The sequence below is a fragment of the Haliotis rufescens genome, unplaced genomic scaffold (assembly GCF_023055435.1).
Source record: "Haliotis rufescens isolate VD_foot unplaced genomic scaffold, xgHalRufe1.0.p SCAF_43, whole genome shotgun sequence".
Classification (NCBI taxonomy): Eukaryota; Metazoa; Mollusca; class Gastropoda; order Lepetellida; family Haliotidae; genus Haliotis; species Haliotis rufescens.
Genome location: NW_025964146.1, coordinates 3,617,613 through 3,689,701, shown reverse-complemented (window position 1 = coordinate 3,689,701; position 72,089 = coordinate 3,617,613). Strand labels below are relative to the sequence as shown.

At 39.7% G+C, this 72,089-nt stretch overlaps 2 protein-coding genes across 2 annotated transcripts; both read left to right on the top strand.

Moving 5' to 3' along the window:
• Window positions 1–17,646: 17,646 nt before the first annotated feature.
• On the top strand, window positions 17,647–40,890 carry LOC124151175 (sodium- and chloride-dependent creatine transporter 1-like). Its single transcript, XM_048382995.1, has 7 exons — window positions 17,647–17,756; window positions 34,856–35,083; window positions 35,405–35,536; window positions 36,830–37,109; window positions 38,512–38,644; window positions 38,847–38,981; window positions 40,810–40,890. Exons 1-7 carry the CDS (start codon window positions 17,699–17,701, stop codon window positions 40,888–40,890), a joined length of 1,047 nt encoding a protein of 348 aa, XP_048238952.1. The 5' UTR covers window positions 17,647–17,698.
• Window positions 40,891–44,624: 3,734 nt separating this feature from the next.
• Window positions 44,625–46,319, top strand: LOC125372567 (sodium- and chloride-dependent glycine transporter 1-like). Its single transcript, XM_048382975.1, has 3 exons — window positions 44,625–44,719; window positions 45,061–45,234; window positions 45,860–46,319. The coding sequence occupies exons 1-3, from the start codon at window positions 44,630–44,632 to the stop codon at window positions 45,992–45,994; spliced, it is 399 nt and encodes a 132-aa protein (XP_048238932.1). The 5' UTR covers window positions 44,625–44,629; the 3' UTR covers window positions 45,995–46,319.
• The last annotated feature ends 25,770 nt before the right edge of the window (window positions 46,320–72,089 follow it).

Genomic DNA, 72,089 nt, shown 5'->3' with positions numbered 1-72,089 from the left:
TAGTTATTCACTCGCTTAAAGGGCAATTTCTGAGGAATAGTTAATACGTATATGTTTGTTATCTTAAAATATGACAAATGAAACCTAAATACGAAGGTGCATAATCAACACATAGATATATGCGGAGAAAGCATGTGACCAAGATTCAACTGTCGGGTTCAGTGCCAGTGGTTTTCTGTTAAACACATAATGTCATTTGAAAAAAAATGATTGATTGTATGCCGCACTCAGCAATATTCCATTCACATGACGGCAGTCTGGTCTGTGAATACTCTGGACAAGAGACTCCAGCTGTTGACATCACGAACATCGACCCACGCATTTGGCATACGATGACATGCAATGAACTGAGTCATAGAGCTGGACCATGTGTTGTCTCTCACTACACGCACAATGTGCTGGGGATCGATTCTCTAAATAGAGTCTCAGAATAGAATGAGTCAAAAGATGAGTTTCATTGGATTTGTTTATTGGAAGCTAATATAAACAATGATAATTATCAATATCAATTTCTATTTGTTTTCAACACCAAAAACCTTATGTAAAAAACACACACCTTTAATTTGTGCCACGCCGTGATATGACTGGAATACTGTTAAAAGCGGCGTTAAACCCAACTCAGTCAGTCAATTTAATTTGTGCACATTTCTGATAAACGACAGGGTGAATTGGACTTTTCCACACCTCTGCCAGACGTTGTCGATTGCAGGTCAATGTAATTAAAAACACATATAAAGTGTGTAACAACCGTTATATGTGAGGTCCCTCAGGAAGCAATGTCGTGTCCTGTAGTCCATAGAAGTAGACACCATGGTCAGTCAGCTTGATCAGATCTTTTATCAGTTCAGGAACAGGAAGCCTGTGCACATCTGTAGGTAAAGAGGGGCCTATGTGTTGTCGTATCCTGATAGAGGCAAGATATGTCAGCGGATGAACACTCGATGCACGTTTTCTGAGATAATTGTGTAATGACTTTCCTTCATGTTTCTGAAACACTGACATTCTTGAATCACAGATCCATCGGAAGTCTCTCCTGATTTCATACCCATTCGCTAAAAGGATATGCACCATTTGAAACCGTACGTGTGGATTTTCTATGGCACAAGCTAAATGTAATAAACTGTCCTCTCCACGAGAAATGTCTATTTGTTCATTGTTGTGTTGTTCTATCTCTGACCGTGAGCCAGCTGTTATGGAAATATTTCTTTGCTCTGTCAAAGGAGCATTTCTCAGCAACAAATACATAAGAATCTTCACATCGTGTTTAAGCACTGCCATACGACAATCAGAATACGTAGGTATGGCACCTAATTCACACAGACATTTAACATGCTGGAAATTTCTTCTCCAAATGGCTATTAGTAATGGCGCCGACCCAGTATCGCTCGAGGTGTTGAGAAAATCTGAAGCGATCTTTTCATTCTGGTGATTCTGAACAAGGAACTCAATCATGTTCCTATTGTCCCGACGTGTATCTACAGCATAATGGATTGGAGTGTTGGACAATGTGTCTTTTAAGTCGACAGACTGACCACTGCGTATCAAGAACTGGACAATGCTTACATTGCCATAATATGCTGCATAATGCATAGGTGCTTGGCCAAATTTTAGTCTCTTGTTTGGATTAAAACCACAGTTCACCAATAAGTTGAATATTTCTACATTGCCAGCTTTTGCAGCCACAAAGAGCCAAGGCGATAGAAGATGACCTGTTCCTGTCCCAGTTTGAAGTAAGTGTTTCACTGCCTTGAAGTTACACTCTGATATGTTCTTAAATAATGAACTCTGCATTACAGCTTGATTCGAACAACACATCAGGGAGCCCGGCTCTATTCCACTTTGTTCTGTTTGAGCCGATACTCGCTTTCTAGAAGATGTGCCATCACATGCCTCCACACGTTCTTCGTTGTTCTTGACCCAAATACCTGTACTGTTACAATCATTGCTTACACGAGGAGAACCAGACTCAGTCTTGGGATGCCCGTCAGCACAATCCAAATTCCACATCTGCACACGTGTTTCCTGAGTACTTCTTTCCACGTGGGCGTAAGCTGAGTCTGATGTATACAAGGGTAAAATCATGTCTATCATCGTGTCGCTTGTATCTGTTTTCTTAATCTTGATTACGGTGTGTGGCGTTTAAACAGCTGATTTGCAGGTAAGCTGAATAGGAACATCTGAAACCCCACGAAAAATGACACACATAATAATCAATTATCTAAAGTGACGCCAATCGTTTCCATTGATTCGTAAGCGTTACATAATACTTCCATTTCAGCTCGAAAATGAAACATCATTTGTATTTATACTTTAAACATTGCATTTGTACTAGTCAGGTCATGCTGTACACATAGCATACTAATAGTTCCTGACATATTTATATGCACTGAAATTAGGTCCGATCATGTCGTACAAACAGCACAGTCATATTCGCGATTCACGGATGACAATTCTCTTCTCAAAGTGTTTATCCTGGTACAGAGTTAGACTTTACTCTATGGACCTTGGTAGAAACGTCACTGATAATCCCACATACTTACCTCCATGCATGTCCCTATACAAACACGAGTTTTGTCCACATGAGTAAATGTCATCATGGAGTCATATCAAGACAACGTCATTGTTTTCGTTTGTTCTTCTTATTCTTTTAAAACACTTTCATTCTGGAGAAATTGCTACGATTTGACGTGAAAAGTACGAATCACTATGTCAACCTTACGAATCACTATGTCAACCTTACGAATCACTATGTCAACCTTACGAAGCACTATGTCAACCTTACGGAGCACTATGTCAACCTTACGAAGCACTATGTCAACCTTACGAAGCACTATGTCAACCTTACGAAGCACTATGTCAACCTTACGAAGCACTATGTCAACCTTACGAAGCACTATGTCAACCTTACGAAGCACGATGTCAACCTTACGAAGCACTATGTCAACCTTACGAAGCACGATGTCAACCTTACACAAGCATAGGCAGGAGAGGATTTATTTTTTTAAATTCAACAGGGATGTATGATATATGTTATGCTTCAGTTTCATTGAATAAGAACGACAAAACCCTTTCCATATTCATAAGAAATCTCTGCCTAAAGCAGAGTCGAGTGTACGATTCTGACTATGTCATGTGCATGTGTTTATGAATCACTGTCAAATGGGGATGATACCAGGTCTTTACGAAAAGGTGAGCGTATCCTGTGCCAAGGTAGCACCCGTCACAAACACATGCGAAGACAAGACAATTGTTCACCAAAATTAGGAGTTGTACCATACATTTACTGATGCTGAAGAATGTTATAACCTTGATCAACCATGAGCAGGATGCTGGATACTCTTTGAAATCCTGGAAGAATGAGCATGCTCGATTGTACCTCAAAAGTTGTGAAATGTAAACACCAGGGACTGGAGCTGCAGGAATATTGCTCGACATGTGAATTCCCTGTAGGCGAGGGGATCCAGTCATCACCAGGTGAATGCAATACATTACCCTTTTCTTTGCCATCATCTGACCAGCTACTGAATATAAATACCAATAGGAACCATCTCCCTTGTTCTAAATGCCACTAAAAGAAGTTGTCATCCAAAAAGTAAATACAGTAAACTACTTTTATAACGAACACGCTTATCACGAACTGACGGATATAACGAACTTATTTTTTAGTCCCGGCCATTTGTTATATATGCTGTATACATGCTTACGAACTACGGCTATTACGATCTGAAATTAGTGGTCCCTTTGAGTTCGTTATATCCGTAGTTTACTGTAACTATTTTCTGCATTTTCACTTCTTACACTTGAAAGGTGGTGTTAAACCATCCCCACCTTTTCGTCATCGTTGTAATGTTTTGTTTGTTTTGTATTGCGGTGACTACCATGCGCATCCGACTGATGGTGAGTGTTCAGATCGATGTAAGCTTCCGAGGAATAGCATTACATTTTGAGAGTGAATGTTAACACGCTAATCAGCAATATTCCAGCCATACGACGTCGACTATTAACGTCTGGGTCAGACTCAAAGTAACCCTGGTTGTCTTCTGAATGACTTAAAAAGCAGGTATTGTGTAACACCACAGAGGTAACATGCGCGAAATGTTGTTGAGGAAACGGAGTACGATTTGTAATACCCAAAATGGGCGTCATCGCTGCTGTTTCCTAAATATGAACGAAGCTACAATACGGTGTTATTTTCACGTTTCTTACTATGTCTGTTCACAGCTTCAACATCCGTGTGTATTTGTAATCCAAACGTCATTTAAGCACAATCCTTACCACATCTGCATCTTCTCCCTGCTTCCCGTCACAATGCAACGTTTGTTCTGACCATGCGAATGGAACGTATCAATTTATACGATGTCCTCTACAACCATTGCTCGAATTTCATTGCCCATTTCCCCTTCCCTTCAAATAATCATAATCATAATCATAAAACTGCCTACCACTAGTCACAAACAACCTGGATGGCAATCACGACTTGTAAATATGTAGAAATTAACAGTTTTCAATAGCGGCGTTGTCAATATCACATCCATTGTTTGTACAGCTGACGTTTATTGTCGGACACCTTCCATTAATTAACTTTTTTATGTCCTGCCCAAACATTAATACGCCATTTATCAAGTTACAGCACCAGTTTCATTATCACGAATAATTACGTCCGTCAATTCACCGTATAGAATCACCTATAAAATCATTTCCTGGACAGTCAATGTGCATATGACATAGAATGCTCATTTGGCGGAATGACAAATAATTTGTAGTGTCTTTATACCTTCAACATTTCTTAAGTAAAATGATGATAAAACGCACATGCTTTAAAGATATTTACCCGTATTAAAATAGAATCAGACCTCGACAATGTCGGACAAGTCCATTTTAGGTTCAGGTGGGTATTTCCCGCATATTCTCACAATCCTCACGTCAGTTACCTGTAACTTTTCTCTCCATACCAATTGGCATATCTCTCCCGCGTTTGGATGCGCTCTTTGATCCATCGCTTTTGTGGCATGATGTGGCTGAAATTAGCAAAACAGGCCGTGTGTGTCAAATGATTCGCAAACCTAATCAGAAAAATCCATCCGTAGGATCAGTAGGATCATGAATATTACTGTTGATCCCTTGCCTTCAACTGGGTAAGGAAGTCAGTAATGCTTACTTTCATGTGCGCTTACACAAGGTTTCCAGAGGCTATTCCTTTATACAACATTACATCTCAGGTTATTCTCAAGGCTTTGATAAAGTCCTTCACCATCGTTGGTTTGCCTAAGACTATACAGTCAGATCAGGGCTCTTATTTCATGTCAGATGTTTTCAAACAGGCTATGCACCACTTTGGCATAACTCAGATTAAGTCTGGTATATCATCCTGAACCTCAAGGGGCTTTAGAGGGTTTCATCAGACTCTGAAGAATATAATATGGACTTGCTGTTTTGAAAAGAATTGTGATGTAGGCATTCATTTGTTATAGTTTGCTGTGAGGGGGTCAGTTAAGGAGTCCAAAGGTTTTAGTCCTTTTGACCTTGTCTTTGGCAATACTGTTCGTGGACCTTTAAAGCTTAATGACAGGTCTCAAATGAGTTTGTTAGAGTATGACTCATCATTTCGGGCTAGACTTTCAAAGTGAAGTTGCTAGGGATAATTTGAAGGAGCCTTAGGACAAAATTAAAGTACATTATGACCGAAAGTCTCAAGAGAGAAATATCAGTCCTGGTGATAAAGTCTTATTGTTTTGGCCAATCCCTGGTCAACCATCACGTGCTAGATATCACGGTCCGTATGTTATTGACAGAAAAATCAGTGATACTGACTATGTTGTACAAACACCAGGTCATCGTAAAAAGCCATCATGAAGCCAACTTGACACTAAATTTAGTGAAAAGTGAATTAGCACAGGCACATGTAAAGTGTTTAGGTCATCTCATAGGTCAAGGTCAGGTACAGTACGTACAAGCAAAGGCGGGATTTATTTCAAAATTCCAAGTTCCACAAAACAACTTTTGAGATTTCACAGCGAGGCTGGTTACTACAGTAGAAAGTGTCAACATTTCTCACGTGTGGTGGCCCCTCTCACTAATTTGCTGGCAAAAAGGTGAAATGCGTTTGGGACAGCCATTGTCACGCTGTGTTTGAGAAAATTAAAGCCATTCACCTGTTCTCCAAGCACCAAACTTTCAAATCTTTCAAATTGGCAGTTTGTTTGTTTGTTTGTTGTTTAACGCCGCACTCAGTAATATTCCAGCTGTATGACGGCGGTCTGTAAATAATCGACTCTGGACCAGACAATCCATTGATTGGTATCATGAGCATCGATCCACGCCTTTGGGATCGATGACATCCATCAACCAAGTCAGCGAGCCTGAACATCCGTTCCTGTTAGTCGCCTCTTACGACAAATTGGTAGTAGATGCTAGTGACATTGGCAGTAGATGCTGGTGACATTGGCAGTAGATGCTGGTGACACTGGCTGCTAGAGCTGTTCTGTTGCAGGAAATTACATCAGGTTTTGATCATCCTGTTTGTTATTATTCATGCAAATTTAACAAACATCAGAGAAATTATTCCATCGTTGACAAAAACACACTTGCTCTATTGTTAGCTTTGCAACAATTTGAAGTGTACTCCGGTACTACTTTGTTTGAAAATTCCTATTCAAGTTACACTGATCACAATGCACTGACTTTTCTTCATAAAAAGAAGAACAAAAAACAGCGCCTAATGCGCTGGAGCTTGTTTTTGCAAGAATTTGATTTAGACATCAAGCATTTGAAAGACAAAGGCAACATTATAACTGTTGCATTATCTAGAGTTGGTTGAATGTGATCAGTTCTGACTGCAAACATGATTTGCATTTTTTTTTAAACATTTCTCTTAATTATCACGTGTAATGCTTATTATTATGTACTCTACTTAGCAGAGTTTCTTTTTTTATTAGCAAAGAAAGTTATTATGTTCAAACTTTCTTTCTCCGAAGGAAGAGAGTGTTATAAGGCAGTGTATTTCCTGTTGAACAATGATTGTAACTGTGTTACATTGTTTCTGTTGAGATTCGGTAGACGCTCATTGCATGGTATTTGGACAATGATTAGTCGTCAGGAATGTAGTACTATTTAATGTAAGCAGTCGTCTGGAAGTTAATATTTAGATGCTAGTGTAAACTTCCGATATACCGTCGGCTCATGCAGAATGTTCTGTAATGTTTTAGTGCCGCTTGATTGGTGAGGGCACAGTGTAGAACTTTCCAGTTGCTTGTTTGGCTGTATATATATGGGGACAAGAGCGTGTTTAGGTATCTCTCACACATTTCCATCTGAGAATAAATCAAGACCAGCTTTCATGTGAGGATCGCTGATCATCCCTGATTCCCTTCCTAGACCCTTCTAGGGAGCTTGACTACTGTAGCCGCTGGGTGAATATATATTATTATCACTGACTTTTGCTATCACCAGTGTATTTTTGCATATGATACTGACCATTGTCATCATAAAATATACTGAATATTGTACAACCTCTCTATTGTGTACTGGCATTGTTATTGCTGTGCGGTAATTAGTATTGATTTGTAAACTTACTTCACGTTGTAATACATTATATACCATTTGTTGGTTTCACAAACTTTACATACAGATTTCTGGGTTAACATACTGTTTCAATTTGGAAATGGACACATAACAGTAGAATGCAATAACACTTAGAATTTGAAGTTACTGATGAAACAGATGGACACATTTTATTTACCATAATGTAGTGTTACAAATTGGAACTATAGTCCTTGCCAAACTACCCAATAGTTAAGATATCATAAGGACTAGTAGAAATTTTCCCTTTTAAAAGGTTTGCTATGTGTTATCATTATAAGGACAAGTTGACTAAGGATATTAGTTTCTATTGATGCGTAAGGCTGTTGATTGTTCATAAGATTGATCATTTAATATACCCTGCATGTATTTCTACACTATGGCTGTCACAATTCCCTTACGTATCTTTACATGTACGTATTTTTTTTAACCTGATGAAAGGACACATGATGCACCTAACGCTTTATTGATTAATGGGTTTTTTTATTCTGTAGCCAACATGCAATAAGTATTATTTACGTTTTGCAACAACCTGGCCTGATAACTACTCACGTGTTCAGGAACAGGTGGCTTCATCACTATTTGATAGTGTTCATGAACACATGATATGGTCAAACATAGAAAATGGTCTCTTCTTTTAGTGGAGATTTCATATTATTATGGAATGCATTTTGTCGCTGTCATTTACAAACAACATATTTCAAGCTTGAATCACCCAAGGAGTGAATCCCTTCAAGGGTTGTTGGTGACGATGAAAATTCAAACCACATCCGCAATTCTGTATCTGTTTTGAAAAAGAATTATTTATGTTTCGTTACAAACTGCTTTGTGAATAAAAAAGCCGAAAAAGCCATTCCATAATCATACAAAAATATTTACTAATAGCATATTTCTGAATTTCAACTTGACAATTATACTCGTGAAATGCTGTTCATACATATAGAATACTAAACGAGCTCCCGTGTAATACCAATTTTATGAAACGAGTGAATAGTTGTGGTATCTGACGAGCGAAAGCGAGTCAGATACAACTATTCACGAGTTTCATAAAATTGGTTTTACACGGGAGCGAGTTTAGTATTTTATTTATTACTTGCAATTTATAACTTTTTTTGAATTATACTGTTGAGTATGAATAGGCTGACACCTACATGATCCACGACATAGTCCAATTGAGTTTAACAGAATAATACTTCAAACACGTCAAAAGTTGAAACGTATGAATTTCATACCATACAACGGGTCTACCTTCAGAATTCACAAAATTATCGTAGGGCTAAGACTTTCGCATCTCACATACTTTAACTTAGACCAACGACTGTCGTTGGGCTACAATACGATCGCCTTGTGGAACGGGCCTTGCACCTCAAAGTTTTCAATAACGTCACAATTTTGATGCAAGATCCATCGGCGAAACAATGCCATGTGACGTCAGCCTAGCAACAAGGTTGCTGGGGTCATCGAGTGTGCATAAGCTCCTCTCAGTGATCTATCAACTCCACACGCAATGTCGTTGAATAAGCCAAGGGATGTTGAGAGCTTTCAATATTTGTTCGTGAAACGTGTTCCGAGAGTACATAAGCACGCGTTTTGGTATTACACAATGTGTAATAATGCTGTATGTTTATTAAACGGGTGATCTCTTCACGGGCAAGTAATAAAAATGTGTTCTTTGCTAGATGATGTTCAAATGACTACGGGAGGTCAGCCACTTATCATGCTTATAGTTAACTGAAGTCCAGGATTTCATCAGTGACAAAAATGATGTTTGACGCTATTCCTTATTTTGACTTGTATCATATGTTCCCGTGTTTTTTTTAAATAAGGCGACAAAACCCTTTCCATATCCAATAGAAATCTCTGCATAAAGCAGAGTCGATTGTACGATTCCGACTATATCATGAACATGTGTTTATGAATCACTATCTAATAGTAATGATACCAGGTGTTCGCGAAAAGGTGAGTAATTGACTTCCTTTGCATGTATTTGTGTTGGGTGCCATCGGTACGGCAGGACACGCCAAACCTTTTGCAAGACCTGGTATCATCACTATTTGATAGTGATTAATAAACTGATGCTCATGATATGCTCTTAATCGTACAATCGACTCTGCCTTTGGCAGATATTTCTTATGAATATGGAAGGGTTTTTGGAGCTTTTATTTATTTTATTTACATGTGGCATTATTTGATGTGTCATTTGTGCCCTATTCTTTAATCATACAATTAATGTGGCGATGCTTTCTAACATATACTGGTTATTTCATTCGAGGCCTTGTCAGTGGAAACCACTACAACACTTCATGTAGAGCAGGTAGGCTTTGGTTAACAGATGGCTTGGTCAGAATGGGTTCATTCCAAATCAGAGTACTCTTTTCCAGTTTGTTCATTCTACAAATGACAAAATCATGCACTGAACATCCGCCCTAAAACAGGTTCATCTCACCTGGCACACGCTGTTACAACTATTTTGAAGTTGTGATCCCAATATATAGCAACCTGTTCACAATATTGTCGGCTATATTTAAATAGCTGACGAAGGTTGTTTTTGTCAGCAATAGGTAAATCACCTGTGATTATATGACCAACAGGCTGGCAGCATTATGAGGACTGTATCATTTGTTCACTTTTTTATGTTTGTTTGTTTGTTTGTTTGTTTGTTTGTTTAACGTCGCATTCAGCAATATTCCAGCTATATGACGGCGGTTTGTAAAATAACCGAGTCTGAAACAGACGATCCAGCGATTCACATCATGAGCATCGATCCACGCAATTGAGATCGATGACATTCATCAACCAAGTCAGCGAGCCTGACCACCCGATCCTGTTAGTCGCCTCTTACGACAGCCGCTTTTTACGGCAAGCATTGGTAGCCGAAGACCTATTCTACCCCGGATCTTAACAATGCCCATACATGTTTCTGACAGTTTGGTTAAAAAAGCGTGCAACTTATATTCATCCGTATTCTCACTGGAAATACATGTATGCCACTGTTAATGTCTCTCTAGGGTTGGTTAGACATTAAAACCGATATATAACAGTAACTGATACAGTGTGTGATGGCTGCAGGGTTACCCTCAAAAGTATTAACATTACAAAGGAAAATATCACACACACACACACACACACATACACACACACACACACACACACACACACACACACACACACACACACACACACACACACAGACAGACACACACACACACACACACACGCACACCGAGCGGAGGGCCAAGGATATTAAGTGCGTTTGTTTAGATTTTTTTAAATCTTAATCCGATACTTAAGATTAACATTTTAACTAACATAAGTAATAGGACCATCATGATAAGGTGCAGTGTTTGCACTTGAAGAACCTGTTTTATGTGCACCAGCGGGAAACTGTAACTCTGATTCATATAAGGTGGTGTAAATGTTATGTTATTGAAAAGAACAACAAAATATTTGGTCATTCGTCTAATCAATGTTTTATCATAATACATCCCTTGCCAAAATCCATACCTGGTGGCAGGAGACAGAACAAGACGCCCGAAAGCAAGGATGGTGTAACAGCTCTGTTACAATGTCAATATCGGGTGTGACCACCATTTGCGTTAATACAGACGAGCCAGCGGTGGCGCATTGAAAACACGTGATGATTGAAAACAGCCTGGGGCATGTTGATCCAATTGTCAAACAAAGATTGACCCAGCTGAGCTAGCGTTACAGGCTGATTCTGATCCTGTCGTAGGCGTCCGTCATCCCATCCCAGACATGTTCTCTAGGGAAGAGGTTTGGAGAAACAGCCGGCCATAGCAGTACAGCCATGTTATACTGCTTCAAAAAGTCTGTTATACTTCCACCCCTTAACTGACGGCGTTGCGCAACTCAAGCGTCATTTGTAGGTATCTGTTACAGAACATGGATATAAACTAGGACTGTGATTATGCATTTAGCATTATGTACTGGAATAACTTACTGCGTTCACAAAGTTACTTAGCGATACTTTCAAACGTCAAGTATTTTAAGAATGAAGGTAAAAGATAACATATTATTACTCTCGTGTGCTTCCATATCGTACAGACAGAATCCGTGGTCTAATTGATAGAGCGTCTGCCCCGAAAGCGGAAGATCAGTGGTTTCATGGACGTGTCACATCAAAAGACGGTAATGGAGGCTAACTGTTGTTACCCAGAGTGGCACTCGACATGAAGGGGATAAACGAAACCTTGGTTGGCTCAGTGTCAGTATACTGTGTCTGAGTGGGGTATGCAGCGGGATGGTACTCGTATCTCAGTGGGCTAGCACTATAAAACCGGCAAATACAAGTAGCCTCATACAAACACACACAAGCAAGCACGTCAATAAATAGGTGCAATTGTCTTAAACGCGACGCTAAACACCATTTCACCTTCATGTTGGACATACTAGTATCAAACACAAAGAATAACATTTTGTTAGCCTGTATTATGTATTCTTTATCACTTATATGTCATTTACATGTAATCGAATTTCTACCTAAAAAACAAGAAGAAAATGTGTTAAATAGCCAATAATAATACTCGTATTTCGACACAAAAACAACATGGAAAGGTGGGAAAATTATATCAATACCCGCTTTTCCAAATACATCCAAGATGAAGAATATTCAACCTGAAAACAAGAAGACAATGAGTTACATAACCAGTAATAATACTCATTTTCCCACGCAAAAACATGGAAAGGTGTAAAAAGTCCAGAGGACGAAAATCTGTTAAAAAGCCAATAATACTCGCTTTTCCACCTGAAAACAAGATCAAAATATGTTAAGGGACAAAAATACCGTTTATCACAGAAAAGTACTACTCGTTGGGTGATTTTATCACAGAAATGTATTACTCGTTGGGTGATTTTATCACAGAAAAGTATTACTCGTTGGGTGATTTTATCACAGAAAAGTACTATTCGTTGGGTGATTTTATCACAGAAAAGTATTACTCGTTGGGTGATTTTATCACAGAAAAGTATTACTTGTTGGGTGATTTTATCACAGAAAAGTATTACTCGTTGGGTGATTTTATCACAGAAAAGTATTACTCTTTGGGTGATTTTATCACAGAAAAGTACTACTCGTTGTGTGATTTTATCACAGAAAGGTATTACTCGTTGTGTGATTTTATCACTGAAAAGAACTACTCGTTGGGTGATTTTATCACAGAAAAGTATTACTCGTTGGGTGATTTTATCACAGAAAAGTACTACTCGTTGGGTGATTTTATCACATAAAAGTATTACTCGTTGGGTGATTTTATCACAGAAAAGTATTACTGGTTGGGTGATTTTATCACAGAAAAGTACTACTCGTTGGGTGATTTTATCACAGAAAAGTATTACTCGTTGTGTGATTTTATCTCAGAAAAGTATTACTCGTTGGGTGATTTTATCACAGAAAAGTATTACTCGTTGGGTGATTTTATCACAGAAAAGTATTACTCGTTGGGTGATTTTATCACAGAAAAGTATTACTCGTTGTGTGATTTTATCTCAGAAAAGTATTACTCGTTGGGTGATTTTATCACAGAAAAGTATTACTCGTTGGGTGATTTTATCACAGAAAAGTATTACTCGTTGTGTGATTTTATCTCAGAAAAGTATTACTCGTTGGGTGATTTTATCACAGAAAAGTATTACTCGTTGTGTGATTTTATCTCAGAAAAGTATTACTCGTTGGGTGATTTTATCACAGAAAAGTATTACTCGTTGGGTGATTTTATCTCAGAAAAGTATTACTCGTTGGGTGATTTTATCACAGAAAAGTATTACTCGTTGGGTGATTTTATCACAGAAAAGTATTACTCGTTGTGTGATTTTATCACAGAAAAGTATTACTCGTTGGGTGATTTTATCACAGAAAAGTATTACTCGTTGGGTGATTTTATCACAGAAAAGTATTACTCGTTGGGTGATTTTATCACAGAAAAGTATTACTCGTTGGGTGATTTTATCACAGAAAAGTATTACTCGTTGTGTGATTTTATCTCAGAAAAGTATTACTCGTTGGGTGATTTTATCACAGAAAAGTATTACTCGTTGGGTGATTTTATCTCAGAAAAGTATTACTCGTTGGGTGATTTTATCACAGAAAAGTATTACTCGTTGGGTGATTTTATCACAGAAAAGTATTACTCGTTGGGTGATTTTATCACAGAAAAGTATTACTCGTTGGGTGATTTTATCACAGAAAAGTATTACTCGTTGGGTGATTTTATCACAGAAAAGTATTACTCGTTGGGTGATTTTATCACAGAAAAGTATTACTCGTTGGGTGATTTTATCACAGAAAAGTATTACTCGTTGTGTGATTTTATCACAGAAAAGTATGGGACGGAACACTGTCAGCATAATGTCGATCATAGTGAGGAACGGGGAATAGGGATGGCTACGACGCCATTATCTGTACAACCCGACTGAGTGAAAGTGGCTGGGGTGGAAGTTCCATGACAGATTCCGGTAGCCGAAATATTCGACACCAAACCATTTCATTCAGCTCACTCGGCGCTTTTGGGTGAAGAATAAATGCGGCTGAAAATTTGAAAGCAATGCCTGACAATTGACAAGTGCATTTATTTGCACGACGTTTTGGCAACAATGTTTTAAAATGTATGAAAATTAGGTACCACCCCCTTTGACCCTCAACACAGCTGTTATCCATCGTTGTCACAAGAAAATATGTCCCATGGTAGATATTTGGAAAAATATGTCCTATGGAAGATACACAGTGTTCGGAAAATGTTTGTATGTGTACAGCGCCAATAAACAAATACCTGATAAACTGCGTTCATGTGTATTATAATTAAAACTACATAATTGAGAAATAAAATGTGTATTTTACTTCCCATCTATAGATGATCCCTACAGCTCCATGAATTAAGTTGAAACTCGAAAAAAAATACTGAAAATATAAATACTTTCATAAACTGTCGTTTGCAATAAAATGCTCCTCTGCACGGTATATTGAAAACTCTCAACATCGCTGTGCTCATTCAATGATATTGCCCGTGGACATGGGAGATCACTGAGAGGAGCTTATGCACACACGATGACCCCAGCAACCCTGTCACAGGCTATTGTTTCGCCCGTGTTTCTATTATTCCAGGCATGAAAGGCAATGAAGAGTGTTCAATGGTACAACAATAGAAGATTATAGGGGCCGTCTGACAGGCAAGTGTACTGAGTTCACTCTAGTTTAAACTGACAAGTGAACTGACATTCATCAATTGTGGTATATAGGCTTGGCGTCCAGAATCCGTCTTCATGTAATTATGGCGAATGCATAGGTTAACGTACGATTTCTTACGAACAGACGCGGTGGTCGTAACTGAATCTTTGGGAGACACAAGAGTCGTACCAAGAACAGTACCCACTGGACTTGCTCATCATCAAGATGTACAACAATCATTAACACCAAAGATGATCTTGTCACTAGACGTGGTTCCGCCCACAATCACCATGCTGATGCTGAGGTCTTTGTTGACAATTGCTGGTCCGACATGAAGCCCATGGTCAGAGATAATGCCACACCGGTGTCACAGATTTTCAGAGAAGAAATTGCAAGTAAGTGGTTTCATCTTATTAAAGATAACAATTTAAAGAAGAAAATGTCAGATATTTTTAGTTTGCTTATCAACATCTTAATAATTAATATACCATTACATTTTTAATGTAAATTGTGTATTATGATTTATAATGAATAAAACAGAAAATGTCTACCCTTGTTAAGTTCTTATTTGAAATATGGCACCGTGAAACATGACTTAAATATCCTTAATGAGATGAAATGGGGTTTAACGTCGCGTTCAAAGTTAATGCACTTATATAGCGACGAACATGCACGTGTGCCAGCTTCTACTAGTCCGGACTAATGCCGATTTTAAGTGCGAGCATCCCGCTTTTTTACATGAATACCCCACTAAGACACAGAATACTGATCAGTGCTTGTTTTAGCCCCTTAATGCCGAGCGCCAGGCATGGTAACAACCATATTTTAACGTTTTTTGTAATGACGCTGCCGGGGATCGAACCCCGACCATCCGCTCTCCAGGCAGACGTTCTGCCACGGAGGCTGTCTTCATGTATTCATAACAGGCCTTGACGCGAACTCTATGCTCAACAACAGTGGCATGGCTAATTATAAGCAACCGTTACGTGCGCGCATTGCTGGAGCGTACATAAAGCATACATAAACAAGAAGAAGATTGACTTAATAGAAAATAACTGTTGTATTTAGTCTAACAAATTAGTAAGGTTTTATATATACTCAACGACAAACGATGTTGTGACATTTAAAGGGCAAGAAAGTAAAAAAAATGATTGCGATTTTGTGATGCCCTGAAGTGTTAAAATCTGCAAAGTTGCTATTTTGACTTTACTTGCATTTTAAAACACAAAGAATATCGGTCAAATCATTTAACTGCCGAGGATTGAATTACATTGCAAGGAAAGAACAACGTCTAAAGGTACTGTAACGAACAACAGTCCATCTGAAGAGTGCTCCATGTCATGTCAGACGAGGGGGTTCAAAGACAAATGCACACAGCCAGGGGCGAGTGTTCATCTTGACTAACATTCTCCTCACTGAATTCACTTAACATTAAAAAAGGCTGCAGAATGGCATTACATATGTAAAGAAGGATAAGCCAGAGTCCCTGTGACGTTGTTGGGAGATTCGGAAGACGTCGGCGACCCATGTCATGCCAGACATTTTTGATTGGCGACAGATCAGCGAACCTTGCAGGACAGGGCAACACAATAACATTGTCCTGAATCAGACACAGGACAGGGCAACACAATAACATTGTCCTGAATCAGGCACAGGACAGGGCAACACAATAACATTGTCCTGAATCAGACACAGGACAGGGCAACACAATAACATTGTCCTGAATCAGACACAGGACAGGGCAACACAATAACATTGTCCTGAATCAGACACAGGACAGGGCAACACAATAACATTGTCCTGAATCAGACACAGGACAGGGCAACACAATAACATTGTCCTGAATCAGGTTCAGGACAGGGCAACACAATAACATTGTCCTGAATCAAGTACAGGACAGGGCAACACAATAACATTGTCCTGAATCAGGTACAGGACAGGGCAACACAATAACATTGTCCTGAATCAGGTACTGCTGCACTACTGCACAACTCCAGCAACATGTGGTGCTGAAAGAGCCGTTCCCAAAACTTTGAGCTGGCCGTTTGCACAATCTCATCCTGGTAAGTCTCCAATGTCCATGTCTGCACCGCTGGAGACGTCGACGTTCTTCTGCCGTCAGGATTGGCCTTCTGCCTGGGTGCCTCGCATGGATACCGTAGATACGTGGAAGTCGTCAGACTGTCCTCGCTGATACGCCTCTGTTGCGAGTAATGGTACGGGCTGTGAGAGTTGTGTTTTCACGGCCTGTAATCCATGCAGACACCTTCTCAGATGTTCCACAGTAAACGTGTCAATGATGCAACTCAGGAACATAGTTTTACTGAGAATCAGATTGAATGTGGACTGGGTCGACGTCATTTTTCAAAGGTAAGTCAAACATTTGTGTGATGTGTGACCTAGAGTATCGGTGAGTGAGTGTGGCTTTACACCGCTTTTAGCAATGTTCCAGTTATATCAAGCGGAGACACCAGAAATGGATGCACCCATGTTGGGAATCGTCATAACGAGCGAACGCACTAACCACTAGGCTACCCTATCGCTCCCGTAGAGTTTGAATATTCATTACGTTATGTGACGACAGATTACATTACCTTTACATGGAAAAAGGTTTATAGGAAATTTAAAGCACATGATATTCCATGAATAACGCACAGATGTGATGAATATTGAATGTTGGTGTGCACGATCATGATGATCAGGTACAGGATGACACAAACTGGCTAGATCGACATTGTCGAAAACTGACAGTGCAGTCTTCTGTTACGTCACGTAATGAATATTCATACTTTTCGTCACGTGGTCATTCGTCAGACAAAGTTTGATTTACCGTTCAACATGGCGTCAACCAAATCGACAAATAATCTGATTCGCAGTTCCTATGGAAAGACTGGACTAAAATCCTATTGACGAGCGAACTGTGGATCATCGGGGAGGTAAATGCCTGACATTAAGGGGGAGTCAAAACGAAAAGCAAACGGACCGATCTCCTCAAACGGTAATACCAACCCACCACACATGTGTATGTCAGAATAACCAAATTTTCGTTTATTTATACCCAACTTTAATCAATAGGGTAAACACACGTGTATATAGTGTTCAAGGGTACATGTATATATTTGGAATATTGAAGAATCATCTATCTGACAGATTCTATTCTTAAGTTTATAATTCATGGCATTACTGGATTTGACTATTACGTTAATTAAGTAGGGAATAATATTTCATCATGAATTATTTAAATATTGAGACATAGAAGTTATATAATTATATATATTTATACTATTAATGTAGGCGTATCATGTGTGTATTTTCGTGAAGTTTCTCGTGCTATTAGATTGAAAGATTAAATGTCTTCGCTCAAATATGTTGGTGCGAATGCGGTTGAGGGATTATCAGGCGTATGTTCCTGCATTAAGTGTACTCTCTGGTTTGAGATATAATCCTGCATGCTCTTTCTACCAATATTTCAAAGAGCCTCATACGACTCTTGCTAAAAAGTTGTTGCTTTATGCAGAGATTTCGACTGGCCATGGAACGGGTTTTGTCGCTTTATTTGATTTATTTTGCAGTGGGCACATCCATTAATGTAGTATATAACATGATGTTACTTTTCATACATCGTGACAAATCTGAGTGGGGGCACGTGTTGCCCAGTCGTCTAAATCGCCGCGATTCGCTGTGCAGAGTTGCGTCCATGTGGCACGCCAGAAATCTATGATTGTGGCTTCGAATCATGTTTCTAGATTTGTCAGCACCATACCCGTGCTCGTGGGTTTCACCGAAGTGGTAAACGTGTGAGACCTGCATGACTTCGGGCTTTCCTCCCACATTGAGCTGACACGCCATGATATAACTGGAATACTGTTAAAAGCGGCGTTAAACCCAACTCACTCACTCACTCGTTCAAATCTGAGCCAGAACTGCAGCCAACTGGAAAATGTACCGCTCTTCAACTTAGACGACACTCTTTAATGGATAAAGACTTCTTTATTCTTTGTTACGGTGTTTCAGAGGTACTTCTTTACCCTCATCCAGGTGAATACAGTGAGACTGTTGAGTATATATATAAACATGCTGATAGTCACGAGGTAGGAGTAATGTACAAATATAACTGCATGATGAGAAGTCATTGAGAGAAGCCAGTGACGTACAGCGAGGGTGTAGTGATTGGGTTGGATGTAATAACAAAGTTCGGACTATGGTAACAATATCCCTGTGTGCACATGTGACGGGCATTCATCAAGGGAGGTCTCATTTAGAGTGTATTTAGCTGAAAATATACTGCATATTAATGACTCCTTGCTTCAGCCACATATGTTTTTCTCATGTAAAAGACAATTAAGTGAAATGGGCTTGCCTTTGTATGTTTTTGTGACGGGTGCCATCGGTGGGGCAGGATGAGCTTACCTTTTCGCGAACACCTGGTATCATTACTATTTGATAGTGATTCATAAACACATGCTCATGATACAGTTGGAAATTTACAACTGACTCTCCTTTATGCAGAGATTTTAATTGGATATGGAAAGGGTTTTGTCGCTTTATTTGATGACTGGATTGTCTGGTCCACACTCCATTGTTTACAGGCCGCCGTCGTGTGGCAGGAATAATGCTGGGTGCTACAATACTGTCATTTTTTATGAAACGTGTGTGAGGGCGGGTGCTTCCAGTGAAGCAGGATATGATTGCCCTTTTCTCGAACACCTGGTGTCATCACTGATTTTGCTTCATTCATATTATTTGTATCATTAGTTTGCCTTTTACACCCATTGCAACCTGTTTCGACTGACAGTTGAGATCGATGAATCTCTAACGCTGACCTAATAAATTGTGCAAACGGCGTTATGACATTACATCCTCTGGTATGAATATATATAACCATCTGTACAAAAATATCATTTATGAAGAGGCATTTTCTAATCAATGCATAAGTATTAAGCTGAAATGTGTATTTATGCATATCATGTTTCATTTAACAATTGAACGGACCAAATTCAGAGTGTCGTTTTAACATATATGTTTCATTGTCTGAATAAAGGATTGAATTTTGCAAGATTGCTTCACTTACCTGACATTCGTGCTATACACGTTCACGAAATATTTAAGTATTCCACCCGAACCATAAATGACCATGCACTAAAACAGTGGGAATTTCGGGTACGACAATACGTCCCCAGCAACCGATACTTGGCGTTAGAGGCGACTATATTTGACTTAAGAGGCGACTACGCTTGACGTAAGAGGCGACTATACGTGACGTAAGAGGCGACTATACGTGACGTAAGAGGCGACTATGCTTGACGTAAGAGGCGGCTATACTTGACGTAAGAGGCGGCTATACTTGACGTAAGAGGCGACTATACTTGACGTAAGAGGCGGCTATACTTGACGTAAGAGGCGGCTATACTTAACGCAAGAGGCGAATATACTTTTGACGTAAGAGGCGGCTATACTTGACGTAAGAGGCGGCTATACTTGACGTCAGAGGGGACTAAATGGATCGAGTGGTCAGGCCTGGTCTTCATATCGTCATGGATGGAAGCCCATGATGTAAATCACTGTATTGTCTGATCCTGGGTCGATAACTTACAGACTGCCATCCCCCTGATTGAATGTTGCCGAGTGTGGCGTTTAATAACAAACAAAGGCAAGTTGATGGTACACCTGCAGAAAAGACGGGAACATTTGGTTGAAGGCAAAATAGACAATCGGACACCATTTTCATCACTGATACGTCAAATATGGAAATGTTCTATCATAAAAGTTTTTGAAAGCTTTACTGAGGCCTCTATTGTCGTAACCTTGATAAAATAAAGGACAAAACCCTTTCATGTCCAACAGAAATCTCTGCATAAAGCAACAACTTTTTAGCAAGAGTCGTGTGGCGCTCTTTGAAATCTTGGTAGAAAGAGCATGCACGATTGTACCTCAAAACCTGTGTATATACCAAAGATTGGAGCTGCAGGAATATTGCTCGACACAAAGGGACTATTGGAAAGTCATCCCTCTTGTCATACAAGAGAGATCTATATATGAAACAGATGAGGCGGTCTCATTGGTCTCCTTTATTTATATTTCAGGTAATTGTAACTGATGAATACACTTGATATTACAAAAGTACAAGGCGACAAAGCTCATGTTACAAATAAGAAATATTTCTTTCACTGTTTTCAGGAGCACGATCTGTAACAAATAAAACTGACAAAACCTTTACCATAGTCATAATAAAAATCTGCTAAAAGCAGTAGTGATGACACCAGGTTTTCGCGAAAAGGTGATTGTATCCTTCCCCTCCGGTGGCACCTGTCACAAACACATGCAATGGCAGGTCAAGTGTTCATCTGAAAAAAAACTGGGAATATATGATGAGCCAATTGAGGTAATCGGACATCATTTGGGTCCAATTTGGAAATGTGCTCCACATGTCTACAAAAAGACCTTATGAAAGCCTTCATGATGCCTTGCATGTTGTAACCCTGAACAAACAATTGTCGAGCAAGAGTCATATGAGCATTTGGCCATTTGGCCATTTTTTATCACACTTAATCTTTATGCATATAATTAAATATGAAACAGATGAAAAGCGGTTTCACTGGTCTCTTTCATTCCCAGATCTGGTGGGGGTAAATCAGTGGAAGGTAATTAGATTATTCTGTTTCCTGATTGCTTGTAAGAAGTCAACCACAACATCTAGTATAACTGACCAGGCTTGTTTATTGATGAGCCAGTATGTGGTAAAAGCTGGAAAAAGAAAGGAGTGTGTGGTACAGTTAAGTCCTGCACACACTGAACTAGTACGCCATTACAAAGTAAAAGGTGTAACTACATATTTTCTCTCAATATATTGCAATTACAACTAACTGCGCAGCAATTTACTAATAGCCACCAACGACTGATATCGAGTGATGGGCTTATATACTCCATATAATCAAACCTGCAAAACCTTCGGACGTATATATTGTTTATACATGTTAACAAATGACTAGTCATACAGCAGTACCTAGCAAAATCAGAGTGAGAATCGCTACATGTTCAGCTGAGAAACAATCAGCATTAGTCTAACCCTAACAGGGCCTCTGGCAAGCCGAAGTGAAATGTATACTGATACTCATAAATTCAGTGTCTATATAACCAACTGACACATTGTCACTGACAAATATACATCATAATGGATTCTAAGAGGTAGAATTAAAGCTTACAATGTACTTACAACACAGTGCGTGCTACATAATTTGAGAGAAACTGTATTTTATTCTTCCCCGCCCTGAAGGCGGGGAAGTATACGGGAAACGTTAATTTTGTAGCATGTATGTCGACATGTTGGTTTATTTGAAATTTCAAGCCACGCATTTACGGAAACAAAACATACAAATCATGTGCGTGGAATTTTGATGCTATTCTTTTCCAGCAATAAGAGATGCTTCAAAATCGTCTTTATGTAGTTAATTGATACATCCGACCGTTTCTGGTCATTAGCTGACATTATTAAACCATTCATGTGTAATCCGATGTCCTTTTTTCCTCAAGGACTAATTTTCTGATTTTCACGGTGTATACAAAAGAAGAACTGTACTCCGGAGATCGTAAATAACAGCATATACTATAAAGTATGTTCTGAATATGCCTATTCATGAACAACGACGACATCTCAATTTAAATGTAATATGGCTGAAATCCACATTCGACATACCACACTTTTGATTGTTTGGATGCTTATGTTCACTGGAAATATTTGGAATAGTTATATTCCGAATTTTGAATTAACCCAGTCCCCCGTGTTTTTTTTTAATCAGTGCACCGCACACAGCCACATGTGACACGTTTGGTAGCAAAGTCAAAGCAAAATCGGAGTAGTGTGTCGGCGAATTTGCATCAAGGCTGTAGTATTTTTCAACCGTTTAATGGAATTCAATGTACAAGCCGTAGCTCTGGTCACTCATATATTTTGCGCCCCATGACTCAAATCTATTTGCGTCTGTACCGTGTTCCACTGACCTCGATAATCTGTTGGATGAAGGCACAGCTCTCTACAGTCACATAGTTAACACCGAAGGCTATGGGGGGTATTTAGGTCATAATCATCTCCCAGCAGCCACTGCCTCAAGCGATATTGTCTACATAACAGATCAGTTTTATGGCTCCGTCACAGGTGTTCCAAATATTGAAGCAAATTTCATAGGATCATTTCAACAATCAATATTGATATCCCCGTCATTTTTGGTAACTTTTAATGATGTCTCCATTTTTACGGATTTTGATTCGTATGCATTATTTGACTCTCATCAGCGGAATGGTTTGGGTCAGACTGATCCGAATGGAGCGGGTTTACTTCAGTTTAGTAGTATGGATGAATTGTTATGTTACATCTTAACAGTATATCAGGCGACTATGCTTGTCGTAAGAGGCGACAAACGGGATCGGATAGTCAGGCTTTGGTTGATGCATGGCATCGATCCCAATTGCGTGAATCGATGCTCATGATAATAAGCACTGGATTGTCTGGTCCAGACTCGATTATTTACAACCGCCGTCATATAGCTGGAATATTGCTGAGTGCACCGTTAAACGACAAACCAATCAATCATCATCATATGAACTCAAACCAGTCATTGTTACAAGTAAACCACATTCCACAACAGTTACTGACACTGGATAAAAAAAACAGTACATAGAAAAAAACCAAGTAACTCAACTCATCATGATCACAATTACTATTCTTTGAAAGAAAGAAATACAAAAAAGAAACTGACCAAAAAACGTGATACAAGAGACGAGGAATCTCCGTTATTGATCAGTCACGGTATTGAAATGTTCTCCAACTACGTGATAATATTTTGAGTATGTGCATCTGTGGTTGTGACAAAAAGACCTTATCTAGTATGACTTTTTTGCCATATGGAGCCCTTAGTATTTTCGTTTACATTATTATAACCAAATGCCAAATGTAAAAAGAATGTGATCTATTATTTGAGTATGTGCATCTGCCAATGTTGTTGGCAGTTTTGATACCATTTCCACATGTTTACATTTTTGCCAGAAATTGCTTCCATTTCCTTCGATCTACTTTTTAAATAAAGACCCAGGTTAGAATAGGTCTTCAGCAACCCATGCTTGCCGTAAGAGGCGACGAACAGGATTGGGTAGTCAGGCTCGCCGATTTGGTCGATGCATAACATCATATTCCAGTTGCATAGTTCGATGCTCTTGGTGCCAATCACTGGATAATCTGGTCCAGACTGGATTATTTACAGACCGCCGTCATATGGCTGGAATACTGCTGAGTGCGGCGTTAAACAAGAAACTACTTTTAAATAGACCTACCCTATGCAATTGTATAAACTCTATTGCCCATTACTCAAAATAAATTTAAAAAGATTTCCACAACAGCGTTGTGTTATTTGTTGTTAATATAATTATGCTCCTTCATGCCTTTCAGTAATATCATAATTATGCATTTTTGAGGCATCACATATGGCGGGGAACTTTGATGCTTTGCATCAATGTTTTCTTGTACGTTCTAAGGGCGCGTTCTTCGCTTGACCACATGTCGGAACATGGGGAGATAATACGCTTGGCTTAACTGCCTGCCGCTAAAACAGAAGACCTTCATAAAAGGGAGCTAACCATGCATCCCTTCAGATAAACAGCACATGGCTGCATTGGAACGATATTAGATCATCGCAATACCTGAGCACAAATTACGCGTCCTATGCATAATGAAAGAGACCAGTAAGCATGGAAGCACAAATGGTGTTAATGGTGATGCATTTTGTCATATATTCTTCTTTTTGCCACCGGCCCGACAGGATACGCTCCCCTTTTCACGAACCCCTGCATTCGTCACCACTCGCCCCTTTCCGTAACCTGCAAGAAGACTCGTCCCCCTATCGATGAATGATATGTGCGAAAATACGACAAACCAATCAGAATGCGCGTATGATTTCAAGTTCTTCGTCAAAGAATCCCTCAGAAATAATTTCTGTTTTTACATATGTCTTGCATCTAAAAATATACCCAAGACACAGTTAAATGTGTTCAATCATACTGTATAATTTCGCATGTCCTGATGTGCTTTTAATTGCATCTGAAATATAAATGATATATAGGGAAATATATGTGAACCATTGCGCAACGAGTTGACAATTGCTTTATGTATGCCCGTTTGCGCTAAGACGGAACCCGGTTGCAAAAATGGCCACGAGAGGGGCACAAGTCGCTATTCGGCTTGTCCCGGAATAACACGAGTTGGTCACGAATGGAACCCCTGGTATCATCACGATCTGATAGTGATGACAAAACTCATGTTTATGATATCGCCGTTCTATTTTACTTGAACTGGGTCAATGTTTCTGCTAGTGGACCGAATTCCCCGATTTTCAGAATAAGCTCAGTAGGAAGTTTGTTGGTTGGTTGGTTTGTTGTTTAATATTGCAGCTATGTGACGGAGGTCTGTAAATAATCGAGTCTTGACCAGACAATCCACTGATTGATATCATGAGCATCGATCCACGCAATTGACAGTAGGAAGTGTCAGTTATGCTAAGTGTCAGTTATGCTGAGTCAACTACAAAATAATAACAAACAAAAAACATATTCATAAGAAATCTCTGTTTAAGGAAGAGTCCTTAGTACGTTCACGACTGTATCATAAACATGTGTTTATGTGTCACTATTAAAGGGGAAGTGTACACGCAAAAATCACTTCCTTCTTATTTGAAACAAACACAATTTTAGAATGAGTTAAATCAACTTTTGAAAATATACACTGATATTTCTCACAGTGAAATTAGGAGGTTCACCATAAGCGTGAAAATGTTATGCAGTTATGATGCCTTCGTTTTCAGAGCTGAACAACCCTGAGTTATCCCCCTTATGTTATGACGTAATTGGTGCCAATATAACTGGGTCCCTGTCTAGTCTCATATATTCAGTACAGTTCATGGTGAGACGACATGGCATCCGATACGTGGTCTGATTCCGAAGAAGTTTCCTTGACCCATCAAGAAATCGTAAAACCATGCGCTTATGAACCGATACGAGCCAGTTTCGCGGTGTGGAAACGATCAACATGAAGTGGAAACAGGAGAAGACTATATAACCTGTTGTGTCACCCGACCCCGACTCGACATCTCTACAATCACCAGTGACACCGTGGTAAGAATAACACTTCAATGTGAGTATACCTAAATTACCTATAGGCCTATGCTCATTATTACAATTGGTCTCTTCATCCTGTCCCATCCTGTTAAAATCCGGCGTTAGGTCAGACCTTTTACAAAAATATTTCAAAACTAAAAACAAGGGAAATGTTAAAAATCTAATTAATTATTGAAAACAGTGGGTGTTGTATAATTGAGTGGACTCGATATATGTATTTTTTTGCAAAAAGCTCACTTACTGTCACTATCAATATTATAAATTTACTGGTGGTATAACAAAAAACCTATAGCAAATTAATATCTATAAGGAAAAGACCACACAAGATGAAGTAAAGTATGTAAAATTCTTATGTGCCCCTGAGGACAAAGACAATAAATTTAAACCTTGATCAACATGCTTTGATACACATGCGGTGATCTTACAATCTCAGTAGCTACATAACAGGACATGAATAGAATCGCTGTTACATCTTGGGGGGGTGGGGGGGTGGAGGGGGGGGGGGGGGGGGGGGGGAGTTAGCGTGGTGAGCTCGGCTAGCGAGCCCGATGCCTGTTCATGCACGAATAAGCGTATACCGCGCACTCTGAACAAGGGGAGTAAGTCTCATTAAATAAGATTAAGCTATGGACAAAGGGATGTAACTCTACCACTATCATCAAAATATGTTTGTTATTACAAAATACAACATATAAATTATTTAAGATACTATGATTAATACTTGTTGAAAATTAATAAAACATATTTGAAATTGAAAATTGTCTTTTTGAAATTCGGACCCCCTGACCTGACTTTTGGGGTAAAAAATCTGTAACAGTCACCCCCTGAAACTCTGTCCTAACTGACTGGAAACAATCACATGCAGATCTACCCCATAACCATGAAAACAACTAGCTTGATGTTTTTAATAGTTTTTATCTTTCATATATCATAGTATAACTCTGTTATAAATGTACTTCTAAATAATATAACCATTGTGGTGCTTATGATCAATTATGTTAATTAATTTATATAATATATCAAATACTATATTGTTATCCTGATGCAAACAAAAAGTTACAGGTTAGAGAGAGAGAGAGGGGGGGGGGGGGGGGGGGGGGGGGGGGAGAGGGGACATAAGTGTTCAAAACAAAAGCTTGTACATCCAGCCTTATAAGGCTTATGAGATACATTTAAGTACATGTGTATTCATTGTGAAATAATGATTTTAGAAAAAAAATAAAAATAAAAATTAATTACTAAATAAATAAATAACTTGATACATGAACCTCTGACTGCTACGGCTGGATCACCAATCACCTTGGCCTTCTTGAGGTCTCCCCCAGCCAGTACAGTATGTAGGCCTAATGCAATGAGTTCGTTTACACCATTGGACCAGTAAGAGACGAACCAGAGATCAAATTTGATATGAAAATATGCCCTGAAATCTTTGATGAAATTCTTTGCTTTATGAATGTAATACTATGGCCCTAAGTGGAAACAGATGTATATGTCCTAAAGGAATTACCTTAGAAACCCACCATCAAGGAATGGGTAAATCATAATTATAATTCTTTGGTATTGTTCTCTTCAGCAATCATCTGAAACGGTTTCAGACTAAAATGGTTTTGCATCTTCAATAAGTTCAGATTTATGAAATATGCAATTAATTTCTTATATGAGTGAATGAGTAGGGTTTTACGCCACTTTTAGCAATATTCCAGCAATATCACGGCGGGGGACACCAGAAATTGGCTTCACATATTGTACCCATGTTGGGAATGGAACCCGGGTCTTCGGCGTGACGAGCGAACGCTTTAACCACTAGGCTACCCGACCGCCATTTTTCATATGAACTCTTGAAATAAAGTTTAGAAAACATATAATATGATCTACTTTCATCAATTTATTTTATTATGCATTTGAAGATCTATGATGCAAAACAAACAAATCTGACAAGTAAAATAAATCTCCAATACCATAAATGTTTATTTGCGAGACAGTTATGTAAACGTATGTAACTTGTGAGGTTTGTCACGTATTGAATCAACCAAAAACGCAAATTAAGTTTTAATAAAGATTTATTCCCTCCCTTAAGTTAACTTTAAACCCCAATAACAACACTTAAATGAAACTAATTCCAAATTTACAAACACAACTAACTAAACTAGCTTAACTTATCCTATCCTACTACTGTTACGAATGTCCTACTACTAACAATACTAACACAACACTAATTCAAATGTTCTAATAATAACACAACTAATACACATTAATATCATGGATGTACATGTATACAAAAAACAACAAAGCCACTCTACTGTCACTTTCCCATCAGCTGTATGCATAAACTCAAGAATTTCTTATGTCATTGTTCAGTTCACAAGAGGATACTTCCTCGTAATAGAGAATGGTGATCTTCACACCCGGGCGATGTTTTCCCCATGGAGTAGTGGGTGCCTGTGTTACTTGGATGCCACGGCTGTGTTCATCCTATGATATCCACTGCAACGGAGATACTTCTCTCCTTACGTAGTGTCTGAGAACTTCTCTCCTTACGTAATGTTGGAGGTTCGTCTTTCCTCCTACGTACTATCGGAGGTTCGTCTTTCCTCCTACGTACTATCGAGGTTCGTCTTTCCTCCTACGTACTATCGGAGGTTCGTCTTTCCTCCTACGTACTATCGGAGGTTCGTCTTTCCTCCTACGTACTATCGGAGGTTTGTCTTTCCTTCGACGTACGTACTATCGGAGGTTCGTCTTTCCTCCTACGTACTATCGGAGGTTCGTCTTTCCTCCTACGTACTATCGGAGGTTCGTCTTTCCTCCTACGTACTATCGGAGGTTCGTCTTTCCTCCTACGTACTATCGAGGTTCGTCTTTCCTCCTACGTACTATCGGAGGTTCGTCTTTCCTTCGACGTACGTACTATCGGAGGTTCGTCTTTCCTTCTACGTACTATCGGAGGTTCGTCTTTCCTCTTACGTACTATCGGAGGTTCGTCTTTCCTCCTACGTACTATCGGAGGTTCGTCTTTCCTTCGACGTACGTACTATCGGAGGTTCGTCTTTCCTCTTACGTACTATCGGAGGTTCGTCTTTCCTTCTACGTACTATCGGAGGTTCGTCTTTCCTCCTACGTACTATCGGAGGTTCGTCTTTCCTCCTACGTACTATCGGAGGTTCGTCTTTCCTCCTACGTACTATCGGAGGTTCGTCTTTCCTCCTACGTACTATCGAGGTTCGTCTTTCCTCCTACGTACTATCGGAGGTTCGTCTTTCCTTCGACGTACGTACTATCGGAGGTTCGTCTTTCCTCCTACGTACTATCGGAGGTTCGTCTTTCCTCCTACGTACTATCGAGGTTCGTCTGTCCTCCTACGTACTATCGGAGGTTCGTCTTTCCTCCTACGTACTATCGGAGGTTCGTCTTTCCTCCTACGTACTATCGGAGGTTCGTCTTTCCTCCTACGTACTATCGAGGTTCGTCTTTCCTCCTACGTACTATCGGAGGTTCGTCTTTCCTTCGACGTACGTACTATCGGAGGTTCGTCTTTCCTTCTACGTACTATCGGAGGTTCGTCTTTCCTCTTACGTACTATCGGAGGTTCGTCTTTCCTCCTACGTACTATCGGAGGTTCGTCTTTCCTCTTACGTACTATCGGAGGTTCGTCTTTCCTTCTACGTACTATCGGAGGTTCGTCTTTCCTCCTACGTACTATCCGAGGTTCGTCTTTCCTCCTAAGTACTATCGGAGGTTCGTCTTTCCTCCTACGTACTTGATTTTAAGGATAACCGGCCTGTTCCGGGACACTACGATATAATATAAGCAACTATATCCAAGGTAATTTTAAAGACGTTAATCGCCGGAAATTGTTTTTAATTAAAGGTGTCAATTGTGTACCTCTTCACCTGAACTACGGTAATCCCCTCGTTCTTTGGTGCTGACTGTCTGGGATGAGCGAGAGGTACAATGTCAGTACCCGAGGGCCTTGGACCTATTACCGTAGTTCCTCCAACAAGCACAAGGAGTGATCTTCGTTTAACAGCTTTTATTCCAACTTTGTGTTGCCGGTCAACCCACTCTAATTGTCACTTAATTATGAGACTTCGGCCGCAAAGCTTCAGTCTCAATCAAAATGCTGGTGCCTAGGTTTGGTTTCTGGTTCGAAAGATCATGACAACAAGCTGAGAGCGGAGCACCAGTCCAGATGTAGTCTCCCCCAGCCGCAGCCGCTACCTAGCCGCTCTCTAACCGTTGTCTAGCCGTTCTCTCTTCGTTCTTAGCCGTTCTTCTATTTGGGGCTTTTGCCCCTTTTTAAACCGGCACCTACGTCACAGCTCTACTCATTTTTCCATCTATCATTGGTCAGCCACCTTTCCCCCCTACACTAGATCATTCTAACCCACTCTTATCTAATAACCAGCACCTTATTCGGACTTGCCATGATGTAGCTTCTCACCCTTTTGGAATTCGAACTATTCCCCCCAATACCATATATGTCTCAAGACCCTGACGTTTCCGTCCCTCTCATCTCTGTTCCACTTGTTTTTCATTAATGTATAGCCCTCGACCTCCTACCCTCACCCCTGGTTACTCGTGGCCAAGTATGCTCCCGTAGTCTTCAACTATCAGAGCTGCCCGTCTCCTACATATATATATCAATGTGTTATGTTTACATCTTACTGGTTTCAACTCCTCTTCTTGACCTTTATATACAATCACGTAGGTGTCCTAATGAATTGTTAATTACTTTAATTAGTTGTTAATTACTGTACTTTTATGCCTATAATAACTATAGTCACTTAGGTGGGATGGTTGGTTGGTTGTTTTTTGTTTAACGCCGCAATCAGCGATATTCCAGCTATATGACGGCGGTCTGTAAATAATCGAGTCTGGACCAAACAATCCTGTGATTGACATCATGAGCATCGATCCACACAATTGGGATGGATGACATGCATCAACCAAGTCAGAGAGCCTGACCACCCGATCCCGTTAGTCGCCTTTTACGACAAGCATAGTCACCTTTTACGGCAAACAAGGGCTGCTGAAGACCTATTCTACCCCGGAATCTTCACGGGGCGTCACTTAGGTATGTGTCAATACCTTAAAATACATACAACAAGGCATCAATACTCGGATTTACATTTTACTGAGTGGGACTCTTTATACTTTAATCATAGGTTGTTTTAGGTTGTTGTTGTTTTTACAGTGGCTTATCGTTATTACAATCAATATATACTACTCAAAAGAAGTTAAGGATCACCCGATTCTTTCATATTGGTAATGTTAATCTGTCATGGCATGAGAGATTAACTATTGTAATATGACAGAATCAGGTGATCCTTAACTTCTTTTGAGTAGTATATGTATGTAATTACATTTGAAATCAATGCATAACTTAAAACTCTATCCTCTAAAATACAATTCTATATGAAACAAATAAATATAAAAAAATTACGCCAACCAGAGTAGAAGTCTCCCACAACGTTAGTCCATGCCCTAAATGAACATACTGATTCTGGCTGACTGTACAAATTATTACCCTGCCCCGCTATTTAAACTGACCCCAAAGTCCAAGCTACCCCTGACCTCCCTGTTGTCAGTCCAATAACTCCCCAGCTATCAGCCGTACCCGGTCACGCTTCCCTGAACCTAACCTGTTCCCATAGTATTACCTGACAGTATCTAAAAACAACCCACCAAGCTTAATATACAAATTTAACTATACCAGAATACATCTATCTAAAGTACTAACATATAATTAATATATACAAGATTATATGTGATCTTGAAAACGGTATTAAATACATCAGCGATATTGAAACATGTCCACAATATTTCAAGAAGTTTTCAAACCAATAGTAATAAACACACCATGTCAACATGATAGAAAACTATAAAATGTTTTTGTTATTATTGAATTATTAACATGGTATAGAATTTATGCATATATTATCAATATAAGTTGCTTCTCATATATTCATCCCTCCAGATTGAATATCAAAAATACATATTTAAATGGAATGATATTTATGTAATGTTTTGTTTTGTGAGACTAATAAATGACACTTGTTTTTCATTTCAGAATCTATCTGCACCTCATTAACAAGAGGTTCACGTTTCAGATTTGCAGAAATAGTTGAAGAATCAGAAACAAGTTCTTCCATCTTGTGTTGTCGAGGTGATTCGTGAACGATTTCCATCTGATGTATGCACTGTTTTTCTCTATGCTCACTAATATAAACCTTTTTCATTGAAATCTTGTTTTATTGTCTCTGACAACAATCAACCTTCGATGTTCCTTTTCATAAGCTTCTGTAATACAGGGTGGCTAATGCTGGATGAGGGAGTTGTTGGCAAGGGCGAAGACCGGGGGAAAATAGCACAAGCACTGGCTAAATGCTTAGTGGCAACTTGTTTGTGCATTGGTTGACTATTGCAAAAGTACAGTTCTCTTGGTGTCAGAAGCCCTGTACCACACACACACACACACACACACACACACACACACACACACACACACACATTTTATGGCTTGTAGCTCTGCATGAAAATAAACACAATTTGCGCACAATGAAAACGGATCTCAACACCAAGAATTTCTTCTGCCACCAGTGAGGCAGGATACTTGTACTTTCACCTTTGATAGTGATTCATTAACACATGCTCATGATATTGTCAGAATCGTACAATCGACTGTTTTTGAAAGAGATTTCTTATGAATATGGAAAGGGTTTGGTCGCTTATATTTTCTTCCATATCATCATTGAGGGACCTGAAAAATAAAACTTTTTTTTATAAATTTGTCAAAATAACATGTACACTGACTAAGTAATTGTAAAAGTAGGTGGTAATAGTCATCAGCTGAGTAAGGCATGTCGTGCTTACTTTCGGCCTCACTGTGTGCCTGAATACACATGTCATCAGTTTACAATGCACTAATTGTATAAGAGCTAAACTTTTACATGTCATCTACACTATACTTTTTATGTCATCCACATTACATTTTTACATCAACAGACACTCATGTTACAATATAGAATATAATAGATATACAAAATAGGTCAATACAGAAATTCTTTGCATATTGTATTTACATTGTGTGATTATTTATTGTCAGAATATTATTTTGTACCTCATACTGTGAAGCACGGTGTCCCATGTTTCTGGCGTACACTCGACAGTGACTGTACACCATGACGTACCGAGACTCTTTTGGGTACCTGTACTTTCTGGGCATCAGTGTCTGGTATGACTTGCTTCGACATTACATATTTGAAAGATACAACATAGAAACATAGACACTTTTGTCATCTATTTCTCAACATCACAAAATTAAAAAAATAATAACTTGATTTATTTCATGTATCAATGTCTGTAAATTGCATCAAACATGAAATATAAGGACCAACAATTCGATATTCTAGGGTGGTGGGCGGGCTGGGATTTTGTATAGACACATGAAATTTTGTCACCTACAAACCAGCAAAAACAGATATATATATATATATTTTCTTTTTCTTTTTTTTCTTTTTTTAAATCATACGCCTAAAAAAAAATATAAGCCTTAATATAATAAAATTAAACAACATGTTGCAACACTGTATTTTTGTGGCTTTTTGCTTCAACAGTCTGAAGCATAATAACTTTACATGATTATTTAAAGATTACGAGCCATCCCCATCCCCCAGGATATCAATGAGTTTATATAATCTATTTTACTGTATCATTATGAAGTTTTTTAATGACCGATATGAGTTGATTTGTGTCAATTCCAGACGAGAATGGCTGTAAAACTAAAAAAAACTATGGAAATTACATAACACACAACTTACTCCACCAACATGAATTAGCTGTATACTGCAATGATCAGCTGATCACGGAGTATCGACATAACCATGCAGGAGGTGAACATGTGAACGAGACACAATCGCGGATATTCATCAACTGAAACTATGAACAAATATTACCATATTCCTCCTAAAACACATTTCTTAAATACTACTATGGTTAGATTTTATCTGTTTAATAACCATACAGCAAACTTACCTGAGTTACTTCAACTTTACAGAGTTTGTTTACAAAAACAGCCCAGTCAGGGTCTTGATGAGAGTGTTGTCCCTTTAGCCCGTTTCCATATAAGGATCGTACACCCGCTTCCGATCAGTTTCAGAACCAGCAGGTATTATCTCTCAAAAACGACAGCAACTCAGCCAATGTCAATATTCGCAACACAAATGAACGAATAAGCGCAATTTATGAAACGGACCCTTTCAACCATCATCGCGAATCTTACAGTACGTTATCCATGCATTGTTGTCTTGTCAGTCGCGATTTTGGAAAACAAAATAATTTTAGAGTAATTGTGTTTAGTGGTGTATTTTGAACAGCTGGAATCACACACCTGCACTGACACCACGTGAAACGGGTCTAATAAAGTTTTATGACGTCATTCCTTTATCAATTGGCACCAATGACGTCATATTGCAAGGGGCATAAGCCATGGTATGTTTGTTATTGAAATAGAACTCTGGTAAATGTGAAACATATGAACCGATTTGATTAATAAAATAAATTATATACTTGTGATATTTATATTGTCTGGGCTATAAAACTACTAGGTAAATACTTTTCATGATGAAAAAGTTCAACAAAATAGTTTTATTTTCGTGTGAAATTGCCCTTTAAATAGTAATGATTACATCAAAATAAATAAATTATTTCTTAAAAAGTTGTTTTTTAATGCAGATTTGGTAGTATTGTTGAAATGTACTTATAACTTGCGATATACGATTATATATCATCCCCAGTTCTAGGCCTATTTTTTTTATTAATTTTGGTCAAATCAGCCATATTTCATCGTCGTTTGTAATTGATCGTTTCATTACTCAAAGTCTTTTTTCTAATTTAAAACATTTTTCACTTACACATTGAGCAAAGTCTGTTTTACAGTGAGAAGTATGAAAACAGAGGATACAAGTTCCATTCGAGTTCCAATGGAGGAGAGAACTAAGGAAGAGAGACGTGGAGACAAATCTGATGACCTGTGCTACAGAGACTCTCACCACCAGAGGGCTACATGGAGTTCACGTCTTGAGTACATCCTCTCCCTTGTCGGGTGTTGTGTAGGATTCGGTAACCTGTGGAGGTTCCCGTACGTCTGCAATAGAAATGGAGCAGGTATATATAATAATACAGACATTAATACTGGCTCACTTTCCACCTTCAGTGATTAAGCGCAGTTTGTGGATTTGATAGATTGGTTGGTCAGACTGGGACTTTGTTGATAGCGTTCCCTGCACACATCGTTGATCATGTTTTTAGACCATAATGCGTCATCATATATTTGTATATGATCAAGAATGCACACTTTCATTGGAAATGCCTTGTCGCAATAACAAAACAATCCGCAATTTAAGCTTCCTTTCGATGTACAAAAGTGCCTTCATTCACATCGTGGATGCTGTGATGCAGACATTTGGTGACTAAACTAATCCACAGGTGCCTTCTTGCTGCCGTTTCTACTCTGCCTTCTAATCATTGGGTTCCCAATGTTCTTCCTGGAGGCTTCGCTGTCTCAGTTCTCGGGAAGGGCAACTCCGCGTGTATGGAGTTTCTGTCCTATGTTCAAAGGTTGGTGAAATGTAATGTCAGGGACATATTCGTTGCCCCAAAAAATCGAAACCTGGAATCATGGGAGGTCAAACCAGATATCTTCCTGAATTTTAAAAAGGCGCGTCTCAAAGACACAAAGCCTAACGACACTTTGCAGTCTAATGTAACCCTTTCCAATACGAAGCAGACCATATCTGGTTATATTCTTGAGATCTTATTCATTTCGCAAATTAGCAGTAAATCCATACATGACACATTTGGAACTAGCATTCATTCGATATCCTTCAGTAGTTGGAAACAGAGCTTTTGTCCGCCAGTGGATATTAGGAGCAACAACCATTAAGGGATCAAGGTGACCCTAGCTTGTCCACAATCAAAGAAATCAGGTGAGGTGAGGTGAAATGAGGTTTAACGTCGCGTCCAAGATTATTGCACTTATATAGCGACGTGCATGTACGTGTGTGTGTTTGTGTGGCTGTTTGTACTAGTCCGGACTGATGCCGATTTATAGTGCTAGCTCACTGAGATACCATGCCTCAGTTTAACATGAATACCCCACTCAGACACAGTATACTGACTCCGAGCCGACCAGTCCTTGTTTTAGCCCCTCAATGCCGAGCGCCAGACAGGGTAACAACAAGTACCATCTTTTAACGGTTTTTTGGTATGACGCGGTCGGGGTCCAACCCCGGACCTTCCGCTCTCCGGGCGGACGCTCTACCACTAGACCACGGAGGCGGTCCAAAGAAATCAGTGATTTCACGTTCATTACAAGATGCATCGTGTTCCAAAATGAAATTCTTAACTTAATGTTTGTACCGCTAAATGCTAAATGTGTGAAGTATTGTAACAAGGCATTAACGTTTTAATGCTTCTGAGTATATTTAAGTTATATTCCACGTTCTTTTTCGCCCTGGGATGAAAGATGCAAAAAGTGCGAAACAAAAAAGTCAAAATAGGGAATTGCATTATACATCTTTTTGGTCATAAATATAAGACGTCAACGCCAGAGAACATGCAGTCACAATTATACCCTGAAACATATTCCATTTGGTGTAAAAGGCAAAATAGCAATGACAATAATATGAATGGACCGTTCAGACTCTATTGCATACGAGGCTAAGGGGTCTGTCACCATGACCTGTTCATGCCACACCGTCTTCTTAAATGAATACCCCACTCTACGCCACATAATAAAAGTGTGACAAATACAATTTGGCTGACTGTTGTGTTTATTGCCTCCAAGAAAATATACATACATTTTGCCTAAAGCTCAGTCAAGTTCTTCTGAACCATTTGTCATTCAAACAGGAGTTGGTGTTGGTGCCTTGGTGATGCATGTTATCTGCATCTCTTCCTACAACATCCTCCTGGCCTGGCCCATCTACTACATGGTGAAGTCCTGCTCCAGCGTCCTACCCTGGACAACTTGTGGCAACAGCTGGAACACCGACCTGTGTGTGGAAGACTTGAGGAACGCCACCTACATCAACATCACTTCGACAACTCTGGATGATAACATGACTGCTACTGTCAAACAGCGTTGGGAAAATGTCACTCTAGCTCACACAGCGGCCGAGGAATTTTGGCAGTAAGTTTATCCCTGGGGACACAGTTAGAGTGGGTGAGTGAGTATGATTTAACGCCACTTTTAACATTATTCCAGTTATATCACGGCGTGTCGGCTTAATATGGAAGGAAAGCCCGAAGTGATGCAGGGTCTCAGACGTTTACCACTTCGGTGAAATCCACGAGCACGGGTATGGTGCTGACAAACCTAAAGTACTCATGGAAATGAAAAAAACCTGTTTTGCTGGATTTAATAATCGACACAAAGCATTACGTAGATGTAACTGCGAAATAACAAAACAACTGGAAAAGTACTAGTCTGGATTTGCTAGTTTTATCTCAGTGCTCAAAACAAAATGTACTTTACAGGAGGTAATTTGTAGGCACTTTCAACATTCAAAAATAAAACTAAGTCCAAATTGACATGGCAGAAACAGGCTATAGGCATTATGCAAATTAGCAATCAAAACAACAATAAAAATAACAGCTATGTTTATGTACATAATAATAATGACATGTAAGTTGTTGTTTGAGAAGGGAATATGTTACTTTTACGTTCTGATATTTTGACGATGATTCACTATCCCACAATGCCACTCACAAATCACTAACCACTGACAAATCACATGCACGTTGGTTTCAAGCACCTGTTTTCACCTGTCGTCAAGGTGTCATAGGTCATTGACATTCACCTTGATCTTCTAACACCTGGTTGTGCTCAGTTTCACAATAGTCTGTTTTGTTCATGTTTTTACACACTTTTACATAAAAACCTTTGATACGCTGTATATGTGCCAAGGCCCAATTAGTACTAATTGAGTTGTTTGAATATTTATAAATTTTGTATATTAACTGCATTTATTTAAAATTTGAGATCGAATTCCTCGGGCCCAACCTTGATGATTTACGGGTCGCCGTGATAGGGATGCGAATTCGTTGACTGCAGTGTGAAACAAAAATGTAAAATTACAATCATGTATTATGCTTTCTATTAATCATAATAACGCTCAAATAGGAGATAAGCCTACTGTGTTGTTTTACATTTTAGGTTGTGCAACGAAATTAGATACCTGTAATATTTTTATTTCCATTCTACAATGACGACAAAAGCGCTTTGAAAAAGGCACTCTCTTGGAACGCATATCTAAACTTCGGCAAACAGGCCAACAGAACCACCCTGAAAATGCCATTTTAGCAGAAGATGAGTCAGCATTTTAGCCAGGAGTGAGTCTGAGCGACTGCTAGATTTTGTGACCGATGATTGTGCTCAGGCCTATCGAGGCATGACCTATCCAGTGACATCTTACCGCCAGCATAGGCTGCTGGGGACCTGGAATCCCCATGGGAGCATGTGTTGATCTGTCAAGCTCAAACGGTGATCCTAGGTGTTCATGTTAGTCTTGCTGTTCCTACTGTTCTTGCAGGTACAACGTGCTGAGTGTGTCCCGTGGTTTAGAGGAGGTCGGCTCTGTCCAGGGCCACATAGTAGCTTGTCTCTTTGCTTCCTACGTCATCATATTTCTGTGTATGATTCGTGGGGTCAAGTCAGTGGGCAAGGTAAAAACGTGTTAAAATGTTATGAATAATAATGATGCAGAAAATGCTGAAGAGGGACAAGCTCGATGCATACTTGTCATCGTCAATAGATCAGGGTGCATTTGCAATAATATTTTCCAACTACACGAGAAAAGCAAAATCTAATGCTTGTTATGACTTATGTTCTAAACATCAGATTTTTGTTAACTGTTATTTTCTGCAGGCTGTGTACGTGACGGCAGGATTGCCGTATGTTCTCCTGATCATCATCTTCATCAGCACGGTGATGCAACCGGGAGCTGGGTCTGGCCTGTTATACTACGTCACACCGGACTTCCGGAAACTACTGGACGTGCAGGTGCGTGGCTGCTGTAAGAGATTCCCATGGACAGAGCTTTCTAGTAGAAATCCTGGACGTAAAGCTTTATGTAAGATCTTGGGGGGAAGGTCTTTGTCGTTGCTTCCTTGGGGTAGAACTTTGTATTGCAAACCTTGGGGTAGCTCTTTGTAATAGAATCCCGGGGCCTAGAGCTTTGTAATAGAAATGTGGGACAAGAGCTTTGTGATAGAATCGAGGGGGAATATGTTTGTAGTAGAATCCCGAGGGTAGTTTTTGTAGAATAATCATCCTGCTTTTTACAGCACCCTGTTTGTGAGAGCATGCATCTTTGACATGGTCGACGTTCGGATCGGTAACGTTGCTCACACTATCAACCAATTGTTTGTCAGGTCCATGATTGATTGTATATAAACCGCCTTGTTTTTGCTGGAAAATCGCCGACTAAGACATAAACAAATTTTCATTTGAGTTTTTATGCCATCATATATTATTCTCATTCATTTATTCACACTATGTTAAGCTTCTAACATTGAAGACAGCAGAGTAAGTCAAAGGATATGATTGATCAGTTATCATTATTATTATTATTATCATTATTATTATTATTATGGCAAGGTGTGGCTTGAGGCGTTTCTACAAGTGATGTATTCTCTGGGGCTAGGCTGGGGGACTATTGGCATGGCTTCCAGCTACAACAAGTTCCACGAGCCGTGTCTCAAGTGAGTCATGATTGTGGAGACATGAGCTCCTATCTTCAGAGGAAGATACCCAATCATTCAATTTACATAACGTTAGCAAGATTAATATGTGTACACCATGCCCATTCCCAGGCCTTTATTATTCAACATCTTCTCTGGACCATATGTTTAGTGCTATCGTTGTCTTGAAAACAATGTACAATTCTTGCGTTGTAGGTATTTGCATGTTCAAAATGGCATGTATGTAAATACAAGCGACAAAACCCTCTCCATGTTCATAAGATATCCCTGCCAAATTGATTTGACGAAATTAGGGAAAGTTGACTTTTAGAATGATGAATATAAAACGTCAATGCAAGAAAACAGCCAGTCTTGACTGTCCACCAAAACAGATTCCATTGTGCATAAAAGGCAAAACAGCACTGAAAACCACATGAAGTCATCCTCTCCTGTCATTGTCTCCTGGAGAGTGTTTTGTCACTCTATACTCTTTATGCATACATCTAAATATAAAACAGATGAGGCAGTTTCAACTATCACCTTTATTTCTAGTTCAGGTGGGTGAATCTGTGGAAGGGAATTGGCTATTATTTAACGATATCAGATCATCGATATACCTGACGGCTAAGTAAAGTTTCTTGACCAAATTCCCTTGTTTTGATTTTGCTAATCCGAGCAAAAATTCGTGGAAGTAAAGTCCATTCTACGATTTACTCTATGTCATGTGTTTATTAATTACAATCAAACAGTGACGATATCAGGTGTTCACGAATCGGTGAGCATGCCCTGCACACCAAGGTACATACAGGTAGAATAGGACATGTTTAAACTCCCTTTTTTTGCAAAAACATGGTCTCATCATTGATTTTCAGTTATCTATTCATATAATGTTCATCACTATTTTGCCTTTTGTGCACAATGGAATCTGTTTCCCCAGATAATCAAGACAGTGTTCTCTGGAGTTGACGTTTTGCATTCAACAAGATATTCCGATTCTGACTTTATAGATAGTGTATGTTCATACTTATATGTAAATAAAATCGACAAAACTCTTTACAGAATCATAAACAACAGAAACCCCACTGTACAATTTAGCCTATATAAATAGGATGTTTTTATGAATCACTATCAAATAGTGATGACACCAGGTGTTAACAGATCACATCAGTGGCACCAAAGACGTGAAATGTGTTCAGAAGAGTGCAGGGTACTTCAAGTCTGCGATGTGACAGATTTGGCGGAAGGGAAAGGAGTCAAAACGATCTGAAACAAATCTGAAAGAAGGATTTTCAGCTTTTAGCCCATTACGATGTAGTCAGTTTCCTCTGTGAACCTTATTTAAACCTCTTAGATGCACCCAGTGTTTGCTTATGATAGAAACAGTACGCATATGTAAGACAGAGCTCTCTTGCAATGGTATTATCAGCAACATCCCCTCCACCATATGAGGCTGACATAACGGTTCATACATATGACTATGATGTCACGTGCATGTATGATCATGGTATGCAACACTTCATTTGATTCCGTCGTATTCAACTTTTTATATCTTAGTTTTATTCAGGGTTAAGTGTAACCAAGAGTAACCAAGGTCACCAAGATGATGAAAATGTAACAGAAGATTGCATACATGAATTATTGTCGACTGAATTATTTCTGACAGAGACGCCATTATGGTGAGTACAATATCAGAAACTACAAGTATCTTTGCTGGCCTAGTGACGTTTGGTATCCTTGGAGTGATGTCAGAAAAGACTGGCGTCCATATTTCGGGCGTAATTTCCAGCGGTGAGTATGGTGCTTCCTTCATTTGTTTCTCAGTGAGACGCCTCACTCCCAGATCTAAAATGCAGGAGTAGGGTGATCTTATGATAATATTCAATCTCTGATATTATGTGGAGATATTTTTAAGTACTGGAATACTGTTAAATGCATAAAACCTATGTACTCAAGAGAAAAGGTTTACATAATACTATATATCTTTCGGGATGAAGGACCAGGGCTAGGTTTCGTCGCCTACCCAGAAGCTCTGGCACAACTTCCGGTGCCGCAGTTGTGGTCCTTCCTGTTCTTCCTGATGCTCCTGGCTGTCGGCCTGGATTCACAGGTAGGCGGCCTCTGTTTGCATTGAGGTATTTCACATTGATTCTTAAAGGAGCTAGCGTGTTGACAGTTTTGCACCAACAGTCATACATGAACGACAAAATTATTTCCGGAAAAGTCCGAGTCCATAGTATCATTGTCATAGGTACATTAATTAATACATAAAAATAGGAATTTGCATCGAACATCATCTTGGTCTCATGCGTTAACTTTGTGTATCATGAGAGAAGGTCATCACGCACATACAAGTAAGGGTATTTTAGCCAAGCAATTAACATCCACCGGAAGGGAAGAATACAGATGTTCAGATTAATGGTATTATGTTTGATTTCATTGAACTACTTGTGAAGGAGATCTTTGGCGTACACTCCTTTATTTAGTTGATTTAGTGCTTAAAGCGTGTATAAATAGACCCAATTACTTCTTTTACATGAGACACAATAGGATCGCATTTTGTCTTGATCCTATTTCCTCATAAAAGAGATTTAAAAAGTTATATGAATGTACACTGTTTCCTTTTAGTTTATGAACGTGGAGGTCATTTCCACAGCCATTGTCGACAAATATCCGAATGTTCTGTCACGAAAGCGTTGCCTAGTAACAGCCGGTATATGTGTGGTGTGCTTTTTAGCCGGAATCTTACTCTGCACCCAGGTAAGTTATTTATATGGCCCTTGCCTTATGTCTAGTTCCAAGTGTAACAGCTATTCTGTGAAGCCACTATGGATACAAGGATGTCATGTTGCATACAATATGAAAAGATATAAATGTTGTTCGAGTTCTGGCACTTGTTTGAACCTTTTAACGTGGTGCGTAGCACCAGAAACCACTATAAATGTTATTTTGAATACATAATTGAGGAATAAATATGTTATCAAGAGATTTAAACAATTTCACAGCCTAATGGCCCTTGCTTTAGCTTTCTATGCGTTTGCTTAAATGAGGGTATCGTTCGTTCCACAAATCTTAATAAAACCTTGTACATGCATGAGACACGTCATAATTATTATTATTTACAGATACAAATATGAAATGCAGCAAAGAGGGTCTGGGTGATCCTGGCACAAGTCAGGCTGGTTAGGCTTATCATCAGCTGCCCCGTCTACTTGCAGCCCAGACAGCGAATGGGACTTATCTCAGGAAGCGCTGCCTAGTCAAACCCACCGATTGTCAGAAGGGCTCTATTCTTTGTAGCAAACACGGGTACTCTCCCAATGTCAGTCAAAAGATTAGGAGGTACCAAACCTAGGGCACCGAGAACAATGGGGAGTCGGACAACTTGGTACTTGGGATGCAAGCGTCCGCATATGTTTCCTGAATCTTATCAATCACATCAGTGTCAATAGGGACAGAAAATGCAATGATAAAAATGAATTCATTGGATTTATCAAAAAGGATCAGGTTTGTTGGCCTGGATACGTCTCAGGCTGTAAATGGGCCTATTCCAAAGAATTTTGTATTTATCATTTTCCATGACGCCATCTACATATTCCAGGTCGTACCACGGGTGGACCTCTGTGTCAAAACCACAAGCATAGCGAAGACGGCAATGAATGGATAGAGCCACTCCATCATGTCGTTTAAGATACTGTGTTTGTGCCAAAGCTGGGCATTCACTGACAATGTGTTGGACAGTCTCATTAAATTCATTACATAATCTACATTTCATTTTTACATTTGGATGCAAAATCACACATTGACGGTTTCGAGTGGCAAGTGACTGGTCCTGAGCAGCGAACAGAAAGCCTGCAGTTTCACTTTTTAGGCCAGACGACTTCATCCAAGCGAACACTCTGCAGGATTGCTGATCTTCTCAACACACTGCACATACAATCGATGCAATGGTCGTTCAGAAAGCCTCTCTGGGCCGACTTGATATGGTACTTCGCTTGGTTGACATTCATTTTTGTACCGTCCAGCAGTACAGAACCATCAACAAAATCAACACCGACATTGAGATTATGTCCCACATCCTTGGCTCGTTTTAGAAAACTGTGGAATGCCTTGTTTTCTTCATTAGTCTTGACCTGCTTCACATGAGGATCATCAGACAAATAAATGTGTGCAAAAGTGCTCAAAACAATTCTATCGTTAATTTTTACAGATTAAAATAAAAAACGCAGCAAAGAGGGTTTGAGTGATCCTGGCACGGTCAGGCTGTCGTGGCTCATCATCACATCAGGGCCCTTGCCCCCGCTACACGCAGCCCAGACAGCGAATGGGACTTCTCCCAGGAAACGGTGCCGAGTCAAACCCATCCAGAACTTTTCGGAGAATGTGAAGACTCCCCAACACTGCAGCCTTCTGCATTACCCAGATTGTCAGAAGGACTGTATTCCTGGAAGCAAACACGGGTACTCTCCCAATGTGAGTCAACTGATTGGGAAGTACCAAACCTAAGGCACCGAGAACAATGGGGAGTCGGTCAAAGGGGTATTATTATTATTATTATTATTATTATTATTATTATTATTTTTATTTTTATTATTGGTTTTCCAGAGTGGCCCCTATATCTTCCAGCTCCTGGACTGGTATACAAGTGCTTTATCTGTCTTTCTGTTCTGCACACTGGAATGTGTTTCCGTGGTCTATATTTACGGTGAGCTTTATTCCAGATACATCGCACATTAGTCGCTTCATTTCAGTAGATATTAGGAGAGATCTAGGACATCACTTTTCAGTTTTATTTTCTTTTACTAAAGAAATAAGACCCTTCATGGTGACCAGCTGAAATAAATTCAGCACAACATATATGTACTTGCCATTTCATTTGGAGCAAGGCTTTATCTGCATTCAAATAAATCGCTGTGAACCCACTGTGCATTTTAACCGTAATGATAATATGATACTCCAGGTGTGAAGCAGATGAACAAGGATGTTGCGATGATGCTAGGGAAACCACTCCCTGTTGTCGTAAAGATCCTCTGGGCTTGTGTCATACCAGCAGTGCTCCTTGTAAGTTTTTGAAGGTTGCTGCAAGAAATTGTAAAATAATTTCTCACCTCTCCTTTACAAGCTTAACCAGAGTAAGGAACTTTGATGAGGGGCCTACATGATCTATACTGTTAAAAAAGCATTTTGGAATAATAAAATAATAATCTTTGAAGAAGCCTTGTTCATTTCAATACTTGCATGTTGGAACGTATAGCTTCATTGGACTTATTGGCTTTGTTCAGTGGTTTTCAGAAAGCCACTTTCTAATATGTTAATATGAACAACATTTTAAACAAGCTGATTTTCTTAAATACAATAGCGAAATATGTTAATATTGCGCATGAGGCTAATGAATGTTTCAGACTGCATTCATCCTGACTCTCCTACGCTACAAACCACCAACCTACGGCAAGTACAGCTACCCTGGCTATGCCATCGCCTTCGGCTGGTTCATCGCGTCGGTGTCCATCATCCCACTGCCAGTATACAGCATTCTGGCTGTGAAGAAGCACATGGCTTCACACACATTCACAGAGGTTAGTGTCAAGTTAGTGTCAAGTTCGTGTCCATGATTCCACTGCCAGAATACATCATTCTGGCTGTGAAGAAGCACATGGCTTCACACACATTCACAGAGGTGAGTGTCAAGTTAGTGTCAAGTTCGTGTCCATGATTCCGGTGCCAGAATACATCATTCTGACTGTGAAGAAGCACATGGCTTCACACACATTCACAGAGGTGAGTGTCAAGTTAGTGTCAAGTTCGTGTCCATGATTCCACTGCCAGAATACATCATTCTGGCTGTGAAGAAGCACATGTGCACACATATACAGAGGGACATGTCAAGCCTGTCTGCTGATAGCACTGTTGTTCACCATCTGCTGGAATGAGAAGCAATTCGAAGGAAGTGTGTGCCTACAAGTAAAGATTTTGCATGCGTTTTCAATATGCTACAGTCAGTATCATCACAGTAATCTATCACATAGGTCTTTACATAATTAAGTGTTAACTAAAACAGTGATTGGCGGTATGAGCAATGTTTATCGGATCTCGCCGCGCTTTCAGTCAGGTAAGGCAAAATGTCATAAAGAATTATGGCCTGCATGTTCAAGCCTAATGGAAATGCTGAGAGAGACGTAATGGGTTTGTTTAATATTTCAGAGTGTCCAAATGGCTCTCCGCCCGGGGGATGAGTGGCATCCTTCCGATCCCCTCTACAGGGAGGAGTACCGGGATAACCTTGTACACACAAGATATTCCTTAAAGAGTCACCTCACAAGTGTGTTTAGAAAGTAACATCAGTGATGAAACCATTGCAAGATGTATTCGTTAAAATCCTAGCAAACATGACATTGCAATACCTTTATCATCTGCAAACCTGATGTTAACAGCGTATATATGTAAGTTTCGCTATGTTTTCATTGTTTGCATCAATTGTTTCCACTGGATAGTTTCGTATCTTTATATTGTTATCCCCACAATTTGTATTTGTGTGCTTCAGATTATTATAGCCGCAATTATTGGTAACGTTTTGTTGGCTTTTACAAATATCTAAAACGTCTAACCAGAGAATAATCAGTGTCTATGGTCCGATGGAGGTTCCAATGGGCGTGAAAGGCAAAATAGCCGTGCATATAATATGAATGGACCACTGAACATCAGTGATAAGACGAGGTGTTCGCTAAAAGGGTAAGCATGTATTTATATTGGTGTTTGGGATCTTTTCCGCACCTAGACCACTGTCATGGTCAATACTATTGCATCATTGTTTATTGATAAATTACTGTAATGATGCAACTTGACATCAAGCTGGTTTATGACAACGATGATGTTTCTCGAAGTGAGAACGGGGAGCGGATGGTCGGTGTTTCAATACCCGGCTGCGTCAACCAAAATATGTTGAAAGGTGGTACTTGTTGTTGCCCTGCCTGACGCAAGGCATTAAGGGGCTCGGGGTCAGTATTTTATGTTTGTGTGGGGTATCCATATTAGGCTGCGGCATAGTATGTCATTCGCTAAGCCCTAGAAACTGGTATACGTCGAGACTAGAACGAGCAAGCACGCAAGCACGTACGCACTCACGCACGCACTCATGCACGCACGCACACATACACATACACGTCGCTATATACCTGCAGTAATCTTGAATGTGACGTTAAACCCCATTTCACCTCTCCTCACCTGGAATGAACCGTGAACTGTGTTTAACACTGATTTGAACAGTATGTCAGTTAACGGGTTGTCAGCTTAAAGTGGGATGAATGCCTCAAATAACGCCGGTCGTCGACGTTTAGCACTCAGGTTAAACCTACCTTAACGGGTCTGGTGCTGACAAGGATCATCTCCGACGCATCTACTATTCGTACCCACGATCACAAAGACCTCATGCCTTATGTGTGCATAAATAAATTGTTTATCTTTATATAATTTTCAAATTTAATGATATAGACACGTGTACCCTTATTGGTATAAAAACACTCATCTTTAATTTGTTTTCACTTGTAAGTTGAGGTACGTTTAGAATGTCTGCGGTGGTCATTTTAGTATTCCAGGACTAAAATCTTGAAAACACACCATTGTCATGTTGCGCTGTGTGTGGTAAATTCTAAGCACGAGATTTAGTAATCACTTAGCCTGACAATAACAATAAGTTTTCAAACTCTTGCACAATTTAAATAGCAGCGGCGTTCGTAACATGATCGTAACACAAACTTCCAGGGCAACATTATATTTGTTTGTTGTTTGTTGTTTGTTGATTGACACCTCAGTCAGCAATATTCCAGCGTTTTGACGGCGGCCTGTAAGATATTGATTCTGGACCCGACAAAACCAGTGATTGATATTATAAGCAACGTCCCACGCCATCTGACGATTACATTATTCAATCAAGTCATCGATCCAACGACAAGGTTTCTGTAGCTGCTTAATTATATTTGACAATAAAATGTTACAATGCATCTGTGAACGTTTGTGTTAAACCTTTAAGTGGCATTTCAGATGTCTGTAGCAACAAGGCGGTGCATAGCTACAGTATGGCATTCTAGTTAACTGTCTTCGCTCTTGTTGTGTTATCAAAATGTCGGCTCTCTTCAATAAAAGCAGTGCGTGCACGGGTGGCCCCATGTACCGTCATTCGCTCTGCAGAGTAACCACCCTCAGTCACCCCAGATCCCCTTGTCGGCGGTTCGAAACCCAGGTTCGCCGGGGTTAAAGTCCAACAGGGTATATCTAGCTGGTTCTGCCATTGAAGACAAACAGAACCCGGAGGTCAATGATGCCAGATTGGCAAATGAGCCACCGCCATTTTTTTCCGTGGTGAGGGTCCACTTGCACAAAGCGCTCTTAGCGCGTACCTTGTAGGTTAATCGAGAAAACACTCAAACTTATGCAAGAGAAAAGCCACTCTTGAATATCCGCCGAAACAGATTTGATTTTGATTTGATAAAGGGCAAAATAGCAGTGACCATTATGTGAATGAAACACTGAAATTCAGTGATGACACCAGGTGTTCGCGAAAAGGGTAAGCTTGCCCTGTTTTCCCGGAAGCACCCGCCATTCAAACAAATTTGCATAAAAAGGGTGGGTTGTTCATACACCAATGACGTTAAAAGATGGAACTGGTTGAACCCTGCCTGTCGCTTGAACAAGGACTAGGTGACTTGTTGTGTGCATCCAAGTCGTTACGTGCAATAATCTTAAACGCGATGTTAAACACCGTTTCACGTCATATCGTTACGTGTCCATTGCCAAATTGAAACAATATGTTAACCGTGAAATATGTAGGTAAAATAATGTTGTGTGAAACCAATAAAACAAACAACAAATGTATGACAAAATTCACTTCAATGGCAATCTGGAAAGCCAATACTAACTCAGTTAATGATTGACAAAATGCAGAGTTAATCCTAAACATTTACTGTGTGTGCTGATCATGATAGCTTGAGTCTTAGGTGGTGGCTCAATGGCGACTTGGCGACCCACGGGGTAAAGGTCCGACCCCTTTTGACGAGATATGATAACAGGGATAATGAGTGAGTGAGTGAGGGAGTGAGTGTCGTTTTACCCCGCAATATTTCACCAGAAATGGGTGGGCCTAACACATTGTTTTAATGTGGGGAATCGAACCGGTTCTTCTGCACGGCGGGTTAACAACGTTTAAATGAGAATTAAGCCTTGTATTCTGCCTTGATATGCGGCATCAACACGGTCAAATTTAGATCGAGAGAATGAAATACTAGTATATGAAAGTGTCGTACATCACATCATTTACATAATAACTACAAGTGAAATCTACTAACACTGTTCAAGGTGATGTCGAAATCACTCTTGAAGGCTACTGTACACTTCAAAACAATACATGTTACTATTTAAATTATATCATTATGAGACTACCACACATATATCAATATCAATATACGGTTGTACAACACTGAAGCGTACATACAATGTTTGTGCTCGCGAAGCTGTTTGGTAAGCTGTCTCTCGCTTATTATTGTGCAGACATGTCTTCTCGTTTTTGATAACGAACATTATCAGACAGAGGTGTCGAACTATTGCAGCGACGTTGAATAAGTGAAAACTATTAACCTAATGATAATCTAATGTATTTACACATGTTGGAACCAACCAAAATATCTGCAGGAGTTTGGAATGAATGAATTATTTAAAATAACACACGGAGGCTATCGAAAATACAATTACTATGATCCAATTGTAATTATTTCAGTAATGTCACCAAATCATGCTATGTTGCAGACTTGCCCCGTGAAGATGCGGGTTAGAATAGGTATTCAGCAACCCATGCGTGCCGTAAGAGGCGACTATGCTGGTTGTATTCCGCTGATCAGTCTTCAGCAACCCATGCGTGCCGTAAGAAGCGACTATGCTGGTTGTATTCCGCTGATAAGTCTTCAGCAACCCATGCGTGCCGTAAGAGGCGACTATGCTGGTTGTATTCCGCTGATAAGTCTTCAGCAACCCATGCGTGCCGTAAGAGGCGACTATGCTGGTTGTATTCCGCTGAAAAGTCTTCAGCAACCCATGCTTGCCGTAAGAGGCGACTATGCGTGCCGTAAGAGGCGACTATGCTGGTTGTATTCCGCTGATCAGTCTTCAGCAACCCATGCGTGCCGTAAGAGGCGACTATGCTGGTTGTATTCCGCTGAAAAGTCTTCAGCAACCCATGCGTGCCGTAAGAGGCGACTATGCGTGCCGTAAGAGGCGACTATGCCTGACGTGTTGTATTCCGCTGATAAGTCTTCAGCAATCCATGCGTGCCGTAAGAGGCGACTATGCTTGTCGTAAGAGGCGACTATGCTTGTCGTAAGAGGCGACTATGCTTGTCGTAAGAGGCGACTATGCTGGTTGTATTCCACTGTTCAGTCGTGTACGTATCTTCCGTTTAATGAAGGAGCGATCTTTCCAAGGTGAGATTAATTTGGGTCTAACGTCGCGTTCAAGATCATTAAACTTATACAGCGTCGTGCAAATATGATCCCTTTATATAGTTGACCTTTTATGCCCAGTGGACTCACTCACTCTCTCACTCACTCACTCACTCACTCACTCACCTTCTCACTCACTCCTCCCTCCCTCCCTCCTCACTCACTCACTCACTCACTCGCTGCCCCCCTCACTCACTCACTCACTTCACTCACTCACTCACCAAGTCAGTGATGTACAAATAAAAGCTACAAAAACATTTCCATAATCATAAGAAATCTCTTACCGAGTGTTCGCGAAAAGGTGAGCGTATCATCCCTCATCAGTGGAATCCGTCACAAACACATGTTTGTTGATAAAACTCTTTGACTTCATGTAATTTCCACAACAATAGATGTCACTATAATGTAATTCCTTCTATTAGAGGCTTAGAACTTTGAATCAACCTTCATGGTTCTGAAGCCAGCACCACATTACACGTTATGAGTATGCCATCACATTGTCTCTAGTGAACAACATAGACAAGAGTATCATCTTCAACAAACACCACTAACCTATGTCGTTCGTATTCAAGCATACAGTACAATCACCACCATATAAATCTATTGTACCGAGACCAGCATTGTCAGTTCTGCTACGCTCCCCAAACAATCACAACCACATACATCTATTGTACTGATTCAAGATGGAGAAATTTGTTCCAAGCGTTGAGGTTGCTTTGGTGTCCAAATAAGCTGGTGGATGCGCACACGTAATGTGTGGTCGAGGTGAGAGATTTTACATGCGTTTCAGTAGGTTGACCCGAGGGATTGTTGGACATAATAGAGCATGACCAAATACAACATCTGAACACTACCAGCACATGGCATTGGTTCCAGTGATATAATGGTGGTAAACGCTTTTACCAGAACGAGGTTTCCTCTTCAATGAACCTTGTGCAGTTAATCGAGAAAACACTCAAACTTATGCAAGAGAATAGCCACTCTTGAATATCCTCCGAAACAGATTTGATTTGGTGTAAAGGGCAAAATAGCAGTGACCATTATGTGAATGAAACACTGAAATTCAGTGATGACACCAGGTGTTCGCGAAAAGGGTAAGCTTGCCCTGTCCCCCCGGAAGCACCCGCCATTCAAACAAATTTGCATAAAAGGGTGGGTGGTTCATACACCAATGACGTTAAAAGATGGAACTAATTGAACCCTGCCTGTCGCTTGAACAAGGACTAGGTGACTTGTTGTGTGCATCCAAGTCGTTACGTGCAATAATCTAAACGCGATGTTAAACACCGTTTCACATCATATCGTTACGTGTCCATTGCCAAATTGAAACAATATGTTAACCGTGAAATATGTAGGTAAAATAATGTTGTGTGAAACCAATAAAACAAACAATAAATGTATGACAAAATTCACTTCTTTTACAAATCAATACAAATTGATGTACAACAATTACAATGGCAGTATACAATAGAGTGGTAATACACTATTCAGTGGCAATATTTAATTTGATTGCAGTGGTCAGTATCAAATATAAATTACTGTGGTGATAGCAAATGTCAGTGATTATAATACAATCTTCAGAAAATGTTATGAATTTAATGTTATTAAATGAATGTTGTAAATTGATTAAGGATTGACTGTGTATTTTTTTCGGTTCATTGAGGTATGAATCGAAAAGCCGATATGCAAACTGTATGAATCCGCGTAGCGGATTCTTACAAAAGTTTGCACATTTGCTTTTCGATTCATACCTCAATAAACCGAAAAAAATATACAGTCAATGCTTATAATTAAATTCGACAACGTAAAACATGTTTTATCTACAATAGTTTAACCCAAAACATTTGCATATAGCAAAACAGACAAAAATGACAACATTGATAAACATTCCAGGTGTAGGAATACATACAGTGGCCTGACATGAATCAGGTGATCGTTTAATTTATGCACATAGCTTGACACGCCTACACAGTCAGTAGCCAATCAACGGAGAGTGGGATTAAAACAATGTTCATTTGACCTGTCAATTAAGGCAAGAGGCGAAAAGAACTGCAACAGTCAGACTGTAACGAACCGGAAGAAATATGTCCGAGAGAAGGCGGCAGTTTCAAATAGCATGGTCATTTACTGCGTGATTCAAACATTACTTCCCTGATTACGGTAAATCACAGTTGGAGAAATGCTAGTTATAAATGAAACCCGAAGACATGAAAGTTGAACCGGGGCGAGCGGGAATAAAACAGGCGAGCGAGCCTGCACGTTTGCTGTTTCATTCATTCTCGGCCATCGGTTTCAAAGGGTAGTTTGGACAATGAATATGCATGAAAGTCGCTAAAGGTCCTGTGCATGACGATACACGTGAGCAGAAAGGGAATTCCCTCGACTGTAATATTGGGATTCCCCGACATTCCGAAGTAATAAAAGTAGTGCGCCGCGGTGGGCGTGGCTTAATTTTTTACGTTCATTGGGAAATGAATGCAATAACACGTGACCAATTCAGCTAATCAGAATGCAGGAATTTCCATGAACACAACGAAAATTTAATTATTATCAGTTGAATGATCACTGCTAATACAAATCAATGCTGCAGTTACGTGTGTATTGTGTTTTGTCTTATCCAAGCTGGCGGACGTTGCCGAGCGAAAACGTGTATAACGAACAACGGATATAACGAACTGATTTCTCTGGTCCCTAGTAGTTCGCTATATCCGTGTTCTACTGTATACTCAACCAGCGGTGACAGTAGTTAAGCTCCCGAGATGTCCAAGAAGGGAATCTGGGGTGGTAAGTGATCTTCACACGAAAGCTGGTCTTGGTATATCCTCAGAAGAAAATGTGTGATGAAATGTGTGAGGGATGATCTCGTCTAACTTGCTTCTGGAAATTCCCACAGAGTGCCATAGCATCAAAGATTATTCCACATGTTCCCATAACTCTCAATCTCAGTCCACGGTATTCTTGATGTTTACACATCACACTAGTATATAAACATAGTAACTTCCTCACTCCTGCTTAAATTAAATAGTACTACATTCCTGGCAACCAATCACTGTCAAAATACAATGCAATGAGCTTCCACCAAATCTCTACAGAAATAAATTATGTAACATTCGTACATGATTAGTTAAAATCATTGTTAAACAATAACATACACTGCCATTAAACAATCTTTGGATCTTTACTCAGGTATTTATTTTAGGCTTGCTATTCCAACTGTTCCTTGTCTATTTTGTCACATCTCACCATCAGGTTGCCCGGGACCTGGAATCCCCATGGGAGCATGTGATGATCTGTCAAGCTCAAACGGTGATCCTAGGTGTTCATGTTAGTCTTGCTGTTCCTACTGTTCTTGCAGGTACAACGTGCTGAGTGTGTCCCGTGGTTTAGAGGAGGTCGGCTCTGTCCAGGGGCACAAAGCAGCATGTCTCTTTGCTTCCTACGTCATGATTCTGTGTATGACTCCTAGGGTCAAGTCAGTGATCAAGGTAATAAAGAATTCCCCTGCTGCTCGTGTCGTCATGATATAGCGAGTTGAAAAGGCCAAAGAGAGAAATGATCAATGAAGATATGACATATGTACTTCTGCAACATCATCTGAAAGTGTCTAATAAGACGAGAGGTGACGCACTTCACATCAACGGAATCCGTTTGGGCTCTATTTCTAATTTTTTGCACATTCTTACCCTTTTTCTGAACATCTGGTGTCACTCTTATGATTTTCACCGGGTTTTTTCTCTTTACACCTAATGGAATCTACTTCGTCCGATAATCGAGTCTTGGTATTCTCTGGCTTTGACGTTTCCTATTTGTAGATATGTGAACCAAATTAATTATCTCGAAGGTATATAACAAACAATTTCATCGCTATGGATAGAATTGCCACTGAATCACCAGACCTCAAAATCTAAATCTCAATACAGTTTACCAATTACACGAGGAAAGTAAACTAATGCTTGTTGTGTGTAATGCCAAAACATGATAGTTTTAGCAACTATTCTTTTCTGTATTACCGTCTGTTCTTCTGATCGTCATCTTCATCAGCACGCTGATTCAACCGGGAGCTGGGTCTGGCCAGTTGTACTACTTCACATCGGACTTCCGGAAACTACTGGACGTGCAGGTGCGCGGCTGTTGTAGTAGAATCCCAAAGGGTAGAGCTTTGTAGCAGAACCGTGTAGAGCTTTGGAGTAGAATCACTGGATGAGCGCTGTATCAGAATCCCAGTGGTAGAGTTGTCTAGCAGAACTGTGCAGAGCTTTGTAGCAGAATCACTGGGTGAGCGTTGTGTCAGAATCCCATGGGTAGAGTTGTCTAGCAGAACTGTGCAGAGCTTTGTAGCAGAATCACTGGGTGAGCGTTGTGTCAGAATCCCATGGGTAGAGTTGTCTAGCAGAACTGTGCAGAGCTTTGTAGCAGAATCACTGGGTGAGCGTTGTGTCAGAATCCCATGGGTAGAGTTGTCTAGCAGAACTGTGCAGAGCTTTGTAGCAGAATCACTGGGTGAGCGTTGTGTCAGAATCCCATGGGTAGAGTTGTCTAGCAGAACTGTGCAGAGCTTTGTAGCAGAATCACTGGGTGAGCGTTGTGTCAGAATCCCATGGGTAGAGTTGACTAGCAGAACTGTGTAGAGCTTTGGAGTAGCATCACTGGGTGAGCGTTGTATCAGACTTTTAGGGGTAGAGAATCACTGTATGGGCGTTGTTTGAGAATCCTAGGGGTAGAGGTTTGCAGCAGGATCCTGGGAATAGGGAGTTATAGTAAAATCCAGGATGGAGCTTTGAAGTAGAATCCAAGGGGATAGAGATTTGTAGCAGAATCTCAGAGGTAGATCTTTGTACGAGCTTTTACATTGTCACCAGAGCTGAATGCCCGCATCTGCAAGTTAAAATGTTCATTTCAGTCGCCGGCTCAAACTGTGCCCAATGCTGGGAGTCGATGTTAATGCGAGCTACAAATACACTGGGACGTTGACAAGTTGTGTGACTTTTGAGAACATCTTTCATCTCCATCTCTTTCAGAAATGTTAATGTCTTGCTGTGATGAAGCATCTAATCAGATTGACGCCTCAATAAGAACACTTACTTCACCAATTTGTATCTCTGCAGACAGAAGGAAGAAGAATATATACATAGAAAAGTATCCCAGCCATAGCATGATAAAGAATGTGTGTTTAATAGGATGGAGAGAGATAGACTTTTGAAGAGATTTAGACCATTTTAAGGATGATAAGGATAATAAAAAGAAGTAAAATCTTAAATGAAATGATAAATGATAAAAAAAACAAGTTAGCCGTGATAGGGCACTCCTTGGGTATTGAGAGCAATAGTGTATTCATTAATCTCCTGATTTATATGTCAGGTTCTGAGGTTAACATAGCTTTATGAAGTCTTTGAATGTCATTTAGAAGGGATACAAATAAGGAAGAGAAGTTATGGATGTCAAATTCTTTATTATGAGGAACGTGACGTTTCGGAGTTTATACATACTCCTTCATTACCTATTACCAATCAGTGATAATTTCAGTTCTGCTATCACCTATCAGCACTAATTAACTGCTAAGTGTTCGACTTGTCCAATGCTAGTCACCTATCAACGACAATTAACTCTTGGCTTTCCTTGTTAAGTGTCCACCGTAATGTTATTACTTTTGTTGTTTATACAGGAAAATATACTCTTTAAAAAAAGAAACGCAAAGCCAGATCTGTGTGAGGGAAGAAAATACATTATACGAGGAACCGTACAAGATATTAAGAGAAAATGTTGTGGAGAGAACACTTGGTGATTGTAGTCATCTCAGTTATCGGTACATAGGAAACGTCAGCTACCATCAATAACGCGTATGTCCCCCGTTGGAATCGATAGGGGCCTGACATCTCCTGCCCATAGAAGTGACGAGTATGCGAATCACATGGTAGTCCCCTCGCCCTGCAACGCAAAAGCCAACTGCTGCAACGTCACGGGTTGTGGTTGACGTCGGCGTAGCCGTCTATCCAATTCATCCCACAGGTGCTCCATCGGGTTCAAATCCGGGAATCTGGAAGGCCAGGGGAGAACATCAACAATGTTGTTGTGTAGACAGGCTCTTGGGATCCGCGCTGTATGCGGTCGCGCTTTGTCCTGCTTGAATACACCGTTGCCGTTGGCTGCAATTGGGAGGACGTGTGGTAAGAAATTGATTGCCATAGATATGGACCAAACCTTTCCTGCCATGATGAGAGATAGCCACCCAAATCATACCGCTACCCCAACCAAACCTGTCCACATCCTGTACGCAGTTTCCGGCGTAACGTTCTCCCCGGTGTTTTTAGAGAAATCTTGATTCGTCAGTTGAACCAGACATCTCTCCATCGCAGTTGAGCCATACCCTGTGTTGACGACACCAATGCAGTCGTTGTTGACGATGTTGTCGACTCAATATGACGCGTCGATCAGGACGTCTTGCTCGTAGACCTGCTGCTCTTAAACGGTTTCGTACGGTCTAGTCGGAGATTCTGCGCAGTCCGGGTAATTGGGATGCGGTTGAGGTGGCTGTGGTCGTCCTTTTACTTGCGTGGCGCAGTCGGATGTAGCAATCTTGGGCAGGGGTGGTTACTCTTGGTCATCCCGACCTTGGCCGATTACGTGTTGACCCATGCTGTTGAACTGATCCCATAGCCTTGTGATGGTGCTGGGCGCTACATTGAAAACCCTGGCTACAGTTGATCGGGATTCCCCTGCCTGCAAGCGGGCTATGACGTTGTTTATTTGCACTTCTGTTAATGTTGGCATGTTGTTGGACTGTCACTGTTCGATTGACGCAGATGCCAGGCAATCAAAAACCCTGCAATATAATACCGGTCATAGTGCTGCTGCATGTGCAGTACGTGCAGCTCCATGGCCCTTATGTTAATTCACTGGGTGCGTTTTTCCGAATCGTAGGTGTTTCCGAACTAATGGTTTGCATGTCCTTGTTTGTCACTGACACTATAACACATTAAACCTCTTAATTTTGCACCTCTTGGTCCGCTAATTTTGCTTTTATGGCCGAATATATCCGTATTGCGTTTCCTTTTTTGAAGAGTATATATATATATATATATATGTCCTCTGCTTCATAGCATTAATTTACCTGATGAAGGTTTAAATATATAATAAAGAAGTCGACATCCATAAAAAAAAATGTCTTTATACCTTTATGTGTCTTGGGATGGAGTCAAGTCTCATCTGCTTGTCCATTTGAGTTATTTTGAATTTGTTGGGAACATTTTTTGTTTGTATTTTCGTATATGCTTCGTACCAAGCATTCCCAGAGCCAGTAATGAAAATTGTGTGTGCATTTGTAGCATTTTTTATACTTTTTATTTATTACTTTAGAATTTGACCTTCAAAGTGACATTGAGGTTCAAGTGTACCTTCCCGATTATTGATTATTGATTAAAATTATTGATTTGAGGCAAACCTTTAATAATATCCCACAAAGAAAAGGTATTTGCAAAAGTCATAAAAATAATGTGGAATATAAAAACTGCCATCTCATCATGAGACGTGTCGGCTTTAAGATATCAAATGGTTTGGTTTATAATACTAATAATTCTTTGCGGTTTATTTTCCCAAAATTGGAAAAAGAAAATAGAGCGAAATTTACCATTTTGGGCTTAATTTTACTTATAACTCAATATGTTAGAGGCTATGATTAAATAATAATAATAATTTAAGTCTTCTATGTGTAAACTATCACATAAATGATAGAAATAAGGACTCAAAACATAGCCTGCCTTTTTAGGGGACTTTATTTGATTTTCTCTATTTTTGCAACAGACATGTGCATTTTGACCCACAAACAGTATCTGCCACCAAAACATTTGACCACAACCATTATTTTCTAGTATGTTGGATACAAAACATTAGGGAAATCTAAATTTGTTTTGTTCTACTATAGGGAGGGCTATGTCGGCAGTTTGAGGGTCTGGCCACTGTTCTAAAGAGTGTAATTCACGAACCATTGCACAAGTGCTGAAGAGGTGCCTTTTTTTAATCAGTTTTTATCGTTTTCTCTTTCACTGCAACAGGTTCAAATCAGGGCAGTTTTCCTCTTTGATGCCAAAACTTGCATTTATCTATGTAACTTTACAATTGTATTAGGTTAGTAAAGACCTGTGCCTATCGTGTTCACATCATTTAAACATTTACCATGCAATGATGGGATATGGGCAACTATCTGATCTTGTTTTAGTTGTGTTGTCAGCTGTGTTGTTAGTCTTCCTTGGTTTTTGCTTGGTTGACACTCATTTCTGTACCGCCCAGCAGTACAGAACCATCAACAAAGTCAACATTGACATTGAGATTATGTCCCCAGTTCGGAAAGGAAACTGTTGAAGGTCTTGTTTTCATCATGAGTCTTGACATGCTTCACAAGAGCATCATCAGACAAATAAGTGTGTGCGAAAGTGAACAATACAATTCTTTAATGAAGAGCCTCCACGTTAATCAAACCACTCCCTCACATTATAATTGGTAAATATAAGCCATTGAAAGAAGAGCGAGGGCGGTGGGATCTATTGTCTGACATGATCTCGTGTGAGAGTGTCCTGTTTCATCCAATCAACAACACCTTTCCAGGGAGGAGCCGACATCTTCCAGCTTCTTGGCTGGTATATAAATGCTTTATGCTTCCTTCTGTTCTGCAAACTGGGATTTACGTCCATGTTTACGATCATATCCCTAACATTATCGTAAAGTTATCGTAAGGAAATCGTACGCTATCGTAGCCTACTTTCGAAACTATTGTAGCTCTAATGTCCCCTTCACATACGCGGATTTTTCTTACGAGTTATTTTGGATCGTCAACTAGAAGTCAGTCGCAAGCATCCGTAAATAACTCGCTGGTATCCGTAAATAACTCGTCACAACTCGCAACAACTCGCAGACACACTTAAGCATCCATGAAAGGAGAGGCAATTTTTTTGACATGTCAAAAGTCATCTTATGATTGTCCACGGATAGAAATTTTCGTAAATAACTCGTAACAATCCGTAAGTATCGTTAACCGCTCGCAACAACACGTAACCACCTGTAATCTGCTCGCAAGAATCTGTGAATGACTTTAAAAAATTAAATTTTTCTTTTTACAATAGTCACATTTTCATTATCAATTGTTATTAATAATACAATAAATTACAAATTCAAATACAGTACAACAGTAAAGTCCCTACTAAGATAGCCCCATACCTGTCGTAAGTTTATTTTATCTTCATCCCAGATGGCGGCATATTTGCCATAGATAGAATCAAAAGGATAGGAAAAGACTACATTATATGTATGTGCATGTTAACTTGTGGAGTGTTCCATAAGACAACATAACTTGACCATTCCTAAATGATCTCCCATTGTGAACGAAAATTAGTGTTACTATCAAATTTGGAAAAGAATTATGGATCTATGGACATAAATAACAGACAAACTTAGGTTCCACTGCCATTATAACTCGCTCGTGGGTGCGCTGCTTCCTCAACAATTTTTGTTTTGAGTGTTTCAAGGTATAATGTTGGTGTTTTCTCGATAAACTTGCCTTTTGACATAAACGCAAAAACAAGCAGTATTGTCAAACTGACCCAGTAAACATCACGTAGCATCAGACTTGAACACGCATCTTAAATGCTGAACGCCTGATTTTCGATCATTGGTCTCGTCATTGTCATTTAGAATAACGGCCCTTATTTCGTCGCGACTTTGTACGCGATATGTCGCGAGAGGATCATTTGAAGGGAAAATAGTAAAGTATCTTTTTTACACATTATTTTAATTCTAATAGCTATATTGTGGAAACGTTACATTTATTGGGTTTGAAATATGCCTTTGCATGGCACACAAATGCTATTTGTGTTCGGGTAGTCTTATCATAAAAACAAAACGTCTACATGTAGAACACATATAGGATTTACGGAATGTCACTCAAATAGTTGCGTGTTAAACAGTGTCGCCTGACAATGTGTTCATGAATTCCGTGTCACTCCATGTTGTTATTGCAAGCGGCTGGGAAATCCCCGCGACGTCACTGGGAAACAGCCCGCGATACGATACGATAGGTATCGTAGCTCTGTACGATCTGCGACATGTTTACGATAGTTTCTATAATCTACCTTATCTTAACCTTACGATATCTTATCTTTGAACGTAAGTAGTTAAGATTTATCGTTTCGACAATCTAGGCCCTGCTTCAGATCCATTCACTGCTGCTGGCTGCAGTATTTACATTCAGATTAAATGTTTTGACACAGCTGTTACCTGTCGACTGTTAGTTTTGAGGTAATGTTTGCTTAGATGGTAAAGTTATAATAATACAATAATAACCTCCCGACATTATGGATTTTTAAACTAGGTCGTCATGATTTATACACATTTATTTCCATTACATGAATAGGATGCACCTCAATGCATCCCTTCTAATAGTCCAGTCGCCATCGAGCATATTTTGTGTGGACTTGTGCTAACTTTCGATAACCTAACTGAAATTCGAAGTAAGGTTTCTTAAAACTTGATGTAGAAAGAAATAGCTTTGAGACTTTGTATCCAAATAGTTTACTCCGCAATGTGATTATGATCTGACATGTTAGAGATCATTGACATGACAATGTTTCTGTTTCATATGGAGAAGCAACTGAGCAAGGATGTTGAAATGATGCTTGGGAAACCCCTTACGGTTGTTGTAAAGATCCTCTGGGCTTGTGTCATATCAGCAGGGAGTCTTTCCCTGTGAGTCTCTGAAGCTTGTTCCGAGAGATTGTAAATTAATGTCTCACTTCCTGTTTATGAGATTAAGCTCAGTAGGAAAGAGGAGAAGGTGTGATAAGAGCCCTATTTGTCACCTTATTAATGTGCATTCTTTTACATCGTATTGAAAGTGTTGACATGAGAATGGGAAATACATTTCATTTATTTCAACACTTGCATGTTGGAACTTATAACATTACTGAATGAAGGTAAAAACAGACATTTCCAAAATCGCTTTTTTCAAAGGTTTTCAGAAAACCTTCTTGTAATATTTTAAAAAGTACAGTTCTTTGACCCCAGATGGTTGTCTAACACACAAGAACCATATACATGTACATCCATAGTGCACATGACCCTAAGGACTTTCAGACACCTTTCATCCTGACTCTGCGCTACCAACCACCAACATATGTCAAGTACAACTTCCCCGGCAACGCCAGCGTCATCGCCTGGTTTATCCCACTGCCAGTATACATCATTCTGGCTGTGAAGAACCAAATGGCTTCACATACATTCGCAGGGGTAAGTGTCCACTACGCCCAGTGGTAATACTGGTGAGAGGTGGCAGACAGCTGATATCAGTGATATTGTGTTATTTGCTATATGTGTACAAGCATAATGAAAATGCTGTAATTTACTTTTGTTATATTTCAGAGTATCCAATTGGCTCTCTGCCCTGAGGATGTGTCGTGTCCTTCTGGTCCACGCAACAGGAAGGAGTACCGAGACAACCTTGTAAAAACACAGGATTCCTTAAAGGGACACTTCGCAATTGTATTTAGAAAGTAACAAGTCAGTGATCAAACGCTTGTAGGATGTATTCGATAAACTATTAGCATTTTGTTTATGGAACGTGTTTTTTGTTTTTTTACTTATTGGTAACACCTGCATCACCTGGAAACCCATTTTACGACATATGTATATTTAGATTTTATATTTTGCATCGTAGTCACGGTTATCGCCAGACTTACCAAGTTTACATGGTTTGAGTTGCTGATCACAGTATTGCCGTCACACTTTCTGCTAAATGGTTTTACACTTAATTATTTGATTATTCAGTTATGGTAAAATAGCCAGGTCCTTCCACTGATTTACCCAGCTGAACTAGAAATGAAATCAGATATATGAATAAGGACTCAGAGTGACAATTTTTTTTATCCACAACACTGTATGGCAAGAGCAATAACAAGAAGTTTCAAATAGTCAATTTACCATTATTTCACATAGATGCTATCAATGTGGAAGTCCACCATTTCACATATTGTTTACTCATTTGGTTCATTGAAAAATTGTCCTGGAAACTTTGAAGATGCAGATGTCACCACGTTCCGTAACAAATGGTTCATTGATCAAGGAATGCAGTTTTTCCTTAAGTTTGTCGTGTGGGATAGTGGTTTACAAAGTAGTTTTGACAGACTGGAACCTCATTCTGTTCTGAGATCACAAAGATTCCAGCAATTCTTTTGAAAATTTACATGATATTAATTCCACTTGACTTAAATACTTTCTATGCAGTGAAGAGAAAATCCTTCCTTGATCGTTTTGATTTCACACTTTTAAAGACTTTTTTTTCAATACTATGATAAAATGGAATCTCCAGTCTGATGGAGTGTATTCAACACATAGGTATTTGTAGTGGAAAAGTAACAAGTCTTTAAATGCTGAAGTTATTAACATAAAGAAATACGTTTTTCAAATATCTACATTGTCAAGGTCACGATCAGATCATACTGCACTTGACGTTTTCAGATTCTGAGAAAGAAATTGAGAATAGACATGATTTCTTTCAAACCCATCTGCAAAGGTCATAGATGATTGTCATTCATTGTTAACGAACTTCAACCGACTTTAAAACAAACATTGTTTTAAACAAATATCCAGTGAGTAAGAACCATTATGTTTCAGTTCATTCAGGAAGCATTACGGTAGTGCCCTGTGGTCAGTCAGCTTGATCAGATCTTTTATCAGTTCAGGAACAGGAAACCTGTGCACATCTGTAGGTAAAGAGGGGCCTATGTGTTGTCGTATCCTGATAGAGGCAAGATATGTCAGCGGATGAACATTTGATGCACGTGTTCTGAGATAATTGTGTAATGTCTTTCCTTCATGTTTCTGAAACACTGACATTCTTGAATCACAGATCCATCGGAAGTCTCTCCTGATTTCATACCCATTCGCTAAAAGGATGTGCACCATTTGAAACCGTACGTGTGGATTTTCTATGTCACAGGCTAAATGTAATAAACTGTCCTCTCCGCTAGAAATGTCTATTTGTTCATTGTTGTGTTGTTCTATCTCTGACCGTGAGCCAGCTGTTATGGAAGTATTTCTTTGCTCTGTCAAAGGAGCATTTCTCTGCAACATATACATAAGAATCTTCACATCGTGTTTAAGCACTGCCATACGACAATCAGAATACGTAGGTATGGCACCTAATTCACACAGACATTTAACATGCTGGAAATTCCTTCTCCAAATGGCTATCAGTAATGGCGCCGACCCAGTATCACTCGAGGTGTTGAGAAAATCTGAAGCGATCTTTTCATTCTTGTGATTCTGAACAAGGAACTCAATCATGTTCCTATTGTCCCGACGTGTATCTACAGCATAATGGATTGGAGTGTTGGACAATGTGTCTTTTACGTCGACAGACTGACCACTGTGTATCAAGAACTGGACAATGCTTACATTGCCATAATATGCTGCATAATGCATAGGTGCTTGGCCAAATTGTAGTCTCTTGCTGGGATTAAAACCACAGTTTACCAACAAGTTGAATATTTCTACATTGCCAGCTTTTGCAGCCACAAAGAGCCAAGGCGATAGATGATGACCTGTTCCTGTCCCAGTCTGAAGAAAGCGTTTCACTGCCTTGAAGTTACACTCGGATATGTTCTTGAATAATGACCTCTGCATTACAGCTTGATTCGAACAACACAACAGGGAGCCCTGCTCCATTCCACTTTGTTGTGTTGAAGCCGATACAGAGCAGCTTTCTCCCTTCCCATGTGTGCCACCACATGCCTCCGTACGTTCCCCATCGTTCTTGACCCAAATACCTGTACTGTTACAATCAGTGCTTTTAAAAGGAGAACCGGAGGGCAAAGGAAAAACCATTTCAGTGCATACCCCTTGCCCATTCCACAAATGCTCGTATGCTTCCTGGAAACATTTTTCATCGAAGTCGTCAGTTGAATCTGATGTGAACAAGGGTAAGATTATGTCGATCATCGTGAAGCCTTTGTTCTTGATTAGAGAAAATATTTTGAGTGGTGGTCAATCAGTCGATTGGTCAAGTAAGTTGAATAGGCAGATCTGAAACTATATTATGAACATAATGTAATTAATGTATACCAATATGTAGTACATATGTGTTAAGATTCCAATATTCCGGGGTAGGGCAATTAAGACAACACAACACAATTTCTTCTCAGCTGAATATATTTAAGTTATATTCTATTCGTGTGGTTTGCCAGAGCATGGTTTCCTGTTTGTCATACACCTTGTGTCATCGCTGTTTTCCACTGACCATACTATTTTGTTTATTACGCCCAATGGAATCTGTTTCGGGGAATTATGGAGTCAGGTCATTATCTGGCGTTGACGTTTTGTATGTAATCTTTGCTGTCCTCTTTCTTCATGAAAATAGTTATATGTTCATCACGCTCCCCTCAAGTCTTGTATTTGTTCAATAGTTTGTTTAATTTAGTTTGTTTGAGGGCACATTGTGTAGGTATCCTGAAGAAGTAACGATCTTGGACACTTATATAAAAAGAAGGGCACATATTGGATGATTGAGTGAGTTAAAATGTAACGTCGCATCAGTCGGTATGACCAATTGTTGCACTTAAATTCATTAAGTTTATTGAGAGGAGTACCATCTAAAAATAAATCTGGATCCTTATGTGGTTTGTATTTACGACAAAAATGAATGCAATTTGTTTTTGATTTTAGAAAAAGCCATTTTCGTTACCCCATTTATTTTTTTTAAGACAGAGCTGTACCTTTCTTTCTATTGAAATGTTGAAATCATCCACAAACAATGAACTATTTACACTATTGCTTAATACTTTAGTGAGACACACAAATATACACATCCGTCCTCTCCAGCTGGTGTCTACTAACTATACACGCTGCATTACTAACTGGCCTACTACCGGAAGCAGTGCGGTTATACAAACATCTGTGGACGTTACATTACAGGTCACGTCAGAACGACCGCGAACTTTGACCTTCCATAGAAAGGAAAGGCTGGAAGTCGACATTTGCCAATCCGAAAGCACTTTTCTCGAACTTTTCGGCACTTGGTTAAACTGGCGACTCCTTTCAAGACTAGCTTTGAAAAATAATTTGAGTTCCCAATTCAAAATTTGAAAGCTGAACAAAAGAAATGCTGGAATGTCTGAAACATGTAGATGGCCGATATTGTATGACAGTACTTCCCTCTTATACCATATTATACAGATTTGTTCTAAATAACTCACGTACGAGATGATAGGATCCAAGTAAACACTTTAAATTTAAATGGTTAATGTCAACATCTAATGTAGAGATAATTAAAAACCGTGCCATGTACATTTATCATGCCAGCAATCTTAGGTTATATCCAAACAATGTTTTTTTTCTTATATTTGTTCTGTACATCACGATTTTACTGTGCACAGTGGGGCTATTGTGTGCTGTTGATTTGTCCCGATGGCCTACATTCTTTCAATCACATCTAAATATCATTATATGTACATTGTTTAGTCATCAGCAGGTATTTATGTTTAAAAGCTTCAAAGATATTTTCCATAGCGTACCTGTTGGTGTACTGATGTACTGTTTATATTGAAATTGTGAAATTTGTAAATACCAGGGAGAGGGCAATCCCGGTGAATTCTTGTAAATACATGTTTTAATTAAACCCAACAATGGATGAATGAATGCATGATTATTGTTCCACGCCAGACATAGGTTTCAGTTTCAGTACTCTAGTTATTGTACTGTCCATCGTTGACAGCGTTTTATTCAATCTCAATATAATTAGTATAACTGTTTCGTTACGATATGGCTGAAATATTGGCGATGTGACGTTAAATTTCACTCACTCACTCGTATTGGTGACGAGAAGAGAGACTTAGTGGTATTCAAATGGAATGGAAAAAATCATTAGTTGAGTTAACACGGCAAGGGATGGTTGTTAGTTTAAAAACCTTAATCCAAGATTCGGTCCATCACAGAGGTCGGTTTTGATAGAGGAAATACAATATTCTTACCTACCAGAGGTCGGTGTTTTGTGTGTCGTGACTGCTGTGGTGATGCCCTACTAGAGTATCCTCCTGGCCTGGCCCATCTACTACATGGTGAGGTCCTGCTCCAGCGTCCTGCCCTGGACAACTTGTGGCAACAGCTGGAAGACTTGAGGAACGCCACCTACATCAACATCAGCTTGACATGGATGATAACATGACTGCTATTGTCAAGCAGCGTTGGGAAAATGTCACTCCAGCTCACACAGCGGCCAAGGAGTTTTGGCAGTAAGTTTATCCCCGGGAACCCGGTTAGAACAGGTTGTCAGCCACTTTTTTTTGGTGTCATTGCGTGGGACATCCCCAGGGCCAAACCTTGGTGATTTTCGGGTCGCCTTGATAGGGATGCGAATTCGTTGACTGCATTGGTATTGACGGTGTAGCATTAACATTCATCAACATGCCTTATTACAACCTCTATCTGGCCTGACCCATCTACTATATGGTGAAGTCCTGCTCCAGCGTCCTGCCCTGGACAACGTGTGGCACCAGCTGGAACACCGACCTGTGTGTTGAAAACGTGAATACAACCTACAGCAGTTACATGACAGCCCTGGAAAGGAATACATCAGATACCAGTAATGTTTAAGAGTTGTGGGCCAATGCAACTGTAGCCCACACAACAGCTGAGGAATTTTGGCAGTATGATAACTCATATTTTAAAGGTATATTTTGTTTCTTGAAAATTTGACAGCCCATTGTCACCAATGCCAAACCATACACTCAATTGTCAGGCAATAGAGGAATATGTGGATCACAGAGTCATGTACTTATTATCAGTTAGGAGACCATCCATTTGCATTTTGAAACTAAGCAAAATAAATGTACGATTTACACTCTTCGGTGTGAGGCTTGGCGAACACCTGGTAGCAGCATTATTTGATAGTGAATCATAAACACATGCGTTTGTGGAAATCCTACAATGGTAATATTCAGGGAAATGCTTTAGTCGCTTTTATTTAAATATTTTTCATACCTAAATTGACATCAAAGATTTTGAGTTTGGTAAGCCTTTTCATCCATTGTTACCTTCATAAATTCGTAATTTTACTAAATGCTAAAACATATTGTTGCTTGTCTCATATTCCTTTGTCTGATGCATGGAGTTAAGTTGTTACGTGTCGATTACATGTTAATCAATCAATCTGTACCTAAACAAATACAGTGTGAACTCAACAAATAACCAACAATTGGTATATAATCAACAATTGTATTACACGATTAACTGAGTTTAAAAATCAATACACTTACTGCACAGCAATTCCAAAGGCAGGAGGCAATAGAGTGGTAGTACAATATTCAATGTCATTATCAATTACACAATATAATGGCAGTGGTGATAGTAAAAAGTTCCGTTATAATAATATTCACCTGTCCGCAACAGTGGTGAAGCTTCCGAGATAGGCCTAGGCTTGGTATCCGGGGTGATCTTCACACAACCGCTGGTCTTGATGTAATGTCAGATTAAATGTGAGCTGAGACACTCACGCGCCGGCCCCACTGATATAGTCTAACTAGCTTCCAGCATTTTCCACGCAGTGCCAGAACAGTCCATTGTCACTAGAACATCACAGAATAGTCCACACTTTTCTATAGCGCTTGACATCCACCCATGCTTTTTCGGAATTTTGCAGATAATTCTAGCTTCTGAAAATAAATTCCTCACCACTGTTTACATTAAATAGTATTACATTCTTGACAACTTATCATTGTCCATATACAATGCAATGAACTTCTTCTGAAACTGAACAGAAACAATGTAATACAATTACAATCATTGTTCAACAATAAATGACACTGCCATATAACGAATAGTTATGAAACTATATAACATGGACGCAAAAAGAAAATCACTCGATTATCCACCATCGGGCATTAAAGGCAAAATACAGATGGAAGCCATTGCATGCGTACAGTTTTAGTTTTTTAATTGTCTTTCAAATACTTTCATATTTGTTAATGATGACAATGATGACAATGCCGCTATAAACCGTGTGCATGACACTAGTATTTATCTATCGTAAGATGCAATGGGATATCTAAAACAGTAAAATATCCATTTGACATTTGGGAATATATATCTTAAAAATGAAAACATCAAATGATAATTGTCCAGATTATTTATCTGACGCATAACAAATCGATAGTATATATGAGACAGTATCTGTGAAACACATTTTGGTAATCGGTTTTATGTGTTGTACTGAATTACACCTGTCAGCATAAAAGGTGTTTCTTTTCTGTTGCCCAGGCAGTGTGTGACAGGACTGCTGCCGTATATCCTGACACTAACACTTTTCACTAACTAAAATCAGTGGTCCCTTTGAGTTCGTTATGACCGTAGTTCACTGCAGTTAGCCAGGCAGCATCTACACTGATATTCTAACTTTACCGCATTAATACTGAATTGCGATACAAATCAAATCTCCATGAAAAGACTTTTTGCATAAACCGGTTTTAGAACATTCGAATATACGAGTAACCATGATGAGGGCATGATTTTCGGAACACCACTATCACCACCACCATCACCACCACCATCATCATCACCATCATCACCACCATCAACACCACCATCAACGCCACTATCAACACCACCATCAACAACACAATCAACACAACCATCAACACAACCATCAACGCCACTATCAACACAACCATCAACGCCGCTATCAACACCACTATCAACACAACTATCAACACCACCATCAACGCCGCTATCAACACCACCATCAACATCACCATCAACACCACCATCAACACCACCATCAACACCACTATCAACACCACCATCAACACCACCATCAACGCCACTATCAACACAACCATCAACACCACTATCAACACCACCATCAACTCCACCATCAACGCCACTATCAACACCACCATCAACACCACCATCAACACCACTATCAACACTACCATCAACGCCACTATCAACACAACCATCAACACCACTATCAACACCACTATCAACACCACCATCAACACCACCATCAACGCCACTATCAACACCACTATCAACACCACCATCAACGCCACTATCAACACCACCATCAACACCACCATCAACACTACCATCAACGCCACTATCACCACCACCATCAACACCACTATCAACACCACCATCAACACTACCATCAACGCCACTATCACCACCACCATCAACACCACCATCAACGCCACTATCAACACCACCATCAACACCACTATCAACACCACCATCAACACCACCATCACCACCACCATTAACGCCACCATCAACGCCACTATCAACACCACCATCAACACCACCATCAACACAACTATCAACACCACTATCAACACCACCATCAACACCACCATCAACATCACCATCAACACCACTATCAACACAACTATCAACACCACCATCAACGCCACTATCAACACCACCATCAACACTACCATTAACACCACCATCATCACCACCATCAACGCCGCTATCAACACCACCATCAACACAACTATCAACACCACCATCAACGCCGCTATCAACACCACCATCAACACTACCATTAACACCACCATCAACACCACCATCAACACTACCATTAACACCACCATCAACACCACCATCAACACCACCATCAACACCACCATCAACACCACCATCAACACCACCATCAACACCACGATCAACACCACCATCAACACCAGTATCAACACCATCATCAACACAACTATCAACACCACCATCAACACCACCATCAACACCACTATCAACACCATCATCAACACAACTATCAACAACACCATCAACACCACTATCAACACCATCATCAACACCATCATCATCAACACCACCATCAACACCAGTATCAACACCATCATCAACACAACTATCAACAACACCATCAACACCACTATCAACACCATCATCAACACCATCATCATCAACACCACCATCAACACCACTATCAACACCATCATCAACACCATCATCATCAACACCACAATCAACACCACAATCAACACCACCATCAATACAACTATCAACACCACCATCAACACCACCATCAACACCAGTATCAACACCATCATCAAAACAACTATCAACAACACCATCAACACCACTATCAACACCATCATCAACACCATCATCATCAACACCACCATCAACACCAGTATCAACACCATCATCAACACAACTATCAACAACACCACCAACACCACCATCAACACCACCATCAACACCACTATCAACACCATCATCAACACCACCATCAACACCACCGTCACCACCACCATGAACACCACCATTAACACCACTATCATCACCACTATCAACACCACCATCAACACCACTATCAACACCACCATCAACAACACTATCAACAACACCATCACCACCAACATCAACACCACCATCAACAACACTATCAACAACACCATCAACACCACCATCAACAACAATATCAACAACACCATCAACACCACTATCAACACCACTTTCAACACCACCATCAACAACACCATTACCAACACCATCAACACCACCATAAACTCCACTATCAACACCACCATCAACACCACAATCAACACCACCATCAACACCACCAACAACACCACCATCAACACCACTATCAACAACACCATCAACACCACTATCAACAACACTATCAACAACACTTTCAACACCACTATCAACACCACCATCAACACCACCATCAACACCACTATCAACAACACTATCAACACCACTATCACCACCACCATCAACACCACCATCAACACTACCATCATCACCACTATCAACACCACCATCAACACCACTATCAACACCACCATCAACACCACCATCAACACCACTGTCAACAACACCATCAACACTACCATCATCACCACTATCAACACCACCATCAACACCACTATCAACACCACCATCAACACCACTATCAACACCACCATCAACACCACCATCAACACCACCATCAACACTACCATCATCACCACTATCAACACCACCATCAACACTACCATCATCATCACTATCAACACCACCATCAACACTACCATCATCATCACTATCAACAACACCATCAACACTACCATCATCACCACTATCAACACCACCATCAACACTACCATCATCATCACTATCAACAACACCATCAACACCACCATCAACACCACTATCAACAACACCATCAACACTACCATCATCACCACTATCAACACCACCATCAACACTACCATCATCATCACTATCAACACCACTATCAACACCACCATCAACACCACCATCAACACCACTATCAACACCACCATCAACACCACTATCAATACAAATGACGTTTCTCTAGGCCCTTGTGACACCAGTCGCACACTGGAAAATTATTTTAATTGTACAATCATATGTGGGATATTACATAGGTAATATCTATTTAAAGCTATTCCCCTGGGCATTGCCTATCAGTGCAGGTCTCATATATCTGTATCAACATCACTGAAAAGGTATTCGGGTTGTTACATTTGTCTATCCACATAACCCGTAGATGTGGACGCCGCTTGTGTGGACTGTTGGTTTGTGTGCCATCAATTCGCTTTGTTGACGACAGGTAATAAATCAAGAAGAATATAACATTCAACACCCAACAACATCATGCGTAAAAATGAACAATTAATGAAAAATCCGTTTTTGAATATAAATGGTTATTTTACAATGTAATATTAATTATAACTCTCATTTTATTGAGGTTTCAAGCGACTGTTTTATAACTGTTGCATGGTTTTACAATATTTCATTTAATCGTTCACTTCACTTTATCTTTATTATTACAACCGGCAATGGATCCATTTTCTGTTTCTGATTACTATAATGGAAAGCTACATCAGAATTAATATCATGTTCATATTGAATACTAGTAGTTATATATATAATTATCA

Excerpts from the sequence above, each read along its gene's own strand:
- LOC124151175 (XM_048382995.1), top strand. The coding sequence starts at position 17,699 with ATGCCTGACATTAAGGGGGAGTCAAAACGAAAAGCAAACGGACCGATC. Across the intron at positions 35,537-36,829 it reads TTTCTGTCCTATGTTCAAAG|GAGTTGGTGTTGGTGCCTTG; the intron begins GTTGGTGAAATG and ends TCATTCAAACAG. Across the intron at positions 38,645-38,846 it reads GGGTCAAGTCAGTGGGCAAG|GCTGTGTACGTGACGGCAGG; the intron begins GTAAAAACGTGT and ends TATTTTCTGCAG.
- LOC125372567 (XM_048382975.1), top strand. The coding sequence starts at position 44,630 with ATGAACAAGGATGTTGCGATGATGCTAGGGAAACCACTCCCTGTTGTC. Across the intron at positions 44,720-45,060 it reads TCATACCAGCAGTGCTCCTT|ACTGCATTCATCCTGACTCT; the intron begins GTAAGTTTTTGA and ends TGAATGTTTCAG. Across the intron at positions 45,235-45,859 it reads CTTCACACACATTCACAGAG|AGTGTCCAAATGGCTCTCCG; the intron begins GTTAGTGTCAAG and ends TTAATATTTCAG.